The sequence below is a fragment of the Pseudorasbora parva genome, chromosome 2 (genome assembly GCF_024679245.1).
Source record: "Pseudorasbora parva isolate DD20220531a chromosome 2, ASM2467924v1, whole genome shotgun sequence".
Taxonomy (NCBI): domain Eukaryota; kingdom Metazoa; phylum Chordata; class Actinopteri; order Cypriniformes; family Gobionidae; genus Pseudorasbora; species Pseudorasbora parva.
Genome location: NC_090173.1, coordinates 16,533,227 through 16,605,315, shown reverse-complemented (window position 1 = coordinate 16,605,315; position 72,089 = coordinate 16,533,227). Strand labels below are relative to the sequence as shown.

At 38.8% G+C, this 72,089-nt stretch overlaps 1 protein-coding gene and 1 long non-coding RNA gene across 2 annotated transcripts; one reads left to right on the top strand and one right to left on the bottom strand.

Annotated features, from left to right (window-relative positions):
• Window positions 1–18,825: 18,825 nt before the first annotated feature.
• LOC137092932 (uncharacterized) lies at window positions 18,826–23,449 on the top strand. The gene is made up of 5 exons (XR_010908357.1): window positions 18,826–19,000; window positions 19,109–19,168; window positions 19,284–19,421; window positions 19,610–19,728; window positions 22,929–23,449. It is a non-coding gene; the product is annotated as an uncharacterized lncRNA (long non-coding RNA).
• Window positions 23,450–27,757: 4,308 nt separating this feature from the next.
• On the bottom strand, window positions 27,758–50,429 carry LOC137092874 (SEC14-like protein 1). Its single transcript, XM_067457398.1, has 16 exons — window positions 50,272–50,429; window positions 49,804–49,891; window positions 41,677–41,826; window positions 40,995–41,126; window positions 40,766–40,894; window positions 38,066–38,255; window positions 35,986–36,095; window positions 34,822–35,011; window positions 34,473–34,561; window positions 33,023–33,093; window positions 32,230–32,401; window positions 31,847–31,981; window positions 29,629–29,763; window positions 28,510–28,755; window positions 28,243–28,421; window positions 27,758–28,078 (listed from the first exon to the last, which is right to left on the bottom strand). Exons 2-16 carry the CDS (start codon window positions 49,864–49,866, stop codon window positions 27,973–27,975), a joined length of 2,097 nt encoding a protein of 698 aa, XP_067313499.1. The 5' UTR covers window positions 49,867–49,891; window positions 50,272–50,429; the 3' UTR covers window positions 27,758–27,972.
• Between the last annotated feature and the right edge of the window lie 21,660 nt (window positions 50,430–72,089).

Sequence of the window (72,089 nt, the reverse complement as noted above, 5' to 3'; positions counted from 1 at the left end):
TGAATGTGCTAATGTGGCTAAAGCTACCATTGTCTCTTACTGCTCACGAAGACCAGAGCTTGTTATTTTTAACCCGAAAACGCTCACCGCTTACACAATTCAGACGCGTACTTTTATTACTTCTTACAAATAGAACTAATTGCATAGCTCTGATCTCTCTGAACACAGAGACATTGATAACTTTAGCCACCGTAGCGTCCTAAACCAGCGCATTCACAAATATATAAAACTTGCAGTACTCACATGTTCTGAGAATGAAGTTCTCTACAGTCCAGTTGTTGTTGTCGTTTATCTAAACTAGCACGAGTTGTAAAGGCTCCAGCCTATTCTGAAAAGAAGACAGGGAGTAACAGCTCATTTGCATTTAAAGAGAAACACATGAAAACAGCTTGTTTTTGCTGCCACGCATATTGGGGCTTTCAAAATATCCTATAATAAATAATCTATGTATTTTGAGCTGAAATTTCATAGAGCATTCTGGGGAAACCCAAGACTTATATTACATTATGTAAAAAGGGCGTTATAGGACTTTTTTTATGATGTTGAGCCAAAACAGACCAAAGAGAAGTCTTCTGTCTGATTGTAAGCATTTTAATGTGCTTATAATTCAGGTCAGATTTGACTTTCTTACCTAACCTGAGGATAGTAATAAATAAGGGACAGGTATCAAGTTAAACACAACACTTTTTAATGCGGTTGGCAAACCCACTTGAAGGTGCATAGTACTGCCACCTACTGCATGACACCGGCATGGCAGCTGATTGGGCTGAATAGCCCATACTTGTCAGTACAATGTAGGGTCATGGAAAAGAAAATCCTGTTTACAATTTTATTTTCGTAAATGTATTAAAAACATTACTGTTGAGATTAATTCTGATCTGAGGAAGCATCCTACTTTCCTGCAAAGACTGAGAATGAGAGAGAAGCCCAAGTTGCTCAGGAGCACGTGGATGGGGAAAAAAGGGATCCGCACTGGGAGTGCTCCAGGCACAGACATCGCCTAAGGCTATGAGAGCGGGAGCTATGGGTCTCACTAGAGACTGCCTTCAGTGTCATCACACGCAGAGACTCTAAAGGGTTCGTGTTCCAGAGGGACAATGATCCCCAGAGGACCGATCACAGAAGCTGCTTCAAATCAATCTTTTACCTCTCCTCAACCTTAATCTGTCATCATCTCTGTAATCTCGAGATGTGGTTTGCAGCTGTAGATTGAGCTAAAGGGAAGAAAAAAAAGCCTACTGGTGGCAGATAAACTGGTTATATACACGGTAATTCTTTAATCAATTGAAAATCAAGCATCATCTGAGTTTGCAACTTTACACTTTATTCCGATAGTCCACTTCGGTTATTCTACTAACTAAGCAACTTTGCAATTACGTCAACTAACTTTCATTTTGTTTCATCTTTCATCTACATGTCTACTATCTCATTAGCGTATTAGTAGACTGTTAGTAGAATACATTGACATGCAGCTGCAAAGATCTTTATAGTCAGATGAATGTCTGTTGAGGAGCATCAAACTAAAGTGTTAGCATTTAATCTTTATATTGAGATATCAAGAGCTGCATGGAGAGAAAAAAATCACTTTTCAAACAAACGGTGACAGTAATTGAATTATAAAAATAATGTATAACCTAACTTAAAACACATAGCTTTTATAGTGACACTTTACAATAAGGTTGAATTGGTTACTGTTAATGCAATAACTAACAAAAATTAACTATGCACAATACACTTGATTTGTATAATATATTTATATATATATATATATATATATATATATATATATATATATATATATATATATATATATATATATATATATATATATATATATATATATATATATATATATACCACTGTTGTTGATTTGATTATGGCATTTTCAATAATTCATGAGAAGTTCATCACTCAAAAAAGTAATTAGTAAAATGAATTACTTCATCTCAAGACAAAGGTGGTTTTTTTTTTTTTTATATATCTATGGGGGGAAAATGACGGGGAAAAACAGCAGTTCTGCTTGCCACAACTTAACCATAAAAAATATTGTAGCATTCAATTTTAATAATTCAGTGCTTGCCAAAGACAGTTACTTCCTTTGTTTACTTTTAACAAAAAGGTATTTATAGTATTCTTTGTCAACTCTGTTGCAGACAAATTAAGCAATATTTAAAATATAACACTGGTAACAGAGTTTACCATTTTAAACTCTTTAGACCAAAACTCCACTTGCGAGCATAAACGCGAGAAGCACGGCATTAATGAAACCATGATTAAAAGACTTTTAAACTAGAGGTCGACCGATAGTGGATTTTACCGATACCAATAGCTAGGTTGGACCACGCTTGTCGATAACTGATTAATCAACCGATTGTTTTTAAAAAGCTACTAGATTAAAATAAAAATAATAATAGTAATAGTAATAATAATAATAATAATAACAAATGAATCATATTTAAATATGAATATATTAAAATGACAAGTTCTAACAGAAAAAAATCTACAGAAAATAACTAATACATCAAAATATTACAAATAAATGTTTCTTTAGCTATAACCTAGAAACATGTTAGTGAATGTCAGGTAACAGACTGCAAGTCCAATTTGTTAACAACGATATTAGCTTATTTAGCTAGCTTACATGAATGATATGCAATATACATTTTCCACCGTGTAATAATAGTTGAGCAATACAATTGTATCTTAATCATTCATGTTAGTTCATAGTGCATAAAAAAGGTTAACAAATAAAACTAACATGAATAATACTTCTACAGCATTTATTAACCTTACTTAATGTTACAAATGGAAGAACACTTGACGGTTTGCTTATGAAAATAACAAAATATGTGTTGAAATAAAATGCGTTTCTGATGTGGTTTCTTACATCACTAGTTGTTAAATCGCTTTAAAGGTGCACTATGCAGCTTTCCGTCCACTGGAGGGCGCCTATTCAAAACAAATGCGTAGTTTGATGACGCAAAGTGTGAGCGCAGCATCTTGGGAGATGTGGTCTTCTCATCACAGCCGGTGGAAAATAGGCAGAAATCACGTTCATGCATGCGGTTGCCAGAGCAGGACCGAGTGTTCTGGACCTGAGCACAGCTGATGGAGCGATTGTTATACAAATACCCGCCTTTTATTATGACGGGACGGGACACGGTCGCCGGGCGCCTGCACAGATCCGCTCTTCCGGTTATGATTTTAAGGTAATGTAGCTCTGTTTATCATATTAGATACATTTAAGTGTGTTTAAAACGATGTTATGACTTTACTACGTGCGTTCACTTGTTCACACTGCTAAGAGTAAAGCGCTCCTGCCAAATAAAAGCCGAAACCGAGGGTAACGCAGATATGACGCAATTAACAGGCGACTCCCTCAAACGCAATGCTGAAACGTCCCTGTCCTTAGTTAAAATAGCAATTTTCTCACAATTTACAAATAGTTGGAAACTTCTGGGATATTGTAGGTACTCAACTGAACAAAATATATAACACCGGCCTAGTGGTTTTTGGATATTTTACTGCAAAAGTACTACATAGTGCACCTTTAACTGCTTGAGGTAAATGTTACTGCTAATGTTAGCATCCTCTCAACCTCGATGACAAAGTAAAGTACATCCATACTGCTGTTCTTTTGCTGCCAAAGCATCTAGTCACCAAAAAAAAAAAAAAAACTTTATAATGATTTGGCAACATGTACTGAAGTGTTCTGTATTCATACCGTCCCTTTTCGCTCTGTGCAGCGTGAAGCGCGCAGCCTCACGTGTTAATGTAAACAAACAGTGATAGTTTTTTATTTGGCCTCTAGAGGCTGCTCTTGTGCTATATAATACCAGCAAACCTTTCTCAGAGCTCTCGTAGGCTACTGTGTGATGACAGCACCCTTCTCAGCCGCTCCCGCAATGGACGCAAACCGGAAAAATTGGATAACCGATTGTTCCACCAATCAGCTATCGGTGCCGATTAATTGGCAAATCCGATGAATCGGTCGGTGGTAAACATGCTTATGTTTTACTAAATAACTCTTGTTGTAAGAACCCTTTAGATTCAAATATTTTTTAATATTTTTTTTAAGGAAAATATTATATTGGTATGGCCTGTAACATCTTGTGGTCCATGGCAATAAGTAGCACATGATTAAAATAATACAAAATATAACCTTTTGAAAAAAAACTGAACAAAAATGTGGACACCAAATGTACCTGCGATTATAGAATCACCTGGATCAAAGTTCATCACAAGAAGCTTTTAAAATATAGAAGGCGCAAACGTATTTTACTGTAAAATTACATGAAGTGTCCTGTAAGATTTATTACACTTCTTTACCATATAGCCTCGAGTAAGGGACCCTGTCATTAGCCAATTAAAATTTTTACAACATTTTATAGCAATTTTACACCCCTTTACTATTAAAATTACGATATTTTTTTAAAAGTACGTCTCTATGATTTATAATGGGATCTGTTTCATGGAATCACCATTCTTCCCACTTCTATAATCTTGCCCAGGTCTATAATCTTCAACTGGCAGTAATGGAGGTCTGCAGGAAACTGCTGCAAGCTTTTTGAATGGCACAGACCGTGATTACAATTGAAACAGGGATAATTGAAATGTGTCTGGATAGCAGTTACGGCAAAACTTATGCCCTCTTTGTTATTCGAATGTCAAGGTAAGGGAAGAATTTTCAATTAAACTGTGCAGATTGTGGCCAACAAACAGGAGAAGAGTGCAAGGCTAACTACTGGCCTGACACTTGTCTGAGGTGGGAAGATTGATGGCAGCACTTTTAACATTTTAGAAGGGGCTCACCCTCCGTTAAAAGAGCGCACTGAGGGAAATGTCAGCGAATGAAAGCAGGCAGCTCGGAAATCCTCAGTGGAACAACAGCAACATCGATCCAACGAAATCAGGAAAACAAGACTGGGTTTAGAAAAGCCAAAGACAAACACAAGAGACCTTAAGTCTCTGGATTAAATTGAGGTTCAAATAATAATGTTTTACAGCCTTAAACACAGAGCCACGGAAAACACCACAGCTCTGTCCAAAGCCTGCTCTCGTGTAGCCAGATCTAAACAGCAAAAGGTCAACACTGCAGCTTGTTCTGGCCAGGACTGCCAACTTAAACAGAAAGAGACTGCCTGACTAACATATAAAGCAAACCACCACAATGAATTTGTTTTCTATGTAGATGTGTCCTTCTCAGAAAGCAGTACACTTCAGCACACTTTATACTTATTATGGTAATATACTTCAAAATAATATTCTTAAGTGCAACACTTACATATATGTTATTTAAAATGGAATGAAATGGTATTTTAGCTTAAAGGTGCACTATGCAACTTTCCGTCCACTGGAGGGCGCCTATTCAAAACAAATGCGTAGTTTGATGACGCAAAGGTTGAGCTCTTAGGACATGTGGTCTTCACATCACAGCCGGTGGAAAATAGGACTCAGGCAGAAATTACATTCATGGATGCGGTTATTAACGTTACTGTAGTGTAAAGCAGAGCAGGACCGAGTGTTGTGGAGCTGAGCACAGCTGCTGGAGCGATTGTTAAACAAATACCCGCCTCGCGGGACTTTTATTATAATAATAATAATAATAATAATAGATTTTATTTATAATGCACTTTTCATTCCGAAGAATCTCAAAGTGAAACAAAGGGGGGAAAAAATAACAAAACAAAAAAAAAGAATAACAAGTAAAAATATAGAATACTACAAACAATCAACCAGCACAGAAAACAGAACAGAAACAGAGCTGATGGTGAACAGAAACAGAGCTAATGGTGAACAGAAAACAGCTGATGGTGGAAGTCTCTGTTAGCTCCGCAGCACACTGTGGTCCACTCCATGTTTCAGATTTCTCCCAGCGGCAGTGTGTCCTGATGACATCGCCGAGGCACGACAGCTGAAGACCAGATGATGGGTCTTCATGACGATTCAAACGATGGGGATCGCCGCAGCACCATGCAGGAGGCAGAACATTTTTCCGGGCACTTCTGTGGACACACCGGGGTCGGCGCAGAAGTCCAAGCCGCTCCACGGCCGCAATGCAGGACGGAACAGCGGCGCAGCCGAGAAGCGGAACATCCCAACATCATGCCGGACGCCGATTACGATGGCCCAGATGACGCTAGCCCAGTGCAAACTTCAGCCACCATGCAGCTTAAGGCCAAGGGAGACCACCAGTGAGCAGTCGCGGCGAGAAACATCAAATGTCCTCCAAACCAGAACCAACCGCAGCAATTCAAACATAAACATTAGAGAAGCGGTGGAAAACGGCGAATCGACGAACAACGTCCTCTCAGTGGCTGCCAGCAATCAGCAACAGCCCCAATTGTAGCTCTGACTGTTAGACTAGTCACAAACATAAGGAAATAAAATTAAATCTAAATCTAATAGTACATTAACATGATTTGTGGGTGGTGAAGCGGCGAACAGACAACGCCAGCGTCCTCTCCCCCACGTTGCCTAGCAATTTATGACATTAATATTTAATATTAATATTTCATTATGACAGGACGGGGCACAGTCGCCGGGCGCCCGCACTGATCCGCTCTTCCGGTTATGATTATGAGGTAATGCAGCTCTGTTTATCATATTAGACACATTTACGTGTGTTTAAAATGATGTGATGACATTACTCCTTGGATTCACTTGTTCACACTGCTAAGAGTAAAGCGCTCCTGCCAAGTAAAACCCGCAACCGAGGGTAGTGCAGATATAACGCAATTGACAGGCGACTCCCTCAAACGCAATGCTGAAACGTCCCTGTCCTAGGTTAAAATAGCAATTTTCTCACAATTTACAAATAGTTGGAAACTTCTGGGATATTGTAGGTACTCAACTGAACAAAATATATACCGCCGGCCTAGTGGTTTTTGGATATTTTACTGCAAAAATACTACATAGTGCACCTTTAAACTGATCTTAAATAAAATACATTGAACTTAAGAATTATTTTTGGACCCACTAAACCCTTGAGTACTGTTTGCGTGACGGTCAAAAATGACAGATTTAGGGGTGACCCCGAATAGTCGAAGATTCAATGCATCGATATGTGGAGCCGGATTTGACCACTGATCACACGGTCGAATCGTTTAAAATCCTCCCGCACGACAGAGCGCCATTTCAAGGTTTCATATTACATTTATATTATATTTCCCTCTAATCGTCAAAGTACATACTGACTTCACCCAGTGCTACAAGATACACTTATCGTGCAGCTCTTCAGTCAGAAGTCAATTCAAAATTGAGCTTGCATTTAATGTGTGGGTCTGGTGGCGGTGTGCGAGCCATTTCTATCTCCATTCATCGCGGGTATCCTTACAGTGAAGTCGCCATTTTGTGCCGTCACGTATCTACAATAGCCCTTAAGGGACAAACTTATCTAAATTCAACATCTTTGTCCTGTGTCGGCCACCGCAGCTTCTCTATGTGCTTCAAAAGGGAAGGGTGAGCAATTGCAATTCACAACCTCACCACTAGATGCCACTGAAATGTACACACTGCACCTTTGACTTTGGTGTCTTTGTAAAGAAGACACATAACAGATTTTTTGCTGAAATGAAAAGGGCTTAAAAAACTTGACAAAAGTTATACAATTTCACATTAAATTTATGAAAGCATACCATTTTAAATATTTATATGAAATATATATTTTCCAAAACACGTTTACTCTATGTAATTCTAAGACGAAACCAAAGCCATAAATCTAAACAAGTTGTGCGACTAATTTGAGGTTGATATCTAAAAAAAATTCAGATTTAGATTGGGTTCCGTACCAAAAGTTTCCACAACATGAAATCCGTTTCCCATTTATTTTTAATGCTGTAATTTTTGACCACAAGCAATAAAAGTGGGACTGTTTTTTTTTTTTTTTCAGGACAATTTGTGTGCCAAAACCTTTATCAAGTTTCGAACTATTTCGATGAACTACACAATTATTTAAACTCCCCAAAACATATTGTGGCAGGGTGAAGGATCACGCAACAATGAAATTGGTGCAAAGCCCCCAGAGGGTGGATTTATTTGGATGAACAGTGACAAACGTGGCGATTTAGGTGCAGGTGTGCTGTATGTGTCCTTCTTCCTGGTGCCCTGGTGCTAGCGGTGACGTAGGTGAGGCGAGGTGGCCGGAGCGTCACAGGCTGCAGTCTGGGTGAGAGAGAGAGACAATGGTTAGCGTAGTGCTGCATGGAAATCGTGCTCAAACTGGTGTCCCAGAGTGAAGGCTTTTATGCCCGGGCCTGATGGCCTGCAGCTGTGACGATCCGGCCCGTGCTGATCGTGTGCAGGTGTTTTCAATCAATTGCCAGGGCGACGCTGATGAGAGCTCGGGAGACTTGTCACACTCCCCCCCCCTAAGCGTCGCGCTGGTCCTGTAAAGACAGTTAGTGGCATATACTGGGGAACATAGGGGTGGGCGGGGAGTGCGCCCTGACAGACCTGCGTAAGCTGACCACAGCCTGGAGAGTCCGTCGGCGTTGGAGTTGGCCGTCCCGGCCCGATGCTCCACTGTGAAGTGGAAGTCCTGGAGCGCTAGGAACCACCGCGTCACTCTGGCGTTGGTGTCCTTAGCGCGGGCCATCCACTGAAGCGGGGCGTGATCCGTCATCAGAGTGAAGCGGCGTCCCAGCAGGTAGTAGCGGAGCTCCAGGACTGCCCACTTAATGGCCAGGGCTTCCTTCTCCACCGCCGCATACCTGGTTTCGGCAGGGGTCAGCTTACGGCTGATGTAGGTGACGGGGTGCTCCTCACCCTCCTGGACTTGGGAGAGGACCGCTCCGAGGCCCGTGTCGGAGGCGTCCGTCTGCAGCAGGAAGGGGCAGTTGAAGTCGGGCGCCCTCAAGACCGGTTTCGTGGTCAGCGAGGTCTTGATGGCCCGGAAGGTCTTTTCCAGCGCGTCATCCCACTTAACCTTCTCCGGCTGCCCCTTCCTGGTCAGGTCTGTCAGGGGAGATGCTAAGGAGGAGAAGTTAGGGATAAAACAGCGATAGTAGCCCGCCAACCCCAAAAAGGCTCGTACCTGGGTCTTGGTCTCCGGGCGGGGCGCTGTCAGGATGGCGTCGACCTTTCTCTGTTGCGGTTGGATCAGTCCTCTACCCACCCGGAAACCCAGGTACTGAGCCTCGGCGAGGGCCAGATGACATTTCCGGGGGTTGGCGGTCAGCCCAGCCCGCCGGAGTTCCAGGAGCACCCTCCGGAGCCGCTCCAGGTGGTCCTGCCAGGTCTCGGAGTGGATGACCACGTCGTCGAGGTAGGCTGCGGCGTAGGCTTGGTGAGGACGCAGGAGGATGTCCATCATCCTCTGGAACGTCGCCGGTGCCCCGTGGAGGCCGAAGGGGAGGGTCCGGTATTGCCAGTGCCCACTTGGAGTAGAGAACGCCGTTTTCTCCTTAGCGGAGTTCGTGAGGGGGACTTGCCAGTATCCTTTGGTGAGGTCGAGTGTCGTGATGTACCGGGCCCTCCCCAGACGTTCCAGTAGCTCGTCGACACGGGGCATCGGGTAGCCATCGAACTCCGAGACCTCGTTGAGCCGGCGGAAGTCGTTACAGAACCGGAGGGTGCCATCCGGCTTCGGTACCATGACGATTGGGCTGGACCAGGCGCTGCGGGATGGTTCGATTACCCCTAACTTGAGCATCTCACAAATTTCATCCTCGATGGCCTGTCTCCGAGCCTCTGGGACCCGATAGGGCCGCTGCCTCACGATGACCCCTGGTGGCGTTCGGATGTCGTGCTGGATGACGTTGGTCTGCCCGGGACGGGTGGAGAACACATCAGAGAACTGACGGACCAGATGGTTCAACTCCGTCTTCTGGGCGGCCGCCAGGTGGTCCCCGACGTCTACAACCAGGGGATCGACGGAAGCCAACGCGGCGAGCTGTTCTCGGGTCCCCACCCACCTCTTCAGCAGGTTAACGTGATATAGCTGCTCTTCTCGCCGGCGACCCGGCTGGCGCAGCCGATAGTTGACGGGCCCCACTCGTTCCACGACGGTGAACGGACCTTGCCAGGTCGCGAGGAACTTGCACGTGGAGGTGGGGACCAGCACCAGGACTCGATCCCCTGGTTGAAACTCTCGTGGCTGGGCCGCCCGGTCGTACCGTTGTTGTTGGGACTGCTGCGCCTTGGTGAGGTGTTCCCGGACTAATGGCATGACCTTCTCGATCCGCTCACGCATCTCTCTCACGTGTTCAATGGCGGAGCGGAGAGGTGCCGGCTGCTGCTGTTCCCAGGCTTCACGGGCCACGTCCAGAAGACCCCTCGGCTGACGGCCAAAGAGCAACTCGAATGGGGTGAATCCCGTGGACGCTTGAGGCACTTCCCTGATGCCAAACAGGACGTATGGGAGCCCAGTCTCTCTTGTCTTCCGCTGCCACACGCCGGAGCATCTGCTTCAAGGTCTGATTGAACCGTTCGATGAGGCCGTCCGTCTGCGGGTGGTATACCGTGGTGCGGAGTTGTTTTACCTGCAGCAGCCGGCAGAGGTCCGCCATCAGCCGGGACATGAAGGGGGTCCCTTGGTCCGTCAGTATCTCCGCTGGGATGCCGACTCGGGTGCAGAGGAGGAAGAGCTCTTGGGCGATGTTTTTGGCCGTGGCCTTCCTCAGGGGAACTGCCTCTGAAAACCGGGTGGCGTATTCGACGATCACCAGGATGTGCTCATGTCCCCGGGCAGACTTAGGCAACGGCCCCACCAGGTCCATTCCGATTCGCTCGAAAGGTACCCCGATGATGGGAAGCGGAATGAGCGGGCTGGGGGGAGGCGCTCGTGGTGCGGTCCGTTGGCAGGTTGGACAGGCCTGACAGAAACGCTTCACTTCCCCATCCAAGCCTGGCCAGTGGAACCGGTCCCGGATCCGCTGGATGGTGTTGGCGACTCCCAGGTGACCGGCCATTGGATGACCGTGGGCGAGTTCCATGATCATTTCTGTCTTGGTCCTCGGCACCACGAGGAGCTCTTTGACCTCCCCCCTCCGCTGGGCGACACAGTACAACAGGCCGTTCCGAACGATGAAATGCGGGAGAGGATGGGGCGCTGGATGATGGTCCTGGCCGTCGACTGCCCGGACCTGAGTCCAGCAGTTCTTGAGGCGGTCATCTTCCAGCTGGGCCTTCGCGAAGGAGCCCCCTCCCTGGACCTGTTGGAACACATCAAGAAAGACATTAGGAGTTTGGGAGGGGGACTCACCATCTCTCCCGCTGTCCGATGCCAACAGAGCGGCCTGGGTCGTCCTCCTTCTCCGACCGCGCCGCTCTCGGGGGCGGCTCCCGGCCTGGCTGGCTGGCTGGGCGGAGGTCTGAAGCAGTTCTTCAAAGCCCGGCCAGTCCCGTCCCAGGAGTACGGCCACGGGAAGGTCCTTCACAATTCCCACTTCCAGCGGCCAGGTGCCCGGGCCAGCGGAGATCGTCACTCGGCGGGCCGGGACATGACGAGTGTCGCCGTGTACACAGGTGATAGGAAGCTGGGCTTTGGAGTTCTTCTGGGGCGGTAGGATGGCGGCCTGGACGAGACTGACCGAGCTCCCCGAGTCGAGAAGGGCCAGAACTGGCCGCCCATTGAGTTTCACCTCCGATCGCGGGGCTCCGCGGGGCGGCTCTTGATGGACGACACAGCCAGCCAACCATGCACGTACCGGTGGGACCGGACCCTCCGTGGGCATCGGCTCGTCGATTGGGCCGGGAGCCGCCGGCCTGTGTACTGCGCGCTGGGTACCTTCCGGCGCGCGTCGCTCCTGGACCACCCTCCGGGGGAAAGACGGCGCTCGCTCCCCAGGGTCGCGGTGCATCGCCTCCTCCGCCAACTCGATGGCTTCGACGAGCTCGCTGATGGAGGTTGGATTCGTCATTCCCACCGCCCTCCTCGTGGGCGGCGGGAGAGCTCGGAGCAGACGGTCGATCGTGACCCGCTCCGCTACCTGACCCGCGGTGGTTGTTCCTTCGAGCAGCCAGTGTCGGGACAGTCTGGAGAGTTCAGCGGCCTGGGCGCGGGCTGGGCGACGAGGCTTGTAGTCCCATTCGTGAAACAATTGGGCTGCTGAAATGGACGACAGCCCGAGGCGTCCGAGGATTTCTCTCTTTAATGCATCATAATTGTCCGCCGTTTCAGGGGGCAATGAAAAGTAGGCTTGTTGTGCCTCACCGGTCAGCAGGGGTCCCAGCAACCGCGCCCATTCGCTCCGGTCCCAGTTTTCCCGAACCGCCGTGGTCTCGAACAGCTGCAGGAACAGCTCGATGTCATCATGGCTGGTTAATTTTGGCAGTAGCTGGGTGGCGCGGACACGCGGATCAGGCAGCGGAACGTGCTGGGCAGGGGAAAGGCGGAGAGCGGCGATTTCCTCTTCAACTTTTTGCTGGCGTGCCGCCAGATGTTCGGTGATCTGTTGCTGTCGCAGACTCACTTCGGTAAGGCATTTTAGCAGGTCTTCCATGATGGGGGAGGAGCGCCGCCTTTTTCTCCGATCCGGTTGACTGCGTGGGTGAGAAAAAAAACAATGTCAGTGTTGAGGGGGTGGTTGGTGATCCTTCACCCTCTTGCCCGCATTCTCCACCAGTGTGGCAGGGTGAAGGATCACGCAACAATGAAATTGGTGCAAAGCCCCCAGAGGGTGGATTTATTTGGATGAACAGTGACAAACGTGGTGATTTAGGTGCAGGTGTGCTGTATGTGTCCTTCTTCCTGGTGCCCTGGTGCTAGCGGTGACGTAGGTGCGGCGAGGTGGCCGGAGCGTCACAGGCTGCAGTCTGGGTGAGAGAGAGAGACAATGGTTAGCGTAGTGCTGCATGGAGATCGTGCTCAAACTGGTGTCCCAGAGTGAAGGCTTTTATGCCCGGGCCTGATGGCCTGCAGCTGTGACGATCCGGCCCGTGCTGATCGTGTGCAGGTGTTTTCAATCAATTGCCAGGGCGACGCTGATGAGAGTTCGGGAGACTTGTCACAATATGTAAAAACATGACAGCACCAGAAGGTTAAGTAGGACTTTTATGGTAAACTAAAATATATTTTAATTCCATGTCCATTGAAACGTGTATGTCATGTATTTGAAGCATGACCAAATATTATTAAAACAATAATTTCAAATGTACTTTAAATGTATTTTGTTTTTGTTGTAATTTTACATTACAAAGGGCATTTTTGGGGTTTATCTGAACTAGTTTGTACTGCAATGTTAAGAAATGAATGTAAACAATAGCCTGGAACCTTTTCAGGCCGACGTATCACAGTTGATCCCAAAATGAAGTTAGCATGTTGCTAAGCTAACCACGCTACATATGTAAATGCACATAAATCAGTTTAAGTATTTAAGTTATTTTTAACGATACTCTGCAGTATAAAAAAATAATATGATTGTTTAATTTATATAGCATATTTCCCAAGCTCAAGGATGCTTCACAAAACAGTAATAAACAAACATTTTACATTGTCGTTTAAGTGGACAGTAGATATTCACCCAAATTTGCCAAACATCTAGAAGCACAAAACTAGATAACTTTAATATATTTAAACGTTTAGCCTATTGTCATCACCACCACCACAAGTAAAAAGGCATTTTTGATAAGTTGAGGTTAGGCTAATCGTATAGGCGCTCACAAACTAAATGAGCAACACAATCTAAACAAATTAAAAAAAAACATTATATGAACATGCAGGTTGTCTTACCTTAGGCTCTGATGATTAGCCTCTCCGCAAAATGAAATCCGATCTTCAGTTCCCGCGCTATATGCACATTTAACGGCGTTCACGTCAATGGAACGACCTAAGCACCTGTAAGATCATTTAGTCTCATTAGCTTTAATGAAGATTATTGTGTTTTTGAGCATCTAAGACTTACCTTTTAGTTTTCCTTGCGATCGTTTGCCTGTTTACTCGCTTGCTTTACTCTTTCGCTGCGAAGCGTGTTGCAGTAGGGCATCAAATTTAACAGCAACACATAGGTAGCACGCTCACACACATTTATTATATAACAATTTTCCAGGAGTAAAATTTTCATATGTGGATAAACAAGCAGACACTTCTGGTCTTTTCACAATCCGATAGATATCTGGTCAGAGAAAATGAATTAAGTGATCAGATATAAAAAGGCCATAACTCTCCCAGCTGCGCCACTGCTGCTGGTGGACACAAAACACCGTACTACTGCTTGATTTGAAGGCCTGTTGCCCTGTTAAAGACAATGAATAGGTCTAAAAATGATTCAAAATGATTTATTATGTTTGACTGTTCAGTACTGTTCATATTTACATTTGAAAAGCAGACATAAAAGTAACTTAAAAGTTACTTTCCCTAGTAACTAATTACTTTTGGTATACAGTAATTGTTAAAGTAATTCAATTACTTCTAAAAGAAATAACTATTAACTGTAACTAATTACTTATTTTCAGTAACTTGCCTAACACTGTTCAACACATCAAGCATCCAATGCAGTGCCTCACTACGCACCTTCATAGAGGTTCACAAATCCGAGATAGCAACAGTAACGGCACTATTTTGGCAATAAAAGTGTAATTGTGTTTCTGTAACAGTGCAGAGGTGCTGTTTACAAGCATTTGGTGACCTGAACTACATTCTCAAGACAGATCAGAGATATACAGACTACGACACCAGGGACAAGTGCATGATCCAGCATCAGTCTCCTCTCAGCACAACAGTCATTAAACATCCACAAATCAATAGAAAATGGCTTCTGGAGGTTTGGCTGGATACCAGGGTCACCCTGCGTGTCAGGGGCAGTCGTCCCCAATTACCTTCTCTTTACTTCATTCCTGTTATGTGTCAGCTCCTACATCCAATCGTGCTCTAATTTTCTGGTCACAAACTAGCCATTGATATCCTGTTAATACAATGGTAACTGATAACATAATATAGTCTAAGAAGTGTAATGTCCATTATAATCCAACGTTTCGCTTGTTTATGCATAGCATTTAGGCATAGCATTTTGACCACTGATAGGTGAAGTGAATAACACTTATCTCTTCATCACCGCACCTGATAGATGATAGGATATATTATGGGGAAAAGGGGCAAGCGTAAGATGTTCCCAGTCTGCAGTGGTCAGGATCTATCAAATGTGGACCATGGAAGGAACAGTGGTGAACCGCAGACAGGGCAAAGGCTCATTGATGCATGTGGGGAGTGAAGGCTGGCCCATGTGGTCCGATCAAACAGACGAGCTACTGTAGCTCAAATTTCTCAACAAGTTCATGCTGGTTCTGATAGAAAGGTGTCAGAATACACAGTGCATCACATTGTGTTGTGTGTGGGGCTGCATAACCGCAGACCAGTCAGAGTGCCCATGCTGACCCCTGTCCACCGCCAAAAGTGCCAAAAGTGGGCACCTGAGCATCACAGCTGGACCACGGAGCAATGGAAGAAGGTGGCCTGGTCTGATGAAACATTATTTTCTTTTACATCATGTGGACGGCTGGATGCATTGCTTATCTTGAGGAACACATGGCACCAGGATGCACTATGGGAAGAAGGCAAACTAGCAGAGGTAATGTGATGCTTTGGCCAATGTTCTGCTGGGAAACTTTGGGTCCTGTCATGTGGATGTTACGTTGACACGTACCACCTAACTAAGCATTGTTGCAGACCATGTACACCCTTTCATTAAAAAGTACTCCCTGGAGGCTGTGGCCTCTTTCAGCAGGATAATGCGCCCTGCCACAAAGCAAAAATGGTTTAGGAATGGTTTGAGGAGCAAAAAAAGTAGTATGTGTTGACTTGGCCTTCAAATTCCCCAGATCTCAATCCAATCGAGCATCTGTGGGATGTGCTAAACAAACAAGTCCGATCCATTAAAGCCCCACCTCACAACTTACAGGACTCAAAGGATATGCTACTAACATTGGTTGCAAATACCAGAGCACACCTTCAGGGGCCAGGGCTGTATCACAATGTTATGCCTGATTGATGTATATGTATTTGATATGCGTTTATGTATTTTAATTAGCTTCAAATTTGTGATGTAATAAATAATTACTGCAAGAAAATATACACAGTAAATTTTGTTCAAAATTTATTTCATAAATCAACATATATTTAATTTAAATGATTTGTAAAATACATTTTATCCAACTTTTATCCTGATATTGTCAGAATTGAGAATAATTAATGAAAGGATATTCAGTTTGGCATTATGCCTATAAGAAACTTTAAAGTATACCTTGGCGTTAACATGGTAAATGTTACAAAAATAATGATGTGATACTATTTCTGAAAACCATGCTAATAGCCTACCTTTTTTTTTTTTTTTTTTTACATGTTATAACTGCATAAAGGGACTGTCTGTCGTCCCTACATGTTCAGATTTTACTGCAGCTGCACAAGCATCCTTCAGCTGATGAGTTTATGGAAATTAAACTTTATGTAAATCAATCTGCAGCTTTCGGTGTATGAAGATGAGAGAGACACGCAGAACAACAAATTTGAGCAAAGAGAACTCGCAGATGCTAGACGAGATGACTTCATTATCTTGGCAGATCATTCACAAAGAATGTAAACCAGAGTTGAAAAGTGAAAATGTGTGCAGTCACCACAGGATGAAGATTAGTGCCTACCTGAGAGATGTTTCATCCCCACAGTAAATTGACATTCAGGTTTCAAGATTTGATTTAGGTCCTCGTATATTTTAATGAGTCGTGGAAAACCCGAGAAACAGAAGCACAGTGCAAATGTCACGTGTTGAAATCTGCTTCTCTTATCTATGGTTTTGGGTTGAATCGCTGCCTGGAAAATTGACTCCTAAGTAACGTGGCTCCATCTAGTGGAGGAAATAAAGAGTGTTACAAGCCCTTCAGTGTAACAAGGTCTAATTCACCCAAGCAAATAAGACAATAATACTAATTTATCATTAGAAATTGAATTACATTTGACATTCTTAAAGTCACTTTGAACTGCAACTGTCAGGTGCAGTTCAAAGTGAGGGGGGGGGGGTAAAACACTCAGTCAATCTCATGTCAATCTTGAGTACCTATAGAGTAGTATTGCATCCTTCATATCTCCAAAAAGTCTTTAGTTTTATTATATTTATAAAATAAATATAGGCTGTACAGAGTCTTTCCGGGAAAAACCAAGCGCCTGGAGGCGTATCACGTGGGCGGAGCTAAAGAATGACGATCACGCACAGAGCGGTGACGTCCTCAAGCGTGGAGAAGCCCATGGCTATCGATCTCAGCTAATAGATATATGATCCAGAATCATTCGGAGGCTGAAATAAATTGAACAGGAGAAACAGCAACAGCAGGACGTCCGTCTCTGTGGTATGTACTGTATTTAGGGGCCTGTCAACATTTGTGTGTCTTTACTCGCAGTTTATGAGGACATGATTCGGTTTATGGACTATTGTATGCGACTAAACCTTAGCAGTAGCAAGCAAAACGGTTTTGCACGTCAGACTAGCGTAACGTTATACAGAGAACAACAATGGAGTAACGTTTGCGCATTTGAATGATTTGAGGATCAGCAGTTTGCCAACAAATACGGGAGAAAATTATTGAAATGTTTAAAAACAATGTTCCTCAAAGAAAGATAGGAAGAGATTTGGATATTTCACATTCAACAGTACATAACATAATTACAAGATTCAAGGAATCTGGAGGAATTTCAGTGCGTAAAGGACAAGGCCGCAAGCCTAAGCTGAACAACAGTGATCTCCGATCCCTCAGGCGGCACTGCATCAAGAATCGTCATTCATCTATAAGCGATATCACCACATGGGCTCAGGACTACTTTGGCAAACCTTTGTCAAGTACCACAATACGTAGTTACATCCACAAATGCCAGTTAAAACTGTACTGTGCCAAAAGGAAGCCTTATGTTAACAGTGTCCAGAAGCGCCGTCGACTTCTCTGGGCTCGGAGGCATCTGGGATGGACCATCACACAGTGGAAATGTGTACTGTGGTCAGATGAATCAGTATTTCAGGTATTTTTTGGGAGGAATGGACGCCGTGTGCTCCGGACCAAAGAAGAAAAGGATCATCCAGGCTGTTACCAGCAACAAGTCCAAAAGCCAGAGTCTGTCATGGTATGGGGTTGTGTCAGTGCCCTTGGCAAAGGTAACTTGCACTTCTGTGAAGGCACCATTAATGCTGAAAAGTACACTGTAAAATTTTTTTTTGCGATTTTGTTATTTCAACAATTTTTTTTTCAGTAGAGATAACTAGATTGTCCAGACAACAAGGCATTTTAAGTTTTCTTGTCCTCAACTAGACTGAAAGTTAAGTGAACAAGTATAATTGTTGTTTTAACTCAAAAACATATGTTGAAATAACTACACTAGATTTTCTGTTGAATGAACAAGTATAATTGTTGTTTTAACTTAAAAACATAAGTTGAACTGTTCTGGATTTTACTCCAATTATACTTTAGTATATTTATTTAACTACAGTAAACTAAACTTAATCTACTATGTGCAGCTGATTTATATACAACACTCTAATTATATAGATATGAGCACATTTATTTTACTTACCGTATTTAATACGTACCATTCCACACCATATAAACCAAGTCTTAATTCAAGGAGTCAATGAGTAAAGAGTTTTTGTATTAACACGGCTAGTGAAAACAGCGCCATCTGGCGGAGAGGATAATTATGTACATCCAGGAAATGCACGTGCTGTATGCGCGCCCCCGTATCCCCTCCCCCACCGACTGACAGACCAGACGCCATTTCCATTCAATCGCAATGCTGAGCAATTGAGTAGTGTTTACACTGGCATAGTGTTTTATCTCATTAACAGTGTGAAGTTTATAACATTATATTGTGGTAGGATGGTATGTGTGTGTGTGTGTGTGTGTGTGTGTGTGTGTGTGTGTGTGTGTGTGTGTGTGTGTGTGTGTGTGTGTGTGTGTGTGTGTGTGTGTGTGTGTGTGTCCGTGCGCACCTAAACTTAGAGATATCTTCTTTGACTCGCGGTGCAGAGCGGAGGATAGAAACAGGCGACTGAGGCGAGAGAACTTTTTTACAGGGAAATATTATAAAGTAAGTGTTTTATCTCATTTACCATTTGTTTTTCATGATTTATTGATTTATACCAATATGTAACTTATATGCTGTGCGTGTTTAAACGAGCCAAAACTTTTCTCTCAGGGGACATGACTCACCGTGCAGTGCAGACATGGAGTTTACTTTTAACCAAGATAACACAAAGTAAGTTACGTGTTTAACCTCATCTACAAAGTGCATTTATGACATTATATTGTTTTATAATTATATTTGTGTGTGTGTGTGTGTGTGTGTGTGTGTGTGTGTGTTGTGCTCCCAGAGCCGTTGAAATACAGAGTTCCTAACGTTACACGCTTTTACCTCGCGGGGTTCATGGAGCTCTCAACAACTCGCGCCGTCTATTTGTTCGAATGGTTGGAGGTGGACAGCAGTTTCACTATATTTGCTGCAATTTCTGGTAAATATTAACTTTATGAATTTAAATAATATCAAATTGTGAAATTTGAAGTATTCAGCCCTAATTAAATCACATTGAGTCATTGTACAGTGTAAACATTGCAACATGTTGTCAATAAGCCTATAAAAGGTTTTTTTTTTTTTTTTTTTTTTATGTTTTTATGTTTTTATCTATTGCTCCTTGACAAGAAACTGAACTGGTTTACAGATCGGATGAAACTACATCTCGCTTCACTGCATGGTCTCTCTCTCTCAGATCGCCATCAGATACAGATAAGTTTCATGAAACTCCTTGAAAATTATTAAATGTGAGTTTGAATCGATACAGGTAAAATAAATAACTATTAAAGGGTAAGTTCACCCAAAAAGGAAAATTACCTCATGATTTACTCACCCTCAAGCCATACTAGCCATACCTCCAGACGAATACAATCGGAGTTATATTTTAAAAAAAATCTAAAGCATTATAAATGGCAGTGAATGGCAGTCCAAATTTTTAAGCCTAGAAAAAAGTGCATCCATCCATTGTAAAAGTAATCCACATGGCTCCAGGGGGGTAAATAAAGACATTTTGATGTGAATCGATGGGTTTGTGTAAAAAAAAAAAAAATCCATATTTAACAAGTTATAATGTAAAATATGTAGCTTCTGGCGGGACGGCCTTCCGTATTAAAGTTACGGAAAAAGTGTAACTGGCACGGCGATGTCGTCGGACGTAGAGGGGAAGAAAAACGCAACTGGCGCAGCGACGGCATCGGACATGGTGTAAAAAAAAACGTAATTGCCGCGACGATGACGTCGGACGTGGCGTAAACCTTTTGAACTTCGAGAGGCATTATACTTATTTCGTAAGTTGAAGGCGGTTTGCCAGAAGCCTTTATTAACCCCCCGGAGCCTTCTGGATTATTTTTATAATGGATACAGGGCTTGTGTGTGTGTGTGTGTGTGTGTGTGTGTGTGTGTGTGTGTGTGTGTGTGTGTGTGTGTGTGTGTGTGTGTGTGTGTGTGTGTGTGTGTGTGTGTGTGTGTGTGTGTGTGTGTGTGTGTGTGTGTGTGTTTTAAATATAATTTATTCTGAAGCAATATGCTGACCAGTATTCAATCAGCTTTGACATATTTAAATCTACATATTTGTGACTTTTTTAATTATTATTTTTTACCTTATATAAAGGGCATTTCCCCTCTAATTAAATATAGGCTATGCTTCAGGTTTCATTTTATATTGTAAAATTTGATCCAAACATTAATTTAAAATAAGACACTATAAGGGCTGTTACCAATCACATTAAATAATTTACACTGAAAAATTTAATTTGCATTAAATAATGTTTTGAAATTTGTATTTTTGGATAGACCAATAATGTTTAAACATCAAACCAAACCTCCAGTAGGTGGTAGCAGGTGGCCGTTTTAATGAGTGAGTCATTGAGTCGTTCATTCAAACGATTCATTCAAGCGCTGAATCGTTCAGTAACACACATGTTGCTGTGACGTGTTGCGGTTCTGCTGTGAATGATTTTCACTGCTGAAATAGAACAAAACATTAAATATTGCTTCTTAAATGTAAGTGACTTTAAGGGAATGTTAATTTAAGTGAATGTTAATTAATTGTTTTGCTATGAACTGTCATATGAAGTCAGTGTCATTTTCAGTCGTGGTGGTATTCAGGAAAACAGGTCAAGTGTTGTAATGTCTTCTCTAGAGGCTGCACAAGTGTCAACAGCGCGACCTTGTTATCGTCAGTTCATTATATATTATTATCCACTATCAATCGCCACTTACACTAAATTAATGCAATCATTCTTGCATTTTGGTGATTCGCTAGCTATTTTTTGTTTTAATCAGGTCCATCGGGCAAGTAAAATTCTCTTTCACTTGTCCCTTCGAAAAATCCACAAGCGTTAATGTCGAGCCCTGGGATAGATGCACTTTTTTTCTGGGCTTCAAAATTTGGGCAGCCATTCACTGCCATTTATAATTTTTGGATTAGCCAGAACTTTTTTTAATATAACTGATTCAGGGCTCGACATTAACGCTTGTCTGGGACAAGTGAAAGAGAATTTTACTTGCCCGATGGACAAGGGCCTGATTAAAACAAAAAATAAACTAACGTTAGCGAATCACCAAAATGCAAGAATGATTGTGCATTAATTTAGTGTAAGTGGCGATCGATAGTGGATAATAATATATGATGAAATGACGATAACAAGTTTGCGCTGTTGACACTCGTGCAGCCTCTCGAGGAGAAATTACAACACTAGAGCCATTTAAGCTGTTTCCTGAATACAATCACGACTGAAAGTGACTCTGAGTTCATATGACGGTTCCATAAACATTACATTAACATTCACTTAGTCACTTACATTTTAGATGCAATATTGAGTGTGTTTGTTCTATTTCAGCAGCGAAAATCGTTCACAGCAGAACCGTAACGCGTCTCACAGCAACTGAACGATTCAGTGTTTGAATAAATCGTTTGAATGAACGACTCAATGGCTCACTCATTAAGACGGCCACCTGCTGCCACCTACTGGAGGTTTAGTTTCATGTTTAAACATACTTTCTAACATTTGTATTTGTCTATTCAAAACTACAAATCTCAAAACATTATTTAATGTAGTTGTGATTTTTCAGTGTAAATTATTTTATTTGATTGGTAACAACATAATAACATTGGTTAATGTATTGATCAAATTTAACAATATAGAATGAAACCTGAAGCAGAGCCTTTATTTAATAAGATTAGGGGGAAAATCCCCTTTATAAAAGGTAAAAATATCATACATTTCAAATGATTCAATAATTTTTTTAAAATCACAAATATGCATATTTAAATATGTCAAAGCTGATTGAACACTGGGGAGAATATTGCTTCAGAATAAATTATATTTACAACGCACACACGCACGGAAAAACAAAAAAATATCGAACTTTTTTCCGGACAAGCACATTTTTTATTTGGCCAAGTGAATGAACGATTTACTTGTCCGAAGGACAAGCACATGAACATGCTTAATGTCAAGCCCTGTGATTGTATTCGTCTGAAACAAGAATATAATACACCTAGGATGGCTTGAGGGTGAGTAAATCATGGGCTAATTCTTACATTTGGGTGAACTAACCCTTTAATATGACAGTGGTTTTAAATGTTGTTTTTGTTGCTTTTTTGCATTTGAATATTGCACTTTACTAGTAGATACAGCATGAAATAAACATGTATGAACATCAGAGAATATGTTTAAAGATACAGTACAATGTATGAAATCTGTATTGTCTCATGTAATCGCAGTGTTTCAACTGCGCAAACGTTAATAAACATCAATAAATAGCTTTTAAGCAATGTCATGTCACATTTACCTCAGAAAAAATATTCTGTCAGCTAGAAAAAGTATATTTAGTATATTGCATAGTTATTGTATTGCTGTTCTTTAGTATTTAATGTATGTTTGAATAAATATTTTATGACAGCACCACTTGAAATTTGTATCTGTGTCTCATTTTTTTCCAGCCAGATGATGATGAGAGAGACATTGTTCATGGGGTTAATGTAGGGCATCTTGACCATGAGTGAGGACATCAGACATGATAGTGCCTTCCCAGATGATGTTGTGGATGTGGATGTCATACTAGACGGAGATTGTGGTCATGGATCTAGAAGATGCCCTAAATGCCTTTGCCACACTGTTTGGGCTCGAGCTATGAGGTTATCCAACTTTTTATTTTATTTTTATTTTTAATCTAGGTTTAATGGTTGGGGAGAGCTGCAAAGCTGAAAAATGCAGTGAGGTAACACTGGTGCATATGTGCTGTTTATGCTCATTGATAAATGTACTGAAGCTTGAGAGCTTAAACATTGTAAATTAAAATGAACTTAAATTAAATTTAAATTAAAATGGTATAAAGCCAAATCAGAGGTGTTTAACAGTCTGTGCCGTTTCTTTTTGCAATTTTCTGAAGAAAGGACATTTCAGACCTTTTGTGTGGTTGTTTTTGGTGTTTGTTTTTGCAATAAATATAAATGTGTACTGATATGTGTTGCTGTGATTTTAATTTGCTATAGGTTTTATTCTAAATCAAATGTAATTTACAAATCAATATAGTAATGCAATTAATACTTATTAAAGCAGCTTTGCAACCAACTAAAGTGAAGTTATGATGACTAGAACATTTAAGTTCAGAAAACTGAAGTGAAGTTATGATGACTAGAACATTTAAGTTCAGAAAACTGAAGTGAAGTTATGATGACTAGAACATTTAAGTTCAGAAAACTGAAGTGAAGTTATGATGACTAGAACATTTAAGTTCAGAAAACTGAAGTGAAGTTATGATGACTAGAACATTTAAGTTCAGAAAACTGAAGTGAAGTTATGATGACTAGAACATTTAAGTTCAGAAAACTGAAGTGAAGTTATGATGACTAGAACATTTAAGTTCAGAAAACTAAAGGGGAAGTTTTTATTACTAAATGGAATTAGTTCAGATAACTTATCCAAATAAGTAAGAGAAACTTAAAAAAAACAATGCAAAAAGATAACAAAATATATTAAGTTAAGTCAACAAATAATTTTTTACAGTGTACATAGAGATTTTGGAGCATAATATGCTGCCTTCAAGAAGATATCTTTTCCAGGGACGTCCATGCATATTTCAACAAGACAATGCAAAACCACATTCTGCACACATTACAAAGTCCTGGCTGCGGAGGAAGAGGGTACGGGTACTTGACTGGCCTGCCTGCAGTCCCGACCTGTCTCCAATAGAGAATGTGTGGCGCATTTTGAAGCGCAAAATGCGACAACGAAGACCCCGTACTGTTGCCCACCTTAAGACTTGTTTGCAGGAAGAATGGGACAAAATTACACCTGAAACACTTCATCACTTGGTGTCTTCAGTCCCTAAACGTCTTTTAAGTGTTGTGAAAAGGAATGGCAACATTACAAAGTGGTAAATGCTTTACTGTCCCAACTTTTTTTGAAATGTGTTGCAGGTGTGAATGACAGGAAAGGATGCATATTTACAAATGACATGAAGTTGACCAGACAAAACATGAAATATTTTGTGTTCATATTGTCTGCAATGAAATACAAGTCAAAGTAATTTTAGAAATCACTTCTTTTTTTTTTTATTTGCACATTCCATACTCATTTTTTCTCATTAATGTACACAGATGAGAATGTACCCCATATTGACAGAAAAACTTCAGAGTCTGGAATTTCAGAGTAGGTTTAGGATCAAGTTCAACCGTTTCTCAAAGCTTGATATAAACTTTCTCTGTCAGGTTTAATCCAGAGTTAGCGTTCAACTCTGAAGCGCGTGCACCTGAAAGTGTGACGTGCGGCAAACAACCAATCACAGTGTCTGTGTGATTCACTTCATGCAAGAGAGAAGGGCGCAATTCACTTCTCTTCTGAGATTGAGAGATCGTTTTGAAAATGATCATGAAATTACATGTGTTTACAAAGCAGGAATAAACACTGCTGCTGCGACAGTTTGAAAAAGCAGCTTAAAGAACATCTGACTATATCATTGCATGATGTATCAAAGAAATATGCCGAATTATAGGTTCACAAAGAGCTCAAATGAAAAAATGTTGTTTAAAAGAAAAAGAAAGATGTTTTATATTTATATTAATATTTGTCTACTTGTCAGTTCATATAATAATTATATGAATATATTATAATAAAAATTGAAAAAAATTGAAGTAATTATAATTATTTAAATATAATAAATAATTAGCGCCAAAGGATGAGGAATTTTGTCGCTAACATTTTTTTTCATTATAAACTGCTATAATTAGTGTACGTTACCATGGTGATGAACACCGTTAAAAACCAATCCACCTTCTTGAGCCCGAAAAACTTGAGTTTGCTCAAACTAATCTTAAACTTACCTGGGTAACTACTGAAATCAGCTTTGTGCAACATGTCACTGAAATATCACATGGTCCTAAGTATTCAGACCCTTTGCTCAGTATTTAGTAGAAGCACTCTTTTGATCTAATACAGCCATCATTTGGGAAAAATGCAACAAGTTTTTCACACCTGGATTTGGGGATCCTCTGCCATTCCTCCTTGCAGATCCTTTCTAGTTCTGTCAGGTTGGATGGTAAACGTTGGTGGATGGACAGCCCTTTTCAGGTCTCTCCAGAGATGCTCAATTGGGTTTAAGTCAGGTCTCTGGCTGGGCCTTTCAAGAACATTCACAGAGTTGTTGTGAAGCCACTCCTTCATTATTTTAGCTGTGTGCTTAGGGTCATTGTCTTGTTGGAAGGTGAAACTTCGGACCAGTCTGAGGTCTTTAGTACTCTGGAGAAAGTTTTTTTCATCCAGGATATCCCTGTACTTGGCCGCATTCATCTTTCCCACGATTGCAAACAGTCGTCCTGTCCCTGCAGCTGAATAACACCCCCACAGCATGATGCTGCCACCACCATGCTTTACTGTTGGGACTGTATTGGACAGGTGATATTTTCTCCACACATACCGCTTAGAATTAAAGGTCCCGTTCTTCGCGTGTTTTCAAAGCTTTGATTATGTTTACAGTGTGCAATATTACGAGTTCATGTTTCACGTGTAAAAAAACAGTATTTTTCACACAATTGACTTATCTGTACAGCGCTGTTTCCTCTGTCCTAAAAACGGCCTGATGATTTCCTTGTTCTATGAAGTCCCTCCTTCAGAAACACGTAACGAGTTCTGATTGGGCCAGCGCTTCCCGTGTTGTGATTGGACAGCTGCTTAGCGCACTTTGCCCGGAAAGGTCCCGCCTCTTACCATAACGGGGAGATGAAAGCGCTGAATGCGCGCTCTTCTCAACGTGGGAGAGCAACAAGACTGTAGGCTTTGAAAGGGAACTTCTGTTAAATAAAATATCTCGCTTGGCATTGAACTTTGAGCTTTATAATTTTACAGGTATTATTTATGCTCAAACAGCAACAATACACACTAACTAAAGTTTGAAAGATGGAATCACGAAGAACAGGACCTTTAAATGCAATGATTTGAGGGGTCCCAATACTTTTGGCAATATCGTGTACATAAGCAATCAAGCACTGCTCAGGGCACAATATGAAACAAGCGGCAGAGAGCAGTTTCAGATTCCCGTTTTTCTTTTAACCAAACCTTGTTCCATTCCTGTGCCGAATTGCCAATAATTGCTTTCAACTCTCTCAGGAGGGGGCCTTGAATGATAATGTAGTGTGCATATAGTGAGGGCCTCTAGCCTAGAAATCTAGACGCACCCTAGTGGCAGCAAATTTAATCTGCCCACGAGTGTCGTCTAGGAACTCTCAATACCCTTCTGAGCTGTATTCGCCTAACTCTTGCCGAGCCAATCACATCGTGTGTAGAGTCGGTGTGCGGGGCCATAATGACGACGGCCGAGTTGCGTTTGCGTGCTTCTAGTAAACACAGAAACTGGCGAACGGCGGTCTTTCGAATCAGCTCTGACCGTGACTCTGGAAGACTTGAGTTAAGCTTTTCTCTGAGAAAAGAACAAAGAACGGCACTGAAGTCATTCTTAAAAAGGGAAGATGTGTTCGGAGTTTTGCCGGCCGGATACGGCGAATGTTTAATCTATCAACGAGCTCTGCTTCACCTTCGTTGCTCTGGTTGGTGTAGCTCTATCCTATCGCATGCAGAGGGAATTTGAAAGACAACCGTTTATCCCGCCCCTCGGATTGAGCCCTGTCTATACCCCAAACATCTTGATGTGGGTCTGGCTTGTCAGGCTAGAGGGCCTCTGCATTCTATCAGTCCTACCCTGGACCAAATTTACTCAGTCCCTTGCTAAACATGCTGGGAAATACATATCTACTTTTCAGTTAGTTGTCAACAAAAATGATCCATGTAGTTTTAACACAAATTAATTTATTAAACTTAAGTTTTAAATATATTTGGTTGAATTAACACAATTAAATAAAGTTGTGACAATATGGGAAAATGTTTCTTTAGCTAATTTTTAATGAATTAAACTGAATAAGAGGCAAAAAATGATTGTTTGATTGTGTTGTGACTTCAAGCTTATGACGCCTTGTGTTGCAGATTGTTGTAGCCTGTCCTTCTTTCCTTTATTTGCGGATACGTTGTATACATGCATGTATGAATTAAGGAAGCATGTAGTTTCCTGCAAAATCTGTCCAGACAGCTCTAAAATATAATTATTATAAGATTCACTGTAATAAATAATTACCGTAGTGATTCAGGGTAAAGCAAAAACATGGCATGAAAGATGGATGTATGATGTACTCGCTTATTAGTTACATAAGGTTAATTTCAAACAACAAAAAAGGTTGCATATGCACCACATTCAAAAAGTTGCTCAATTAGACATCCAAGGTAAACAGCATATACAAATTTATTAGTAACAATGTACAGAAAACTTTACAGAAAGCCTACAGTTTATTATGATAGAAACTGTCTGAAGGTCAGCACTCATCCATATGTTGCGGTTGAATGTGAGCCTCTCACAGTGTGTTCATGATCACTCATCATTTCCAGAAGCTGGTAATCCTGCAGAGCTAGAGTCTCTCCAGCTGGATGAAGAAGCTGATGCTATCTTGAAATGTTTGAGTCGGTGTGTGACTGGTTGGAGGAGGTGGTGGCGGCGCTGAGCAGAGAGAAACCGCTGTGACTCGACTCCAAGCTGCTCATGGAGCCCCTGATGGAAACAAACACACACAACTTTAAAACACATTATTTGACTTTATAGGTGATATATTTAGTGTAGGAACACATCCAGCTCTGTTAGTTAGTAAGTTTAGTTTACCATGATTCATTCATATTTTTAATGCTAAGCTCTTTGCAGTATGTAAATACACAGACCTGAAGTCAGTGGACGGCAGCACCTCTGTGAAATACATGACTTTGCATTTGTGTGAGGAGACCTGCAGAGAGGCCAGAACATCATCGACACGCGGCCGACTGGATGAAGTGCATGTCGGAGTGCTGTAAAGACGCCACTGCAGGATGTAGGATCCGGGCCAGCGCGTCACATGAGAGCCCTGGTGGGAAACGTAGATCAGAGGAAGACAATGAATGTAGACGGAAGTATCCGACATGTTCTGGACAGGTTTCATGAGATTCGCCCACCTGTACGCTCTCTCCCTCTCGGCAGGTCAGGGCCGTCTCCACCATGCTGTAGTCTTGTCCCAGCATCCATGATCTATCAATGAGCTGGACGTTGTTGGCGCCGGGACAGGCGAGGTTGTGCGAGCTCAGACCGTCTCTTTTAACTGGGACCCTTTTGGAGTGATAGATGTTGAAGATCACGTCGCCTTTACACACGTCAAAGTCCCACGTAATGACGGACGATACGTCTGTAATCTCTATTAGCACCTAGAAATGAACAAAGGGATTTATCTTTATTTTATAATGCACAACAAACAGCGCTGCACACCATTCAGAACTGAAAATCTGGAATTTGAATTAAATGTAATATTAGTTAGCATTTAACACATTCATAATATAGTGTTAAATGCTAACTAATATTAATTATATAAATAATAATATGAATGATAAATATATATATATATATATGTAGTAAATAAATGAAATAATAGAGATACAATTTAAAATAAGAGAGGAATATATGAAAAAATTATTCATTTTATATTATAGTTTTTATTTTAGAGGTGTCCATATCTTTTCAAAAAGTATACATTCAAAATGTCATATTATCATCTCTACAGAATGTACTTTAGAAACTAGATCTAACCAATCTAGTTTTCTAGTAGATTCTTGCCTTCTCCAAAAGTTTGTTCAAATTCTCTCATTTGTTCTAAACAAATGTAACTATTTTTTTATTAAGTAGCATATATATATATATATATATATGTGTGTGTGTGTGTGTGTGTGTGTGTGTGTGTGTGTGTAAAAAATAAAGTTTATGGAGTTTCAGTGACATTAAATGACTATATATAATGTTGAATATAATGTATAATAATGCAGTGGGTGAGTATTTGTGGGTCCTGATAATAATAATAACAAAAATTTCTCCATTAAAAAAAAAGTTGCTCTTTTTTTTGGCTACAGATCAGCACTTTTAACAGAACTAGGCTAACCGTATTAGACTTTCACACTGCATGTCTTCTCATAGCCAACAGATGGCACCAATTATCAACACACTGTTGAAACTGAACTTTGCGCAGCTGAAGTAAACAGCACCAGCCGTGTATTGTCGAGTGTTGTGTGTGGGTGTATGAGCTGTACCTCATGCGGAGATCCCTTCAGCACACTCGCGCTCTTGTAGATGGATTCGTTCCACAGTTTAACCTCCTCGTTTTCCAGCTCCTCAGCTGTGCGGTACAGAGACTTGGGAACCAGACCCCCCTCAGGAACGTCACACTGAGTTAAACACAGAAACACAGATTAGATTAGAGTGATATTTTTATCATTTCTATCTGAATTTGTGTCCTGTAGTAGTTAATGACATATCTCGGCATTCAAGGCAAAAGCATTTATTATGATCGCGTGGTTAGACTTCATTTTAATGTATCATTGTTGCAGTGTAATTATATATCGATCAACAACATATAGTACTCACTAAAGGGTTAGGGTGGGATTAAGATTTGGTTGAGGGTTAGTTGTATGTAATTGTGCATAATTTACTTGTATTACTATAGTAAGTACATAAAACAAGTAACAAGGATACTGTAAAATAAAGTGTTACCTAATGTATTTGTGAGACAAAAGTAAAGGTTGCCTGTGTGCTTTCCATACAGCATAAATGAAAGTACTTCACAAATATTCTAGTAAACATTCTGATGGCAATTCACATGGAGTGAAACAAGTCCATGAGGAAAGACGGCAGACTTCAAATCACATATTACATACTAATATTATTAAGGTCCTTGGTTCAGAACACCATAAAACCACCAAAAAAACAAAAAGGTGGCATGTCAGGAAAATTAAAGTGTTTCACAAATACATTAAAATTTAAAACAGCATGATCCCATGTCATGATCCTCTTACATTATTTTACCTCCATGGTTTCATTGAAGGAGAGAAACAATACATCACATTGTTGGTATTGATGTGTTTTATATGTTCATGTAAAAAAAAAAAAAGTACACTTGTAGTGTACTTCAAATCTTAAGTATATTTAACTGTACACGCAGATGATATAGCATTAACTGAAAGCCACTTAAGTGCACTTTTCATGTTTCTTAACCCACTTAAAGCAGACTTTTAAAAAGTGCACTTTGTGATAATGTCAAATTAAAAGTCTAACTTTAAAGTACATTTTAAAACATCTTGTTTTAAAAATCTTGTCACACTTTAAAGAAGTGGATTTTAATTTTTAAATGTGTTAATGTTTGTTATAGCAACTTCACTATTACAAATATGTCATTTGAAATATTTAAATGCATTAAAAATTCAGTTCAAATTTCATTAGAAATGCCATTGTATTTTCAGTTTACCATAAAAGCCTGCCAGTTCATTCAGCAGGAACTAATACAATAGAAGTAATAAGGAAGTCACATATAAAAATGTATTTAAAATCATACTTAAGTTGGTCAAATACACCCTAAAAAGTTCAACTAGTTGCACGTAATATAAATGTTAAACAATAATTATTAATATGCAATGAAGTGTCCAAAAAACATCACTGCATCTGCAAATTGATTATTTTAGAGTATACTATTTTACTTATAAATACTCTTTTAGTAAAGTAAACTGAAATGTGCTGTTTTACAAGGGTTTAACTGACTGAAGTGCATTAGAGGAACGTCTGTTTGGCACAAACTACTGTGTTTTTGAATGATAAATATCTACGCAAAGATCAATATTTAAATATAATTATGCAAACTAATATTTGGGAAGGAGTTGTTGGCCTATAGGGAAGGTGCATGACATGTCCTACCAATGCTAAACATAGTTCCAGCTTGATGACCTCACATCTCCTCACACCTCACATGTATCAACATTTATCTCAACTTCCCTGAAGAGCTTCAGCTTAATCTAGTCAGGCCAGATGAGAACCACATGACCACAGCTCAACGGAAGCCCTATCGTACAGATTTGCTCTACAACATGAGTTACACCAGACTTCAACTTTCTGGATATGTTATGCAGCTCTCCGTAAAGGCTATTATTATCATCTTAAAGCTAGATTACTGCATTACTCTGGTGACCAGCTTTATGAGCGCCATCAGCCCTCTACGTGTAATAAACAATGCAGCAGCACTTCAGGCTTTTAACCAACTGAAGAGGGTTGACACAGTGGTACCTGGAGGGTCAAAATCCTGCAGAGTTTAGCTCCAACACTAATTAAACAAACCGGAGACAGCTCACCAAGATCTTCGGGATTAAGAGAAATTTCCAGGTGGGGGTTTTGGAGCTGGTTGGAGCTAAACTCTGCAGGACAGCGTTTGACATGTGGGTTAACATACGTCAGATCCTCCCACAGGCAGTTTTGAAGACTCACCAGAGAGTCTCCTCCCAAGAAGTCAGGGATGAAGTCTCTGTTGATGTAGTCCACCAGTCCTCCAGGCCCCTGGTAGTCATTCCCAGCATAGATGAGGAACTTCTTCCGTGTGTTTTCGTCGATGAATGGGCTCACCTGATAGAAGAACAGGGAGGAGAAAAGATCAGCAGGTCATTTTTCAGTAGCACTGCTAACACAGACACGACATTTGCAGAAGCCTGATGAGTGAAACAACACATTTAACTCTCTGATGGGTCAATGTCAAATGTGATTATGTGCTTATCTCAGTCTTTCCTAACATCTTAAACTATTTGGTAACAATCTATTCATGTTCTAAGTGTGCCATAATGTGAAATGCTATGAGATTGTGTGTGTGTGTTTACCAAAGTCCAAAGCACAGGAAACACTCTGGGTGCTCTTATTATGAGGAGACGGCCAAGTGTTTCAGGGTAGTTGGCTCCTACAACTTCTATCATCCTCAGCAAGGCTTTGATTCCCGGTCTCCACAGATGCCTCATATTTAACCCCTCAAGATCCACCAGACATGTCCAACAACTACAGCACAAGAGCAGTTATTTCTTTAGGGTGGAGGCACCATGTAAAGTAAAACAAACAGTGTGTATGACCACTAGGGTTGAGAACCAAAATGGATTCTCATTCATAACTAATTCCATTTAAAAAACGAATGGCTCGTTTCCACTAAGCAGTACCGTTTGGTACAGTTCAGTAAGGTACACCATTTTTTCCGTTTCCCTTGTCAGAGGTTGTGATGGGTTTTTCATTGCAGCCTTGGCTCAAACAAAGTCTTCTTTTTTTGTGACAAAAAGCCACGTGCCGAGAAGCAAGAACAAGATCTGCTGTATATTGTCTACTGCTCTTTACTGTGTCACTTTCTTCTTTGTGCGAAAATTACATTGATCGCTACACTCTGCATGACAGTGGCCCTCCAGGACGGACTTTGGACACCCCTGGTCTATACAGTGTTTAATGCAATTACATCTGAAGTAACTTTAATTAAATTACAGGAAAAAATAAGAGTAATCCCTTGCTTTACTTGTTCAAGGGAAAGTGAGTAAATTACAGTAATTACTTATTAATGCGTCACACCCAACATTATGACCACTATACATAGATTAATACATGATCTGCTTGGTAATGCATGAATAAGTCAAGTACCTGATTGGTTTTCCAAATATTTTCGTGTTCTCTTGACAGTGTCTGAGACCTTCCTCGTTGATAGACAGCACCTAAAGTTTGGGGCAAAGGTCGAGGATGGGGACAGTAAATATGGTAATTGTATCAAATTTATTCACCGAAGTGAATAAATTAAGTATCTCAAGTATTTTTATTCCTACTGCTAAAACTAAAACGGATTTTGGTGTTTCTTGCCATAGGCGCCTCTGTCTTGCTCACTGTGGGATTAAAGCATTATGTGGTGACTTTCTAGGAGCTCCCTTTTTAGAAAAGGGTGATATGACCAAAATATTTACCATGATACAAGTAATCTTTAACCACAGCAAGGTACGATATAGTTTTAAGACCAAATCATCCCTTTATTGATGATTTTTAAGAATTTTTAATTTATAGAAACAATACCACCCAATTTTTAAATCAACTAATTAGCTTTAAATGTTCAGTAGTTTGCCCGAGCATCAGACTTTTCAACAACCAAGGTTTTTACACTTGGGACAAATCTTCATTAACCCTTAAACGCATACCTCTGGTCTTTGTCAACCCGCGACATCATTCACTACACTCCCCATAATTCATTTTTCAATAGTTAGACATCAACATTCTTGGTAGTATTGAATTCACCACAAACAGTATAACAAGAAAAGATAACATTATAAAAGGTTAAAAATAACAGTCAAAATTGTGTAGGGTCACTAATGACCCGAGGTGTGTAATAGTCTAAGTTTATTTTTTCTGTGCAACAATTTAATCTCTGTTGACTTAATAAGTGCAATTCCCTTTATTCCTCAAGTTGGCGATGTCTGATACACAATGATTAAATATCGTTTCACTGTTACCGCAGACAGAAAAATCAGCAGCTAAACTTGAAATGGCTCAGAGTTTTATGCAGAACGCAATCAAATATTACTGTCACAGTCACTTGAAGCTCTGAGTGATGATGGTATAAAACAACTGAATCCTTCCAAGCTCCAAAACATAATTGAAATATGCTTTATTTCATTCTTCTGTAATTGTTATTAAAATACCAGGAGAGTTTTATAGTATTGCGGCAGATAGATATAGATCCGGGTCGCTAAAGACCCAAATATGTAATAATGATCGGTGAAACATTCATGCATTTAAGGGTTAATATTTTTGTGAATCGCTTACTCTCACTTAGAAAAACAAAATTGAACAATATTTTAATAGTCACTGCTGCACTGACATACAAGCTAGACAACACTATATATACAATATAGAGAGATCTAAATCCATATGATCTCTTGTATTGTCATGCATCTTCATAGCCATAAAACTTGCTCTATGGTAAAGCACATAGACACTGTCAAGCTGCTTTGAAATTATGAGTATTGTGAACAAAATTAAATGTGATGACTTTACTAGAATATGTCGATTTGTCATTTCAGAGTATTTGTATTTGTCTGACTCTTACATGTCTCAGAAGACTCTCTTCTCCCAGCGTCCGCACTAAACCTTTGGTGTCCATTTGTCCAAGTCGAAGGATATAGAGAGGGCGCCCATCTATATAATACACACACAGAAAAGGACATGAACTTCTGCTTGTTTCATATTAATACATCCCATGGAAAACACCTCACATCAATCAATTCTTTAGTTTGAACAGTATCACTTTAACACTTTATTTCAAAGGCTGCTTGTGTGTCTGACACAGGACTAACACTGTGGAACCCTCTCCTGGATTAAAGGGGAAATGTCTCTCCGTTAGTTCTATGGCATTTAAATGACAATGTCTAAAGAAGTAAAGTCAAACTTAGATGGACCTTTGTCATGGTGATGCCAGTCTCCGGTGTAGTAGTCCTGCAGTAGCTGCGGACACTCCCACGTGTCTAACAGGAAGTCGATCTGATGCTGCTTCCTCCATGTGAGTGTCTGACACAAAGCCTCTTTGGCCTTTTCCAGATTAAAGTCCCGTGAGCGCAGGAAACGCAGTACATGCTCGTCTTTAGGGATCTGAAAGGATTCATATACATATGTAATTATTGTAATCCTGTGAAAAAATACTATAATTGTAAAGTATTATTAAAATTTAACTGTTTTCTTTTGTAATATACAGTATTTTAAAATGTAATATATTCCTGTGATCACAGCTGAAATTTCAGCATCATTACTCCAGTCTTTAGCGTCATATGATCCTTCAGAAATCATTTTGATATTATGATTATGATTTCATTTTTTAAATTTAATTTAATTTTTAAAAAAATTGTGGAAAGTAACATGGTTCCTTTTTAATCGTGTAATATTAGGGAATCCAATGTCGGTGACATCAACATAACGTCTCCATTCCCTCTTTTAGGGAACGATGGTTACATACATAACTGAGATGTTTTCATAATATACAAGGTAATACTTGTTTAAAACAATAACTTCATAACTTTCATTAAAATTTAAAAACACAGAAAAAATACTTAGAAAAGTAAAGATTCTGAAAGTTTTGAAGGAGATCCCATAATAATTTAAATTGGCTTAGCAGTAATAACAGTACATATAATATTTTATTATACGATTTGATTAAAAGAATAATTGACATTAACTATATAAATCTAACCATGCCATGTCAACAAACATGTATATTATTAAAGGCAGCCCAACAACAGGGGCCTTTTTTTACCTCAAATACCATATTTTTACATTTTCTTCAATTCAAAACTGTTGATTTAACAAAACTGAAAATCATTAACAAGACCTTTGTCTCAAAATACATTTGGTAATTTAATCAATTCTCATTTGCTAAATAAACCTATAACATTTTAAAAACATTAAAATATTAGATCAAATTAGCGAAAAATCTACTTTTCATTGCTGCCCGTGATCGTGTTTAGGAACAGCCAAATTTCCACATGCAAAAATCAATGCACCTTTAACCCACGATGCACCATTGGCCCCTCTTTCCCCTACTGCTACTTTATTCTGAACATTGCACTCACTTTGCCTTTGTGTGTTTCCTGCAGCCATTGTCGTAGGCGAATGAGGCAGCTCTCCTGGAAAGGGGTCAGCTGTCCTAGGTAGCGCGAGATGTAGTCTGCATCTAACTTGTCTGCAAACAACACACAACCATCAGACAGCTGAGAAATGAGTAGGAGATCATTGGATTTTTTCCTAGTGTTGTGCGTTTTTATGCTACTTGGAGTATAACAGCTTTAGTTTAGCAATAAACATACACAAATATAACTTCACAAATAATCAGATAGTGTAAGGAGTATGCATATTTATCGTGCTGTCTGAGCTCAAAATTTGGCTAGAACCCAGAGTACTCCTAACTATAGAACGCTCTGGTGAGGTTCTCACAAAGTCCTCAACAAAACGTTCTTCCAATAACATTAATGAATGTTTGCTCAAAATGGTATCAGGACTTTAATAATGTTCTCAAAATATTATTTATGCATTGTTCATGTTTTTTTTTGTTTTTGTTTTTTCTGAAACGTTTTAGCTGGATGTTCGTCTATGTTTTTTAAATGTTACTACGGGTTTTAGAATGTTCAGAGAACATTCAAAGTAACATTCTGATAATTTTTGAAGAATAAAATGGAATATTTCCTTAAAGTGGTGGTGGTGGTGTGTGTGTGTGTGTGTGTGTGTGGGGGGGGGGGGGGGGTCTAATGCTATTTCATGCATTCTGACTGACTTACACTGTTAAAGAGTAGGATTCTCATGCTACCACATGGCCAAAATTTTAAAAAACATTTTTTTTTTTTGTGCCAAATACACTCCTTCAGGATCCGAACAAGATTCTGAAAGTTTGTTTTCTGAATATGGCCCTGTATGACATCATTAAGGGCAGAATACCATGTATGGGCACTTCCCCCTGGATGAGCACGTGCACACATCAGCTTGTTTGTAATCAGAGAACAAATGGCTCCTTAGTTTCGAAATGGTTTGGGTACAAGGGGATCGCGTTGAAAATAAAGGCATTTGTCTAGCGTTAGAAGCTCATCTGAAACATTGCCGTGGCTCATTAAAGAAAATGACAGCTCCGAAGAGACGCCGCTTTAGTTCGAGGTAGTGCTAACAATAATAAAGAAAGATGATGATCAACACCTTATGTGTTACCACTGAAATGTAGATGTAATATAATTCCAAATGTAAGGCCATCTTATGCGGAATGCACGCTTCATACTGTCGTCTGCCCTGGCTCTAACCTTGAGTGCTTTAGCCTGTTTACTTTCTGCAAACCTTGTGAGCGCGCAAACCCAAATGCTGTGACCTCGCGCCAAATGTTTTTATTGGTTTATTAAGTACAAACAGGCGAGTTATGAAAAATTGAGTGTGAGGGATTTGTTCACTTCACACAAAAAGATTTTGGAATGAGATGCTAACTGTAGTAGCGTTTAGTCCACTGTCTATAATGGCCTAATTTAGAGATCACTTTTTTTGTTGATTTTTGTTGACTTTTTATCACGTTGATACGGTCAGCCATCGGTCAAACGGTCATCGGTTAACATCCCTACTTTTAACATGTATAACCAATAAAAAAAAAAAAAAAGTTCTTAAAACATTTTTAAAACAACAACACAAAAAAAAAACAGTATTTTTTTAAAATTCAGGGAACATTCCGAATTGGCATTTCCATAGTTTATTGGGAACATTAGCAAAACATGTAACACTATTTCTATGGTCCACTTTAGACATTCTACTAACTATAAGTAACTTTGCAAATACACGTCAACCAGCAGTCATTAGAGTATTAGTAGTGTCTGCTTAATATCAGCTAACACTATATTTTGATCCTCCCTAACAGACATTCTACTGACTAGTAGAATTTCAAATACATCAACTACTAACCCAACAGTTTACTAATACTCTAATGAGTTAGTTGGCATGCAGTTGCAAAATTATATTTACTTAGACTATATTTTGTTAGCAGTATTTCTTTCAGGGTGCAGTTAGGATTGGTGCTTAGTTAGTGCTGCCTTTGAAAGTACAGAGTAGGCCGTAGACGACAATATAATATCAGTCCTCCCGCATTATAGTATTCATGAGCATGGGCAGCAGTATGATTCATCTCACCATCCGGAGAGCCTGGCAGGACGTCTGTGGGAACGGGATGAGCTCTGCTGCTACATGCTGGGATAGCTTTGGCTGAGCTGACAGGCGTTTGGTGAGGTGTGGTGGGGGCGGGAGGAGGTACCCAGCGGGGCATGTGGGTAATGCCCTCCTCCTCCAGTTGTTTGAGGTGAAATTCAATAATCTCTTTTCCCTGTGGGGGGGGGGGGGAGAGAGAGAGAGAGAGAGAGAGAGAGAGAGAGAGAGAGAGAGAGAGAGAGAGACAAATAAAGAGTGAAACAAGAGTTCACACAAATTAAACACGTAAACATTGGCTTTAGGTACATAGACGCATGAAAAAAAAAAGAAAAAAAAAACCCTTGCACGCAAGCCAGCCACAACTAGGACATCAGGAAGAAAACAGTTCCTGAATCCAAAAAGCAGGAAGGAGAATCATGAAAATAAAGCTGTAAGAGCTTGGCAGGTCATTTAAGATCACGGGCGGAATCTAGATAAATTAAACATTTGCAGTGAAATAAAAAAAGAGAATGTTTCAAATGTTTTAGAGAGAAAATTTACTAAAACTTTCTTTTGTGAAGAGCCTCAAAGAGGACTGGGTAAAAGGAAACAATTAGATTGGAGGCAAAAATGTGCAATGCTTTTTTTCCCTTCTTTTTTTCTTCAATGCTTTTAAATTTGCTTGCAGCAGTTTTACAGAGCTGGAAATACTAAGAGATGGGAAGAACCACATTCCAATGTTTTTTCTGAGGGAAGGCAAAGCTTCTCATGGGTACGCAAAGGTTTTCCAAGTAAACACAACATTTCTGGAACATTTGGAAATACTCTGAAAAAAAACTAAGTTAAAGGGTCAGTTCACTCAAACTTCTGTCAATAATTACTTACCCTCATGTTGTTCGACACCCGTAAGACCTCCGTTCATCTTCACACACAGATGAAGATATTAGTGTTGAAATCCGATGGCTCAGAACGGCCTTCATCGACACCAATGTCATTTCCTCTCTCAAGACCCATAAAGGCACTAAAGACGTCGTTACAAAGCCCATCTCACTACAGCGGCTCTACAATCATTTTATGAAACGTTGAGAATAGGTTTTGTGCGCCAAAAAAACCCAAAATAACGACTTATATCGTGATGAGCCGATTTTAAAACAAAGCTTCCTGAAGCTTCGGAGCGTTATAAATCAGTGTATCGAGTCATGATTCGGATCGAATGTGAAACCACCGAACTGCGGAAATCACGTGACTTTGGCGATCCGAACCGCTGATTCCATATACTGATTTATAACGCTCCTAAGCTTATGAAGCGGTGTTTTCAAATCGGCCCATCACTATATACAATAATTTTATGAAGCGGCGAGAATAGTTTTTGTGCACAAAAAAACAAAAAACAAAGCCGCTGTAGTGAGATGGGCTCTGTAAAAACGTCTTTAGTGCCTTTATGGGTCTTGAGAGAGGAAATGACATTGGTGTCGATGAAGGCCTTTCTGAGCCATCGGATTTCAACACTAATATCTTCATCTGTGTCTGAAAATGAACGGAGGTCTTACGGGTGTTGAACGACATGAGGGTAAGTAATTAATGAGATCATTTTCATTTTTGGGTGAACTGACCCTTTAAAACTAACATGGCAGAGAAAGTTGAGGTGTGGACTTTAAAATAAGAGTATTTGGGAACAGATGGGGCATGCAAAATTTGAACACAAATTTCTGGCGGCAATGCAAAAGCATTAAAAATACATTGTCCTCATGTTTTATTGAACATCTCGTGGCTTTTTGGGTGAAATAAGATTTTTTTAATAGAAAAAGCAGCATATTTTTGGAACCATTATTTTTTGTGTCTTTGTTGCGTGTCGTGTCATTACTAATGTACTAATTTGTGTCTTCATTTGGCATCACATATTTTTTATTTAGGCATAGCTTTAGATACAACCATCCATCCAACCAAGTTTCCAACCATCCATCCATCCATTTATCCATCCATCCATCCAAAGATCTATCTATTTATCCATTTATCCATCCATCCAAAGATCAATCCATCCATCCATCCACCCATCCACCCAAAGATCCATCCATCCATCCATCCATCCATCCAACCAAGTTTCCAACCATCCATCCATCCATCCAAAGATCTATCTATTTATCCATTTATCCATCCATCCAAAGATCAATCGATCCATCCATCCATCCATCCAACCAAGTTTCCAACCATCCATCCATCCATCCATCCAAAGATCTATCTATTTATTCATTTATCCATCCATCCAAAGATCAATCGATCCATCCATCCATCCATCCATCCACCCAAAGATCGATTGATCCATCCATCCATCCATCCATCCATCCATCCATCCATCCAAAGAGCTATCTATTTATCCATTTATCCATCCATCCATAGATCGATCCATCCATCCATTCAAAGATCAATCGATCCATCCATCCATCCATCTAAAGATCTATCTATTTATCCATCCATCCATCCATCCATCCATCCATCCATCCATCCATCCATCCATCCATCCATCCATCCGTCCATCCATAGATCCATCCATCCATCCACCCATCTAAAGATCTATCCATCCATCCATCCATCCATCCATCCATCCATAGATCAATCCATCCATCCATCCATCCAAAGATCAATCCATCCATCCCTCCATCCATCCATCCATCCACCCATCCACCCAGAAAGGGAATGCATACACACCTTTTTAATACTGGCAGCATATTGCTTCATTGCGATCTTCTCTGCGGTGCTCTCAAAGCCAAAGAAAGATTTGATGTCCATGCTGGCGGACTGCTCAAAACAGGTCCAGTCTTCATTCTCTGGGTGAACCTGAGGAGGGATTGTTCAAACATTAGGATCCCTCTCAACTAACACATAAACACGTGTCCATAAATGAGAAGGAAATGACAGGATGTGTAGCAGCACAGACCGTGTAGCAGCAGTGTTCAAAGACGTTGACTCTGCTGGAGAAAGACTCGTTATAGGCCTCAATGTGCAGCGTTCTCTCTCTTCGGTCCAAAGAGTTCTTCTGGATAAAATATAAGTATTCCACTCCTGCTATCTGTACACACAGTCATATCACAGTCACATAATCACTAAAATGTTAAGTTTTAAAGGCTAAATTAAATACACACACAATTCAAGAGAAGGAAGTAGTTCACCTTAAAACATAATATATATATATATATATATATATATATATATATATATATATATATATATATATATATATATATATATATATATATATATATATATATATATATATATATATATATATATATATATATATATATATATATAATTACGTATTTACATATATGTTGTGCCAAACCTGTGATATGGCAAATAATAATTTGTTGACATTTTTTTTTAATGTGAGTTTGACATTTTTAATTCAAAAGTTGATTTCTTCTTTTCAATAGCATCAATGGGGGTTTAAAACGGTTTTACTATTGTAATTTCTCATCCAGGATAACTGTTCCAAGAAACATTATATACAGTAATTGCACAGGAAAGCTTCTAATATTATTTTAAAGTACAACTATTAACCAAATGAAACGCTCAGTGTTAAAGATTGTGACATTTTGGACTTCTAAAACATCAAATACCCTCTTTAGAAGTCGAGGGGCCTCAACGTCCACGGTACACCGGCGCTCAATCACTTGTGTCGCCCCATCTTCACTATGACACTCACTGATGATGTCACTGTTCACAAACATGGGTATCAGCGGACAGTTTGGGAATCTTTTCTGATAGGCCTATGAGAGAGAAAATGATGAGACGTATGTAAGCATTGGTAAGAGGATAATATTTCTGGATAATGTTCTTGACAAGGTTCTCGAACAAACTTTCTTCCAGAAACATTGGTATGTGTGTTCAATGCTCTCTGACCTTTAATAATGCTTAATACTGAGGATTTTGCTGTGAAGAATGTTGAGTTGTTAATAAAAATTAAGTTGAAAGAATGTTTCAGGAAAATGTTTCTCTAAGATTATAGAAAACTGGACATTTTAACGTTTCCATAAACAAAGCAGAAGATGCAGGTAGACAGTTTTGCACACAATGCAATTTTATAAAACAAATATATTTTATAAAATTGCACTGTGTGCAAAACTGTCTAGCTGCATATTCTGCTTTGTTTATATATATATATATATATATATATATATATATATATATATATATATATATATATATGGTTCTCTTTAGCTTGGCTAACATGTACATATGACACCCATTTGGTCCTGAAAATGTGACAGTTGTCTTGTGATATGTTATTGTTTTATTTTCAAATGACTTATGTCACTCATATGACCAGGTTAACAAGTACAGTATGTCACATGAAGTCTTAAGTCAACGATACCAATTAACTACAGGTACGCCTGTCAATATTTACTCCCTAATCTCTCACTTTTTAAGGTTCCCACAGTAAGAAGTAAGGCCGTGCACTAGTGTTGTCACGATACCAAAATTATGGCGTCGATATGATACCAGACTAAAATACCTCGCTACTGCTACTAATACTTTTCTAGTACCGGTATATCGTGCAACACTACAGTGCACTTTAGCATACTTTTGAAAAGAGAAATTATACATTTTAAAAGAATATCGGTGATAAGTGAATGATAACTTAATTATTTTTTGTGGGGGTGGGGGGTGTTATTGCATGTTAGTTGCAAATAAATGTACATGTATTATAGTTTAAATCTAAAGTACATCTTTATATGTAATTTCATTATTACTTCTGTTGACTCAGAAATATGGTTAAAGTTACTGCTGAATAAACTGATAAGCTTTATATTTACACATATTTGTAATTTATGATGATGGAATTGCTATTTAGAAGATTTAAATAGATTAACTTTAAGTGTATTGTGTTATTCACTATTACATTACAATCAGGGCTTGACATTAACACCCGCCAACCCGCCAAATGCGGGTAGATTTCAGCTGTGGCGGGTACGGCAAGTTAATGTCAACCCCTGATTACAATTATAATCAAGTGTTTAGATGTGTTTTTTTCAATAAATACAAAACTCAATTTCTTTAAAGCTCAACAAAACATTATTAAAGCAATATTTTTTGATTTGTACTTAATAATAATTAAAATAATGTGAATTTGCTCATTTATGTGCTCATTTATAGTCTACTTTATTTAAGCACACATATGTGGCTATTTAATTAATTAATATTATATTGTCTGCAAGTAAAATACTTCCTATTTTTTGAAGCATTTGCATATTATTGTTAAAAATCCTTATTTTACCAGCATTCTTAGATCCACAACACTACCATTGTGCTCTATTTAGATTGATATCTCTAATGACGCAGACATTACACACTGCAGCTTTAAACCACGAGAGCAGACGTATTTCTGCTGAGCAGTGGATGTTTGTTTTTGTATGTGTACTGTGCTATTCCACTGAGAGTCATGAACGATCCTGCTGAAAAAAAACAAACAATTACATTATGTACACATGTGCAAAATCTAAATGATAAAGACTGCGAGACCAACTAAACAAAGGCAAGGTCCTCCCGTCTGTATTATACACACACTGGCTGTAGGTGGAATAGTAAAGGGAAACTCCAATGGTATCCTTTTTAAAACACTGGCAATATCTTGACCTTTGTGTTAAATCAATACAATGATAATGTCCATGGACGTCATCCATTTAAGTAATTGATCATACAGTGAAATGTTTTCTCTGGAGTCTGGACTGAACACAATTACAGCGCTTATGTAAGAGAAGAAGCATTGTGTATTACTTTCTACTTTCAGGAACAATAAAGCCTCACTACAGCAGTCCTATAGCTGTTTGAAAAAAGAAAAATGTTATTGGCGTTAACATGAGACTCTTATCGGGCTATAAAAAAAATGTTGCTGTTAATCTATTCTCAAAGTTGGGTTGGGAGCTGGGTCTATACTACGCAAGCTATGATTACTTTCACACGCTTTCAACTTGATATTTCAGCGTGGATGTATACCTCGCTGAATTGCACTTTACACTGTAAACATTTTGTGTTGGTTTTTGTTGGTTTAACTTAAAAAAGTAAGTAACCTGGTTGCCTTAAAATATTGAGTTTATTGAAATTAAAAATTTGAGTTGATACAATGAAGGAAATTTGTTTAATATATAGAAACTCAAAATATTATTGTATCTGAACTACTTAAAAAATGTGATAAATCATGACAAAAGCACTATTTGGCATGTTTCACTGCGTCATAAGAAATATAACACACACAATTAACCAATATGCTTACAAAATCTTTTAATAATATTTTAATAAAGGTTGTCGAATCTCAAAACATTTTCATTGTATTAACTCAAAATTTTAATTTCAATGAACTCAAAATTTGAAGGCAACCAGGTAACTTTTTTTCTAAATACTTATTTACAGTGTAGGGGGCGAGAACGAGTCTTCAAACCTGTGTGTATGCCCACTGTGAATGTGAAATTACCACATCAAACGTGATGTGCTAACATGGATGCAGCTATGAAGCCGCCGGGTTTGCTTCAGGGAAAATTTATTTTTAAGAAGCTTCCCAATGGAAACCTCGACAAGACAAGGTTGTTTGCACCTTGTACAATGCAGAATTAGTTTAATGTAGGCGTTATTCCAGTCTCGAGTACCACTAAACTCACACTTTTTTTGTCATTCCGACTGAAAGATTCATTGGACTGTTTACATGAGACATTATCTAAACCGTTCTGGGGATTTACATGTGTGAAAGTGCTGACTTTCAGTCGGAATCATTTTATGAAATGCCGCATTACCAGAAATGTCAACGCGGTCATCTCCAGCAGCTAGAACGAGTTACCGGTTGCCATAGAAACTCAATGGCCACCAGGACTTATACAGTTTTATAAAAGCTATTTATTAGTCGTAAAGTGTAATATTCATCTCAGAAAAATACATTCTTCTGTCAGGCGCAGTTGAAGTAAAAAGTGCCTTGGACAAACGCTGTCAAGGTTTACACACATTGTGCCGTTAATCTTCGTTGTGCATTAATTTAAGTGATGACAGATATTCAGGAGTGGCTTGATGCAGCGCAAGAGATGCAGATAATTTGATCGTGACTTAAGAAACTTTAATTAATACTGTGACGTAACAAATCTGCCTCAAATGAAATAAAAAATGAAATTACAACATTGAAACAAAAATGTAAAGTGTGTACAAATATTATAAAATTGTGAATGTAAATAATTGGGAATGTTCATAAAAACAGGTTTGGTCGTTTGTCTGTTTCATTATAAAGGTCCAGAAATGTGTGTTTTTTCTTATTATCTTTTTTTTGTCAAGTTTTTTGCCAGGTGGCTTTTTTAATTATATGATGTCATCACGTTGTCTTGACGCCAGCCAATCGCTGCATTACTGATCGTGGTTTTGAGTATCGATGCATCTGCCCTCTTCAGGGAACACAAGCACGAGCAGTGATCTCAGATAACTTAATCCAGATATTTTAATCCAATCTGCAAATTCGTTTGAAGAACCAAATTAGCCAGAGATCAGTTATCAGGATTTAAAGATCTGGGATCTGTCAAATCATCTCAGATGTATTAAGCGAGGTACGAAGAACGGACCCCAGGACTTTGTTATGTTTTGTTTACGTTTATTATGTGCGTGCGTGGCAGTCATCCGTGAGGAGGCTGGGGGTTTTATTTTTAGTGTGTTCTACTATCTACAACAATCCCTGAATTTTCACTTAAACTAAACACAATAACTTTTTGAAGTAGGTCTTGTAATGTAAGCAACAAGCATTTATCAAATCAAAAGCTCTTCCACAGCTGTCCATAAGCACAACACCACCATAAGCCTTTGTGACATTAACCCGAGTATCTGCCCCTGGGGAGGTTTGATTGACAGTAGAGAATGAATGAGAGCAGCAGCCCATGCTGACTAAACCATGACGTCAAACTGTGCACTCAGCAAATCTGACAAATCAATCCACAATAATAATGTTGATAAGAGCAAGTGATTAGCACTTTCGCCAGGGGAAATGATGACATTGAGGGAAATCAATGCATGTGAACTGTAACCTAATTAACCGGCTGATCAATCATGCCTTGAGTTGAGATTACACCACGCTTACGCCTGACACCGTGCCAGAAATAATACACGCGACACAATTACTCCAGAAATTCAGACCATGATTACTTTCACATGAAAAATAAATAGCATAGCTATAGCTATAAGAAAGCTAGATACTGAACATTAAAACTTATGCTGGACATAATTCACAAACACAAAATGTCAAAATCTTTTGAACAGTACATCTAATGCCTTATCTTTAACATTGCAATGTGATTATTATTTGTTACAAACAGTAATACATTTTTAATCATAGTGAAAAAGAGAGTACTTAATTATGTTTAATGTGCACTTGCAGAGTACTTCAAATCTTAAAAGTATATATGTTATAAAACTGGACTTACAGATAATGTAATATTAGTAAAATAAAAGCCAACGTAAGCGCACTTGAAGATAATAGACTTTCATGGCTGTTTCTTAACACACTTAAGTATGCGTTTAAAAAGTGCACTTTGTGATCATCTAAAATGTACAGTGCATTTTAAATATTTGTTTTTTTAATAATCTTTTGTTTTGCTTTAAAGTATACTTACTTTGATGTGTATACCAAAGCGCATGTAAAATACTTTATTATAATTTGAACTCTAGTGTATAATTCGATATTACATTAAAAGTTAATATATTAAAAATGTAGTTTATTGCAGCTTAAAATATATTTAAATGCATGACATACACATTTTAATAGAAATTACATTCAAGTTTATCATAAATGTTTCAGTACATTCCGGAGTAATTTTAATCATATTTCAAAGATAATATAATTACAAAATTACATATAAAGATGTACTTTAGAGGATCAAACAGTTACTACTAATTGCATTAAACTATAATAAAATAACACGTAATTGTCCCTTACGAAAGGAAAATATATTTACCAATATATTTTCTTGAAATATATTTTAATACATGGAATAATATATTGATGGTATTATAAAATATATTATATATTCATACAATATATAGCAAAATATACAAATGATTGCCGCTTTCAATATATTGCAATATATTGGAAAATATTAATATTAAATCCCATTTATGTGAATATATTGCATGATATTTCTTAAATATATTGCCATATATTTTTGTTTCCAAGAATTTAACATTAAGTTCCTATCGCAGATCATTCTTTAAAGCACTCTTTTTTTAAAGTATGCTAAAGTGCACTTCTTTTTCACAAGATTGCTCAGGTCATAGTAAGTGTTAATGATCGGTTAATGATTGTGTAAAGGGTGAGATAACATTAAAAGGTGACTAGACAGTGGTAAAGGGATGCAAACGTGCATCTGAGTGCTGATGTCATCTTATCCGCTTTATCACGGCAGCTGCTGATGTGGAGAGGGCAGCTATGCTTTTCGGTCGATCGATCACAATTGGACGAGTTGGACACTTTGCCATTTACATCTGGTGTTTTGATCTATCTTTTTTGTCCACTTTCAACCACTTCTGTCCTGATTTTTATTAAGGTCTGTGACTCTTTTTTCAGATCTTTGAATTGAATGGATGAATACTTATTTACGTATGAGCACGACCGGAGACGATGGAAAAACAGCTTTAGTTTCTGCTCTGACAGACACGAGACCAGCTGAATGCTGTGAGTGTGTGTTAGAAATGAGGATTGGTGTGAGAACATTTTGCTTGGTAAGCATTTCATCTACAAACTAAACTGGGGTCTTCAGCCAGGCAAAGTTTAAATCCAGTCTGGCTAGCGCACTTCCCATGATGTTTAAGCTATTCGAACACATTCGACTACATGAGCAATCCGGTCAACTGCATTTTCTACTACCTCTGGAAGTGGCAAAAGTGGACAAGCTCAAAACGATTTAGACTCGGTTTACATCTGTATTTAAGCGTTGCTCACTTGTGATCTGATCCACCAAAATACATCTCAAAACAAGGTGTAAATGGGGCCTAAGATAGGCCTACTCCAAAGATCCAGAGTTAGCTTTGCATTAGCCTAGAAATCTAGACGCACCCTAGTGGCAGCAAATCTAATCTGCTGCAAGTGTCGTCTAGCAACTCTCAATACACTTTTGAGCTGTTAAAGCCAAACTCTGGTTGGGCCAATCACATCGTGTATAGAGTCAGTGGGCAGGGCTAAACAGTGACGGCAGAGTTTTGCTTGCGTGCTACTAGTAAACACAGAACCTGGCGATTGGCGGTCTTACAAATCAGATTTGAGCGACTCTGGAAGACTTGGAGTTAAGCTTTTCTCTGAGAAAAGAACGGCACTGAAGTCATTCTTAAGAAGGGAAGATGTGTTCGGAGTTTTGCTGACCGGATACAGCGAATGTTTAATCATCAACTAGTTCCGCTTCACGTTACTCTGGTTTGTTGTAGCGCTATCCTATCACGTGCAGAGGGAGTTTGAAAGATCTTCAAAGATCAAACATCTTGATGTGGGTCTGGCTTGTCAGGCTAGCTTTGCATATGAGGCACCACGAAAGTAGGCTAGATCGAAATATTTTATTCTTGTTACTGCTGAAACAGCCAATCAGATATTAAACCTCATCTATGAAGTAAAACAAAAAAAAAATGTTTTGGCATTATCTTAACAAAATTTTGTTAAAGTTTGGATTTATATCTATAAATGGTGTGCATTTTTCAACAACTTCAAATGTTGCTTGTCTAATCAGAATTTAATCATCTAAATCTAATCAGTTTCATACCATAAAAAGATAATATACCAGTGAATGTCAATTGGTTTAATATTTTAAATTTAATGACGAAGAAAAAAATATATATTTTTTTTACACATACACACGTAACACCAGTTCAATTCAAATCCTAAATGGTATTAAAGCAACAAAGCAATACACACACACACACACACACACACACAAACACACACACACACACGAAACACCAGTTCAATTAAAATCATAAATGCTATTAAAACAATAAAGCAATAGAGAATTGTGCTTTGTGAGGTTAAAGATTTACCTCTATTTGAGCTGGCGACTGATCTAACAGTCTAGTGAACTCTAGAGCAAAGCAGCTTTGAGACAGAGTACAGCTGACTAGACAAACTATGAGAACATTACTAAATTAAAAGTAAATACACATCCAATCTTTGTTTACCTTATTTAAAAAAAAAAAAAAAATATATATATATATATATATATATATATATATATATATATATATATATATAATGCGCGCACACACACGCATTATATATATATATATATATATATATATATATATATATATATATATATATATATATATATATGACCAGGAAAATTAACAGATAAAACTGCAAACTCTTTTATGGCACATAGATGTAGGCTAATGATGATTTGTATACTGTACAAACTGCATATTCTCTTCCCTTACTAAACCTTCCCATCACACAACACTTTCTGCATTTCTTTCTTTTTCAAAGCACTTCATTAAGTATGATTTATAAGCAGTTTTCCTCATGGGGAACAAAAAATGTTCACATAAGGTCAGCATGTATTAGTCTCCTTGTTGTGAGAACATTTGGTCCACATAGGGATTATCAGGCTCACTCACACGCACGCGCACGCGCGCACACATAAACTACAAATTGTGAAAGAATTTAACTGAATATACTCATTTAAACAAAACGCTTTGCTTTGACAGGTTCTCTCTCGTGTCCATGTCACTTCTTAAAAACTCACCGCCATTACGAGCTCAAAGGGGAACTTGTAAACCCTCACAGGGGACTGATATTTCTGCACCATCGCTGCACTTCTAATGAAGCCCTTCCTAAGGAGAAAAACACTGGTTAAAACCAAATTTATGACCAGCAGTGATCAGAAACACAGAACTGTTGCCATTATAGCATTTACTAAAACATTGTTTTACAAAAAAAGTTCAATGGTAAACATCTAAGATACATGGCCTCTGTAACGTTATAGCAGCCCAAGTTCAAACTTGAACAACAAAAAAGATAACCATATGTCCAAACAGTGACCCAAAATAGGCTTGTGCACACAGTGTCATTACTCGTAGTTCATATTCATTATTGTTTTAGATTTAGCTCGGGCAATTTATGAAACGAAACGAACTCAAACTGTAAACAAAGGCTGACTCCACTGCGATTATAAACGTTCACTACAACTGTGAAATTAACTCTTACAGTTTACCTTTGTAGTTAAAGGCGCAGAGAATGCAGCTCAGAATGGAAATCTTGATAAAACCTGATGTGAAAGAGTAATAATCCAGTCTGTGTTGCTTTAGTTGTTCAGCTCCATTCTGCTGCGGAAGTGAAAGCTGCAGTTGTGTCAGATGAGGTTGCATAACCCGTGTCACTCATACAAACCCCGCCTCTCAAAACTCCAGTTCAAACCACTTGTCCAGGCAAAAATAAGAGTTCTCATTTCTAGTTTAACTGATACTCAGCATTATTTTGACATGGTATGCATTTACAGAAAATGTCAAAATAAAATAGTAGCCTAGCTTACATGAAAGATTGCCAGGATCGTTGATGTTAAAATTCTAACTATGATGATTGCTTGATGGGATGGGGCGCTAAAACTGGTTATCAGGGCAGACAAACAGATACTATAGTACACAGACATAAAGACCTGACTGTCTATCTGAATCAGATTTGACTCTGGATTAGATCAGTGACTCATGCAACTATACATGAGGGTTATCATCAGCAAGTATAGCCAACATCATCTGATCCAATTTTCTCGTTTTTTTTTCTTTCTCGTTTTTTTTTTTTTTTTTTTTTGCCATGAAAAATGTGCTTTAGAAACATGCAGTTGCATCAAACAACAACAACTAATGATTCAAGGGTCGAGAGCCCAACCAAAGCAAACACTGATCACCATAAGGGTGACTACAGCAACATTTGAAGCCTCTGTTAATTCTCTTAATAAGAATTAGTCATACTGGATTATAATAAGTGAAGATCCTGAGATCTTGAGAGACTTGTTAGTTTTTAATGTTCTGTAGATGCCAGTCATGTGACAGGATGTTTACCAGTGTGAGCAATGGTGCCAACTGTCACTTTGCACCATCTGGTGGTGATTTCGGGAATTATTCTGCCATAATTTTTGTAATTTTACATATTCTGTATGTCATTTGAGAAAAAAAATAATAATAAAAAAAAAATAATAATAATAAAAAAAAAAAAAATATATATATATATATATATATATATATATATATATATATATATAGCAAATAATACAGTACATTTTTGAACATTAAGAATCACTGACATAATACTTAAAATAACAGCTGAGTTGTTAATTTTACAGATATTGTTTGTAGTTTACAGGAATGACATTAGATAACAACAAAATCTACTCAGCACTTTTCTTAACAAGCACTTTTGATGACGAATTAATGTGAAATATGACTGATCAACAAAATGTTGATAATTTTGTAGTAATCTGATCTAATATGTAATGTTTTTAAAAATGTTGTAGATTTATAGCAAATGAAAATCAACAATATTATATTTTGCTATATTTTGAGGCAACTATCTTGTTAATGTTCATCAGTGTATCATTTTTCAATAATGGAAGAATATCCAAAAGTATGGTATTTGGGGTAAATTGTGTCCCTATGATGTTGATCATATCACATAATAAAAGGTTTATTTGTTACGATGATCTCAATCAATGCTTTCAGAATCATATTTTTTCTGTATTATTTTGTTTTTGTATTTTTAAAATAAACATATTGTAATGATATATTTATTGAACAAATATTAAATATTTTATGCATTAAAATAAACAGAAAATAATGGAAACTTTGCTTAAGTGATCATGAGCAAATATTTGACCTGACTAGACATTATTAAAAACAAGCATTTGTATAAAGGTTTTTATTGTTTTTGTTTTTTTGCCTGTGCTGGTTTTACATACATACATTATGCATTTTGTATGTTTTATATGTACATTTATTTATAAGATTTATAACAAACCTATATACTTTAATTTATCAAAATATTACAAAATCTCTTGCGCCATCAATGTTACAATAACTTAATTTTTTGCAATCATACACTATGGGAGCAGTGAAAAACACATTTGTCTTAGGGTGTGTCTTTAGCCCTTTTGTTCCCTATTATATACCTGTGTTTTTTCAGCTTAACTCTGAATGTTTTCAAACTAATTTTAAGAACAAGCACAATTCGCCAGAAGATGGTGCTGTTCACTTGGTGAACTGATCATTACTGCCTCTTCTGAGTAAATGAGGATATGTTATGGTTAGAGTATAAAAAGATGGAGTAAGTTATTTAGTTAGTTCGGTCCAGTATGTTAGATGCGCTCAGGGGTATGTGTGGCGGATGCTGCGTGGCATTGTGGGAGTTATATCATTGAAACCATGCCTGAACACAAGTGTGGGTGCAGAGGAGGTGACTGATAGATGTGAATGTCTGAATAAAAGGATGTGGTGCTCAGATTCATGAGTCAGAGACATGAATTTGAGGTGTGGGACATTTTTGTACTGACATGTGCAAGTTGCAAGGGAGCTGAAGGTTTTGGAGAAACTGAGATATTGTCCTTCCTGCAGGTAGGCTTCACTATAGATGTAAGACAGAGCGCTAAACCGCTCTCTATTTAATCAAAATTCAGTAAAACATCTGTGCTTTGGTAATTAACCAAGCAGAAGAGTCATGTGGGATCTGTTCAACTTATGAACATCTGCAAGTCTGTTTATTATCTGCATGCTGAGGATTACATACGCCATTAAACACACTACAGGTGTTAGGTCATGCTGATCTGGATGGATAGATTGCTGGACTTTACACCATATTTCAGATATTATTTATGGCCACTTTTTGAGACCAACAGTACCAATCATGGTTTAGCATGGATTTTCCTGAAGCATTGAGAACAGCAAACAACAAATTAAATGATAGATAAATATAAAACTACTTATTAAAAAAAAAATGGATTTACATATACAGAATATGTACAGTGAGGAAAATATGTATTTGAACACCCTGCTATTTTGCAAGTTCTCCCACTTGGAAATCATGGAGGGGTCTAAATTGTCATCGTGGTGCATGTCCACTGTGAGAGACATAATCTAAAAAAGCAAAGAAAATTCCAGAAATCACATTATATGACTTAATTGTATTTGTTCAGGTCTTGATTTTTTTTTTAAGGCCTTAAATTGCTACAGATCCCCTACCAACGCTACATATTAAAGTACCACCCAGGGGTAAAAAGACATTAAAGGGTTAAATCACCCAAAAAACGAAAATGACCCCATGTTTTACCCTCAAGCCATATATATGACTTTCTTCTTTCAGACGAATACAACAGAGTTAAATGAAAAAAAAAAAAATGTCTTGGCTTTTCCAAGCTTTACAATGGCAGTGAATGTTGCTCTGTTTTTGAAGTCCATAAAAGTGCATCTATATCCATCATAACTGCTCCACATGGCTCCAGGGGGTTAATAAAGGCATTCTGGAAGTGTAGCGCCCGCGCCTCTCGCAGTTCAAAATGCTTACGCTTTGTCTGACATCAATCAATCAATCAATCAATCAACTTTATTTATATAGCGCTTTTACAATCACGATTGTGTCAAAGCAGCAGTGTCAAACAGGATAATATTGCGACAAAATTAGATTTGGCTGTAGAGTCGTACTTGAGAAAACAGTGATGTTATCAGCTTATTTTAATTTATCATATAGCATCAATGTTGGCAGATCAGTATTATAGTTTATAGAATTAAATAAGACCTAATTCATACATTTTATTTGTATAATAAGTTGAATAACTTTAATCATATTGTTAGTGTCCCCAACTGAGCAAGCCAAGCCAAAGGCGACAGTGGCAAGGAACCAAAACTCCATCAGGGCATTATAGAGAAAAATAAACCTTGGGAAACACCAGACTCAGTCGGGGTGCCAGTTCTCCTCTGGCCTATTAACACACCGTGTAAGATTATTATTCTGGCAACCTTACAGGTCAGAAATCATATTAGATTGGAATATTCAAAATTTCAGGGTATCACGGAAGAGACAGATTTATTTGGAAATAAATGATGGGATGGGGTGTCGATTACACAAGAGTATGAATACATGAAAGATTTATCTTCGTCTTCGGCGGAATTATTGCGCCGAAGACGGGTTTTGAGCATGTCGTGCCAGTGAGGCAAATTCAGAGGAGACACCAATTGACACGGCTCAGCAGACACTCCAGGATGAGCTGGTCATGTCCAGGCAGGCACCATCCGATCCGGACAGGGCCCAGATCCGGGATAAACCTCGGGATAAACAGAGAGACTAACATTAGCGTAGATTCCACTCTTTTTATGATGTTACGAGTACATCAGGTGTTATGGGAAGTGTTCCCGGTTCCGGCTGACCTAGTTAATGCAGCCAACAATCAGTCAATTGATTTGAAAAATGAGAGTTAATAATGTTCTATGTGTATGTCATAGTAAAGAGATGTGTTTTTAGTCTAGATTTAAACTGACAGAGTGTGTCTGCTTCCCGAACAATGCTAGGAAGACTATTCCAGAGTTTAGGAGCTAAATAGGAAAATGATCGACCGCCGTCAGACATCATTCGTCTGACGTAGCGTAAGCATTTTGAACTGCAAGAGGCGCGGTCCGCTACACTTTTTTTGTTAGGTGATTACAGAAGACGGTCTGCTGGAAGTTAGAAATATTAATTGATTTAATTTTTAATGGGCTAACATCATATCATAGGCTAATTTTCATTTTTGGGTGAACTTACCCTCACTGTAAGCCCAAATTAGTAAGCAGAACTTAAAAAATTTGATGTAACTCGTTGCCTCAAATTTTTTAAGTTAATGAACTTAAAAATTTAATTTAAAAAAATTAAATATATTACATACTACATAAACCTTTTTATTTCAGTTAAATTAAAACGTGTTATGAAATCAACTGAAATAGTTTTAGTTACAGTGACTTAAAATTTTGCTTTCCCATACTCAAGATATTTAGTTAAAAATACTTTTAAAAAAATCACAAAGAGCCACTTTTAAGTTGAATGAACTCAATATTTATTAGTATCTTGGTCTTTGTGTTTTAAGTACAAGTTACTAAAACCTTTTAAAACACAAGACTCAAAATCATATGAAATCAAAACTAATTTTTTTTTATGTAACTCGTTGCCTCAAATATTTTAAGTTCAACAAACCTGGTACACCAGTTCAGTACACATGCTGTGTACAACCAATAAAAACTTCCCCATGGGTCTCAACATGCATTGCGGCAATTATGCATCTAAATTGTAACTAATTTTCTTTGATTCTTACTGTTTGCTTATACTTTTGCTGTTTTGTTCTGATGTTTTTGTAGCTTAATTAATTAATTGTAGATTAATTACCGCAAACGTGAAGGATCTCATGGCTATTAATATTAATATTTTAAATCTATTATAAACCACTTTGACAATTAGAGCATTAGACATGCGTGATATCAAGTATTTTGTGATATCAAGGATTTTGTTAAAACGTGGTGTTATAATCGTCAATGATTAGACGACATCAGTTGATGACATCTTCTCTTGACTCTTTGTTCCTTAACAAATGTGTCTCACAAACACAAAGCAGCCAGAGAAACATTAATATTACACAGTCAAGGGTCAAGAGCCCAACTAAAGCAAACACTTATCTCCATCATGGTGACTTTAAACAAAACTATTATTTTCATTAAAACAGAAATACAGTCAATCTGGTTAGTTATAATTTAGTTCACATATTATGGTTAGGTTTAGTAACTTACACATTTTTACATATCAAATTTAAAATTGCATCACAATGAAAAAGTCTCCATCTTAATTTGAATCAGCAACAGAAAAGGACCGCCTTTTGTAAATGTCCTCCAATCAGTGAATTAGTTACAACTTGAAATACAACTTGAAATCTTAAGTGTATGCATTTTGTAGGTTAATAAGTTATACTAACTTATATTTTTTTAGTTTTTGGACTAAACTAATAATATTTATTCAAGATTACTTGATTTGTTTAAGTAAAGACAACATTAGGGTTTCCAGTGATTTACAGTGTTGTATTAAAAATGCATTATAGTTTTTTTGTATTGTGTTAAAAGCATATTCTGGTAGCATAACTGCACTATGGTTTAACCACAGTACCTTTTGTGAGAAAGCACAAACATAATATACACTCAGAGAATATCACTTTAGATTCTTCTTGTAGTCGTACCGTGTCTGTCTCCTTTGAATGACTCTGCATTCTGATTTTAGCTCCTTTCTATTTCCCTAAGTTTGCTTTGTCACAGCTGAGAAAGCAAATGAATATGCAGAAAGGCGATAAGTCAAAGGAACAGCTGGCGTCGGAAATCGAAGCGATTTCTAGGCTCATGCTGATGATGATGAAACAAGAAAAAGACATTGTGAGCACAGAGGAATGCAGCTGAAATCCCTGTTCCGTGACACAGATGTTTTCATAAATATCCGATCTACAACAGTAAACATACGGCAACTGACTTTAAATACTGTTTGTTCAGGCTCTACAATCTGTATGGTTAAGTCCAATTTTAAGCTGTCAAGTACTGTCTTTCAAAGTTGTGACCACGGTGAATGCAACATGCTGAGGGATTATTCTCTGCTCTCTCTCTCGTATTGAAAAGTCCAAGAGAATCGGGTTGTTTTAAACAGACCATATGTACCTATCTCTGGAAAGCCTGATTCATTCGGGCAAATTTTAATAAAAGAACAGATTCCAAAAAGACTTTAGAGATTTTTGGGAGTTTTGAGTTTTTGGGGCTGATTCAAAATTAGCATCTCCCTGGTTCCAAACTAGCCTGGCTCCACCCTCCTCTGCTCAATTTACATTTCCCTTCAGTACTCCGTCTGGGATTGTGGTATATTCTCTGATTTTCTCCGATCAAATTTAAACCGGTTTAATCAGTGAACAGAGGGAGTGGCTGAGAGATGACCTCGTCCCGACCCAACGTTAGCGATTGGTCATGGCAGATCCATAGCGGCTCTGAGCAGATCCAATAGTTTTAAACTTCAACAGTACCCGCCTTCAAGGAAGTTAATCCACGTCAATGAAGAGTACAAATGAAATAGGGAGAGTGGGCTAAAGTGAGACATTTTTTTACATTCGCTCCCCTCCAAGCGAGCTAAAATGATATATCAGTAAAATTGACACATTTCCCATTAATTCAGGATGATTCCTAGCAATGGAAAATATCTGAATGTATGTAGGACGAAGGTTTGTGAAAATATGATTGTTTTTAAAAAAGTCATCTTGTGTCTCACTTTACCTCAGCTTAGGGCTAATGAGACAGACCAGAGAAATCAAGGGGTAAAGTGAACCACTTACTTTCCCCTCTCTGTAACTACCATTACAGCACATGATGTAACAGTTAGAATCCTGACAGCTAGCTTGACAACCAGACATTCTAGAACTAATGTTGGACTGGTAACAGAATCATGGGGATTGGTCACAAGTATTCACAATTACGAGAGTCTGGTAGAACCAGGCTAGTTCCAAACTAGGAAGTAAAGACTTCCTAAAAAAAATCACAAGAGGGTATTACTGATGTACACATAATAGTAACATGTCTAAATATGTCTAGAGCTTGTGTTCACCACCAAAAAAACCCTTCAAAAAACGTCAGGACGATGGAACTAGAAGTGCTGAATGTAACTCATCTAGGCGTTTTGGCCTACAAAAATACATCATCCCTTCAGCACTCTATAGAGAAGACGCTATTCCATGCTATTTCCCAAAGATCCACTCACTCAGCAGTCGTCAAAACAGCATGATTGCAAGTGTGAAATTACGGAAGCCCCAAGAGGCCATGGGTTATTCTTTTCTTTCTTTCTTGTTTTCTTGTGACATTGATTTCTCGAACATAACAAAAGTTGTTCTTTTAATAACACAACTGTGCCAGCAGTATAGAACTGAATATAATTGATAAGGTGTGGTATATATCTACCTTGCTGTGTTCATTCATAGTGTATGTTTTCAGAAACTGACAGCTTTAAATTAGCCAACTGCCATTGAATTGATGAACTAATATTTATAACGTGCTAATAATATGAGCATAACTGTGAACTTGTTCACTAAATTTGAGTTCACTAAATCATTTGAAATGAAGAGATTTTCACTGGATCATCAGTTACCACCTGTTAAAAAAGCAACATGCAGCATGTTATCAATGTTTCTTGGTTTTCTCTTGGACTGAAACACAGGCTCTATTCTTCAGCACAACGATGACCCACAAAACTAAATTGTACAGTAAATTAAACTAACATAAAATAATAGTTTTTTTAACTTACAGTTTATTACTGTTAAAATACATTTTGTGGGTATGTATTTTTTATTTTGACCCTTTAACCCTTTCAAGCCCACAGGACCATCCTGTAGTGTCCACACATTGATGCAGTACTGGAGTGAGATTTTTAAGTGAATATGTAAGTGACTATTGGGCATTAGTGATAAACACCTGCTGTTAACAAGCAGAAGCACTGCAGGAAAGAGAAAAAAAGAGAAACAAGAACTACAACTGAATTCCAGCCATTACACATCATTACTAACCAGTTTGACTTTTTTGACACAGCCTTGCAAAGTATACCTCTTTTGACTTGCATGCATACACAGACGTTTGACGTTTTGTTATATGCTGGTACCCAGCATGCATTGAGACATGACATTTTTTTGTCCCCATTGTTGAGATTCATTTACTGATTGTTGATGTCTGTGTGTGTCCAAACAATGATGTAGTTCAAAATGTTTTATGCCCTATGTTTTTAATATCCATTAAAATAACATTGCTGGATCTCACTATAATCAATAAATATAAAATGAAAACCCCCATACAATCGAAGATTAGACACAGGATGTGATCAGAGAATCAGACAGGACCATGAGGATTATGACTGTATTACAACAGGCAAAAACACCTGATCAACTTCCTCTTGGCTTTTTCTTGCCATAATGTTAAAGAGTCAATAGTTCAACTAAAACAAACACTGATGACCATAATGGTGACTACAAATTTTACTATTTTCTATAAAACATCAACATCTACATCTCTGTTAATTCTCAACAAGAACATGTGTGAAAGAAATAATGTTAAACTGGTTTGTAAACTGGTTTCACACTGACTGAAAGTCAGTTGTAGTTCTTGTGTTTCTGCTTGTCTTTTCTCTATTTCTAATCGTGTTTCTCTGTCCTTCAGTGATTCTGCTTACCAGGTGTTCATCAGTGGCTGAATTCACTCACTTCTTTTCATTCACTCTGTCAGGTGGACTATATTAGTAAACTACTGTAGGGAATAGTGAATGAGAATAATAGCTACACAACACAATCACAACTAACACACTCATCAGTAGGAATATTAAATTGGGACTTGAAGGCAATTCAATATATATATATATATATATATATATATATATATATATATATATATATATATATATATATATATATATATATATATATTTCATTCTTTTCTGTCTTGTTAAAATCTACACCAAATATATAAATTAATGAAATATATTCTTAATTCAAAATATATTGAGTCTGACCTTCTCAACTGTTCTAACCACCATGATTCCCTATGAATAGCAGTAATACTTTGAGTGTAACTGAAAGTTTTTGTCTCCTTTTTTAATGATCTCCATTGTTCTGCTGAGACCCATGAGTATTATTAAGGGGATCAGTTATCTGCTACAGCCTTCAATATGAACATATTTTTGCTATCATGGTCCTTCTTTGCCACAGTCATGCACAGCTGACTATTATCTGGATAAGTTGAATTTCAGTGAAAAACTATATTGCATCTAACAGGAAATTACATTGTTATCTTCAGTATATATATATATATATATATATATATATATGTGTGTGTGTGTGTGTGTGTGTGTGTGTGTGTGTGTGTGTGTGTGTGTGTGTGTGTGTATGTGTGTGTGCCATGCATTCTGACTTACTTACATGGTTAAAGAGTTGGATTCTCATGCTAAAACATGGCAAAAAAAAAAAAAAAAAAAAAATTGACATTTCAGTGCCAAATATGCTCCTTCAGGATTTGAATTTCTGAACGTTTTTTTTTTCGTGTATGGCCCTGTATGATGTCATAAAGGGAGGGATTCCTTAAATGGGCACTTCTCCCGGAAAAACTTACGTAAATAAACCAGAGCGAGAGCAAGAGTACACCCATCAACAAGCTTCCTTTGCATTACAGAAGCCTTCGGCAGCGCTGTCATTTTCTTTTAGACCACAAAATTAACAATGCCACTAAATAATTGTGTTCCTGTTTGTGAGAGAACACTAACCTTGTTCAGCTTCCCAAATAACCCAGCATTAAGGGAACAGTGGATACAGATTGTTTTTTCCGGGGCAGCAACAGTTTTGCTATATATATTTGTTTGCACGTGTATTTGTTTGTTCTCAGTCATGAGTGGAAACTGCAGGTGGTTAGTGAAACTCCATCAAATGTGTGTGTTTTGTTGGCAATCAGCGCACAAGTGCATATAATGTAAACAACATGAACGTATAGTGAATCAAAAGTTATCCAGGAATAATGCCATGATGTATTGTGTGTGTGTGCTCATGACTCTTTAGCTCTGGCCAATTTTTGTAAAAGTTTGCACAGGTGTGTTACATTTTTGTGCAGTATTTATATGGATTGTAATGTGCATGTGTTAAATGCCTGCATATGCATATGAGTCAAAAGAAGTATACTTTAAACAGTTGTGTGTTTGACAGTGTGCACACGCAAAAATGATGTATTTTCTGGAAAAACACTAACATAAAATAAGTTTCAAAGTCATCATCTGTTCATCATGTGCTCCGTTTACATGAATCCCTGCGGCTGCCCGAGCCGAGTGCTGTGAGTGCGATCTCCCACCCCCCATGGACGGGTTGAAAATATGCGGAAAAAGCTCCCTCTACTTATATTTGCGTCATCTGAGGATTTTTTTGAGAAATAAAATACATAAATCTCTCGTCTCATCGGGATATGAGGGCAGGGGGAGTTGATTCATCCAAATATATTCCAGGGTTTCTACTCATACAAAGCCCTATGATAAATTGCTGAAGTAACCCTTAGTCAAAGGGTTGTGTACTCCATTTATCTGTCGAGACGCCATTGTTGCAGTACATTTTCACATTGTTCTTAAATGTGAATGAATCAATGAAAGCTGCGAAAAATTCCAGACCTTCTGCCTTCAGTCTGGAGATCTGGCTACACGAGACTACCAGATTACAGTACGCCACTTCTCAGACATTCACAACCTGACAGACACCGATTCAGCATGTTCAATCTGCGAAAAGCCGACCAGTGCCGGCAGACGACATTCGGGTTAACACACTCCTACAAAAAACCTGACAAGGTTTCTGTTGCTGTTTGCTTGCGCAGTGTGACTCAAGCAACTACCCAGAACACCTTTGCAACCATGGACACAGGCAACCACCCCAGCACTCTTCCGCATCTATCTTTTATTTGTGTCTGCTGGATCAGACTGGATTTTTCCCTGGCGAGTTGGTCTGAAGGGAAATATCTTGAGCTCCTTATATATTTTGAATAAAATTATATTTGGTCTTCTTTTTGATGTTTTGGAGGTCTCTCGAGGATAGGAAGATCGGATAAGTTGCCAGAGGTCTATAAGCAATGAAAAGTAAGAAATTAAAGCCAGGGCACTAAAGCCAACTTGACAGAAAGCCCACATCTAAACTCTAAGGAGAAACCAGTTCAAAATCCAATTATTATGCACCAGCTCTGAAACTCCCTCTCCACCACGGAGTGCTGCTGCATACAGAGTTACACACAGAGGAAATGAAAATATTGCTGTGTGTGTGTGTGTGTGAGTGTGGAATCTATTGACAGAAGGAGCTTGTGGCTTCAATGACTTATGGTGGGCATCACGGTGCAGTATCAATAACTCATTAAAACTACCCACACATCTATTGACTAATCTGCACTGAATATTTCAGAAAATACAGTCAGCATGCACCGATTAAAAAACAATCCCGCAAAGCTGATTTGTGTAATACTTAGGTGTTAATTATGTAGAAATGTATCAAAAAAGGTCAATTTCCAGAAGAAAATATAATTGGTGATTACCACAAAAGTATCACCAGAATAATATGATAGGGTTTTGTTGTTCGTCAGTTGCTAAGGTGTTGTGATTGTTTTTAACATTTGTGGTTGTAAGGCTGTTCTAGAGGGACTAGTTGTGGGTATCAACTAGTTTCAGGATTGTCAAACCAGCCCAATTGCTATTTAAACCTTGAACCCCACAAAAAAAAAAAACAAAAAAAAAAAAAAACAAAGGCTACAGTGTAAAACTAACCAATTTCCATGTGAAAAAACACTAACTTGGCAACCCTTACTTGTACGTGTGTAAGTGGATTAAAATACCCACAACTCTAGTTTAGGGTCCTTTCATACGCCCGGCACAATGCAGTGGCAGAAGCAACGCAGCGCCACGTTGTTTAAATTGCAAATGCACTCGCGCCCATCTACTCGCCCATGGGCATGCTGGTCTGAAAACCAGGCATGTTCAGGTGCATTGTTGGTGCCTTGCTATTTTGAGGAACTTAAATCGCCTTGCGCAATATCTTTTGAGTTATTTAAAGATTGCGTTAGTAATAAGCGCATATTGGCGGTTACATGTGTACACTCTGCGTATTACACACACAGGGACGCGCAGCAGCACACAAGCGTTTTTAAATATTACAAATAAAAGGATTCCTCTCTGGGGAAGCGTTCAGTCTTCAGTCCACGTGCCTGGTGTGCCGAATGTTTCTTTCCTTTATTCTAGCAAAAGTGCACCTGCGCCATGCGTTTCAGACTACAGTATGCATTCGGATCATTTAAATAGGGCCCTTAAACTAGTCCAAAGACAATGGTTATTGGTCATTTACTTCCGGAGAAAAATAGTGCCGTCACTGGACACGAATGAAACTTTCTAGGACATGTGTGTCAACCCCCTGAGTTGTTGCACACTAAAGGCAGTCAGCTGTTATAATAGTTACCACTCTTGGTGGGAATGGGCGTTAACTAATAAAGTACTGTATACTTCGAAAGGTTACGTGTTCATCTGAACGTATATGCTAAAAATGTGCTTCAAAGCTAATTGTAGTATATTTGGGCTTAAGTATAAAAACTGTATAACACATTTAATGCCCATGCACACCATGAATGATAAAAAGATAACTATAAGTATATTAGTGTCCACACTAACACACAATATCATTCTGTTTATTATAAGCTCACTCTGCAGTTTTCTACCACTTAAAATGCTCTCTTAGTTGGCGGCTGTCAACTTTTTCATCATTCAATAGCTGGAAAAAAAATTGTTGTGAAAATGTGATGATAACTAAAAACAAGCTCTGTGATCAACAAAAGTTTATGCCACTTAAAGGGTTACTTCAGCGATTAGCATATGGCTTTCTATAAGTAGAAACCCTGTAGTATATTCCAATGATCGTGCTCCCCCCTCTTATATCCCCCTGAGACGAGAGATTTATGCAATTTATTTCTGGAAAAATGAAGAAAATATCGTCAATTTGCGTCATCGGTAAAATGTTAGGCCAAACGCTAAAGACTACAGCCAGCAAAGGGAGCTATTTCCTCATGTTTTCAACTCGCACATGGGAGTGGGATCGCACTCACAGCTCAGCTCGCAGCTGCAGGCATTCATGTAAACGGCGCGGCCGGTGGAGCAAAGTGAGTATTTTATCTTCTCAAGTTAATTCCTATGAAAGTTAATCTTCCAAAGGCATGAACTGAAAACGCTAACATATTGAACAGACACATTCAGTTTTTAATTGTAGTGTCTGTTCTCTAACTGAACTGATTTTATGAAGACTAATGCGGTGGTAGGAAAGTGATCAGTGATTCAGTAATCTAGTAGCGGTGGCTTTGGGAGTGGCCTCACAGGGCAGCGAAGCATTCTGGGAATTGTAGTCTTAAATCCCTATGAGATAAAAATAAATTGTCTGTCTTTTCTCAGTCTAGAAAGCACCAAAATCAAAAATAATTTCACATTTCTACTACATTAATGACCTAGTTTAAATACAGATTTTTTTTTTTTACTTACCCACATTCAAATGTTGATAAAAAATAAAATAAAAAAAAGAATGCATATCTGCTACACTGAAAAAAAAATGTTCCCAATTGACAATTTTCTAGTGACTGATAACATCTAAATTTTTCAGTTGGCTGAATTGAAATTCTGTGAATTGTTGCAATTTAATTCACAGAAATTAAATTCGGCCAACTAAAATTTGAAAATTATCAAAAATGCTGGCAAGGGCTGGCAATTTTTTTTTCCAAAAAAGGGGACGGGGAAAAGTTAAAACAATATCTTTATCGTTTCTATCCTTCGTGTGAAAGGACCTTTTAGAAATAGTCTAACACATTACTTAGAAACTTAACTGGTTAGTTTTAGCCTAGGAGGGCATCGGCGAGTGTCATGTGAGGTTTTCTTTCAACTATGGAGTGAAACTGATATATGCTGTATTCAGAAAATGTGAATGTAAGTACAGAAGAAGAGGAATATATTATAAGAAACCTCTATGAAATATGTAACATCTGTTATGGTTGAGGTTGAGTCCTGTTCTCACATGGAGAGAGACCTCATCATTATCCGATACACCCCAAAACTCATGCTGATCCATATGTATGACTGAACGAGGGATTGTCAGCAACAATATCCATCCGATGTATAGCACACCTCCCCCAGAAATGCCAGCATGTGAAAAGAAACGCTTGCACTTTCAAAGTTTGTTTAGACAGTTTTTTTTTTTTTTTTTCTGACTGTACCACAGTGGAGATTGCAATTGTGTGTTTTTGCTTTACTCGAGCTGCAGTAAAGAAGCCCCAGGGGCTGCCTTTTTCTTTTAGAAGAACTGAAAAAACCCCACATCTTATTGCTGGAGATATTATACAGTGCTCATCCCTCAATGCACATTCTGCCTTCAACCCTGACACCTACGTAAAGCTCTTCAGCCTAGGGTGCTGTGTCATTCAGAGGTGAGTTGAGAATACCTGTGAAATCCCAATTCAATATCTGAATTTCAGTTGCATTAGAAAGAAGCAGAGTTGAGATGGTAAAATTCATATAACTGCACTGTATTTAGGGTCCTTGTTACATGTACTTACCATAGTAATAACAGTAAATTATGCATATTTACATGGCCTCAACCAAACCTTACCCCAGGTTTCCCAAACAAGATCTTGGAGGCACACCAACACTGCAAATTTTGCATGTGTCCCTAATCAAACATACTCTCATAGACTCTCATACTCTCCTCAGTAGGTATTATTCAAAATAAGTTAATTTGCAAGCACTGAAAAGCATGTTCTAGGCCTATATTAGGAATGTGTGTAGTATGAATGTAATCTGAATGCCATATTGCCATTATAATGTCAGAAAAGGCATAATTAGTCCATATTAATTAATTAATATTCATCCATGTGTTTGGAATTCTTCTGTTGTTACTCAGCTGAATTTCTTTTAATTATATTTCAGTACATTTCTCTTCTTGCTTTACCAATGCCAATTCAACATCATGTGTGGCATGAAGCCAAATCAATTCAGATGCACACTCATGACTTTAAAAGGGAGCCATTTCTTGCATTTTGCCTATAACCTTGGTTCAAGTACTAGATTTAAAAACGGTACATAAATCCAACAGCAGCACAATCTGCTCCTGCAAAACAGAGACAATCAGCACATTGGTCATTTTAAATAGCACATGCCAGACAGATGCATCTGTTTATTGACACGGCTGTGCAGGCATACCTGCATTTAATGTGTACCGCTTGCAAATGTTCAGTTTTCTAAATGTGAAAGATTTTCTGCTCGCTGGGATAATGTGATATCAGAGGAGGCCATTAGCAATGAAACAGTATGCCACAAAACAACACAATTAAGATAATTAATGCATTTAACATCCTGATGCTTTTCTTCTGAAGTGAATGTTCTCTAATCAATCACCTTGATTTTGCTCAGCCAAGCATTATGAGCGGAGCAATTTTTTTCACATTAATCTACACTCCATACCCCATAATGACAAAGCAACAACTAGATTTGTAATCTTCATAAATGTATATAAAAAACAAAACAAAACAAAAAAACACTGAAATGTCACACTGACATAAGTATTCACACCCTTAAACAGAAGGGTGCTTGTTTCTTCAGTAGAACACAAATGAAGATGTTTAACTCCAACCGTTTCTCGTCTAATGCATGTCAATGGGGTGTTTTTCTATGAGAGCCACTATGAGATTAAAAAACACATAGACATACGAATCCATGTTAAACCCAGCGGCTCGTGACGACACATTGATGTCTTAGGACAATCGGTTTCTGTGAGAAACCTTAAAGGGATAGTTCACTTTTAAATTAAATGTTGATATGTTTTAGCTTACCTCAAGGGCATCCGAGATGCAGGAGTATTTGTTTCCCCAGTAGTTTCAATTTTGATCATTTTAGGTCAAACCGTTCTTGTCTGTGCCTCACATAATATAATTTATTTATTTTATTTATTTATTTTTTACCTCATAACAGTCAAATCTCATCCAGTATTCCTATATGACATTACTTCTGCCGAAGAAGGTAAAAATAACGGCGTGATCATAGAAATGTGTACATAGATGCCTTATTACTTCACCGCTTTTTCATATTAAACTGTTATTCCCTTGAAGGGTTACTTCAGCGATTAGCACATGGCTTTGTATCAGTAGAACCCTGGAGTATATTCAAATGATTGATCGTCAATTTGCGCCATCGGAGGAATTGTTGGCCAGAGGCTAAAGACTACAGCCAGCAGAGGATGATAGGAGATCACACTCACAGGACTCAGCTCGCAGCTGCAGCCTCAGGCATTCATGTTTAAACGGTGCGGCCAGCAGAGCAAAGTAAGTCTTTCAACTTCTCAAACTAATTTCTATGAAAGTTAAGCTTTCAACTGCATGAACTGAAAACGTGCCAGACTGAACATGCGCTGTGAGTCTACGCTGCGGACGCGTTTACCTCAGCTCTCATCACGAGCTCATCCATGACTGTCAATATATCTGACTCCTGCAGCGTTCGTGCAGTGGCACTCCCTCAGCGGCTAAATCACATATTGAACAGACACGTTCAGTTTTTAATTGTAGTGTCTGTTCTCTAACTGAACTGAATTTATGAAAATGAACGTGGTCACGGTGGGAAAGTGATCAGTGATTCAGTAATCTAGTAGCGGTGGCTTTGGGAGTGGCCTCGTAGGGCAGCAAAGCATTCTGGGAATTGTTGTCTTTCATCCCCATGAGACAAAATTAGTTTTCTGTCTAATTTGTTTTCTTTCTACAAACACCTTTGTTTGTACCGGATCGCATGTAATCTTTGAATCAATGTTAAGTCAATGTTGACGAGTCAACGCGTCATTGAATTAACGTTACAAAGTGATGTTGGTTCAGTATCACTCTTGCACCCTCTTTTGATGTTCAAGTTCAAGTTCAAGAGTTTTATTTGTCACATACACAGTTATATACAGAATACAACCGGCAGTGAAATGTAAACAGGTCCGCTCCATGGGCCGCAAATAACAATTAACAAAAAAGCACAATAAATTATAAAATAGGAATAGGATAAAGGTGCTATATATATATATATATATATATATATATATATATATATATATATATATATATATATATATATATATATATATATATATAATTATGAATAATCAAGTAAAAGAAATAAGAGATTAAAATAAGTGAGATAAAGTAAACTGGAGACTATAAAAATAAATTCGTGGATAACAGAAGTGCAGGAGTGTAATGTGCAAACAGCATTATAATGAGTAGTTACATATTAACAACAAGAATAAAGTGCAGTGCAATATCAGTATGTGAGTTTGTTAATACTGAGTGAGGTGAAGTCACATGTTGTTAAGTGACAGCGTTCAGGAGTCTGATGGCCTGTGGGAAGAGTCTCTCAGTTTTGGCCATCAGGCTACGGAAGCGCTTACCAGAAGGCAGCCGGGTGAAATGTTGGTTTGCCGGGTGATTAATGTCCTTGATGATTTTTGTAGCTCTACCTTTGCATCGTTTGATGTAGATGTCCTGCAGAGACGGGAGAGCTGACCCTGAGATGCGCTCGGACAAGCGCACCACTCTTTGCAGGGCTTTGCAGTCGTGACTGGTGCTGTTACCATACCACGTTGTTATGCATTGAGTCAGTAAACTTTCTATCGCCCCCCGAATAGAAAGTTTTCAGGATAGCGGGTGAGACCCGGAATTTCCTCAGCTGGCGCAGGTGGTACAGTCTTTGCCTGGCCTTTTTCACCTGAGACTGGATATGTGCAGTCCAGGTCAGGTCCTCGGAGATGTTGACACCCGGGTATTTGAAGCTGCTCACTCTCTCTACTGGTGTCCCGCTGATCATGAGAGGGGAATATAACCATTGCTGTCTCTTCCTGAAGTCCACAATCAGTTCTTTGGTCTTGTTCACATTCAGAAGGAGACAGTTGTCTTGGCACCATGATGTCAGTTGCTCCACCTCGTCCAAGTATGCGGTCTCATTGTTGTTGGAAATGTGGCCCAGGACAACAGTATCATCCACAAAGTTGATGACAGAAGTGGAGCTGTGTGTGGACAAACAGTCATACGTGTAGAGAGAGTAGAGCAGGGGACTGAGGACACTGTCCTGTGGAGCTCCCACACTCACAGTGATGGAGGTGGAGGTGTCCTACTCTCACCACCTGAGGTCTGCCAGTGAGGAAATCTTCAATCCAGTGACAGAGAGAAGAGTTCAGTCCGAGATCCAGGAGTTTGTTAGTTAGCTTAATGGGAACTATGGTGTTAAAGGCTGAACTATAGTCAATAAATAGCAGTCTTACGTAGTTCCCATTCTTGCTGTCGATGTGTGTGAGGGAGGAGTGGAGGACGTGGGAGATGGCATCTTCAGTCGATCTATTGGGACGATAGGCAAACTGAAGAGGGTCCAAGGTGTCAGGGATGGAGGAGCAGATGTTGTTTTTGATGAGTCTCTCAAAGACCTTCATGACTAAAGACGTGAGAGCCACTGGACGATAGTCATTTAGGCTAGAGGGTTTACTGTTCTTAGGGACAGGGATGATGGTGGATTTTTTGAAAGAGGGTGGGACCACAGATGTAGCAAGGGACTCATTGAAGATGGATGTGAGGAGTCCGGCGAGCTGATCAGCACAGGACCGCAGGACACGACCTGAAACGCCATCCGGCCCAGCAGCTTTCCTAACATCCACACGCTTGAGTGTCCTACGAACCTCATCCTCCGAGACAGAGATCACGTGATTGTTGCAGCTCTGAGTGATTCTCTCTGACGCGTCACTCGGCGGCGTCGCGCTTGCCGGCGTCGCGATTGCCATCAAAGCGAGCGTAGAAAGAGTTTAACTCGTTCATTAGCAACGGATCAGCTCTCACTTCTGCAGAGGATTTCGTTCCAAAAGCACAGATGGTCCTCAGTCCCTGCCACATCCGCCGGGAGTCGTTGAGCTGGAAATAAGACTCCACACGATCCCTATAACGGAGCTTTGCGGCTTTAACGGCGCGTCGGAGAGCATAACAGGATGATTTATAATCAGTTTCTGATGTTGAGGCAATGTTGAAATTTCAACCACAAATCAATGGTTATATCATTGATTCAATATTACAGTTCTATTTTTCAACATCACTTTTGATCCCTCGGTTTCTGGTGAAAAAATGTTGAGATTTCAACAAAAAATCTATAATAATATAATTCAATTGTTTGATCAATGTTTCAATGTGACGTTGATTCTAAATCACTTCTGTTGAAACTGAAAATACAACTGAAATGTGATGACAACATAAAACAATATTATTATATGATGTACAAGTTAAGGTAAAAAGATTACTTCAGTCATTCATCAACAAATTTCTGACCATTTCCTTTGGGTTCTCTGAATTCTGAAGAAGAAAGCATGATGCTATTTAATAATGAGTCAATTCAGTTTTACCCCCGGTCACATTCAAGAATGTTAATGTACTAAACGCAATATGATTAACTTAAATAAAAAAAGTAGCTTGACACAAAATATTCAGACTATTATAGTATTGTTAAAGCTGTCATGAACTGGCTTTAAAAAAAAAAGAAGTTATACTGTTGTCTGAGGTCAACTAATGACGTTTGTGTGGTTTTTACATTCAAAAACATAACTAATAAGTAATAGGCTATTTTCTACACTGGTTTTGAGGCTCTCTAAACACTGGATTTTGATGGGCGTGCCACACTGGAGACTGGAGAATCTCATTGAGCCCCATGTTAAAATTCTCAACTTTACAGCAGAAAAAAAACATGTTTACACCCTGGTACAAATTGTGGTTCAAAATTCACAACAGTGAGGGGGGTGAATTTTTTTCTAACTCATTCGTTTACGTTATATAAAGCCTTAAAGTTCTGCATAATTAAGGGCGTGGTTACAGGTGGATAGCCATTTATCTGCCGTCTATAGTCATTGCGTCACCTAAACTCCGCCCACACCCCGCCTTTTTTGCCCATTTTCTGTTATCCGGGTCCGGGAGTGACACACGATGACTCGCTCGCAAGATGGCAACGCCCAGCTCATCCCTACTTTACGTTTCAGAATGGCTTATCGGAATCCTATGGGTGACGTCTCGGACACTACGTCCATGTTTTTTTACAGTCTATGGAGAAACCGAAAGGTTTTTATTGGGGGGGCACAGAAATACTACATTAAAGATCTAACTTAATTTTTTAAACTTTGTTTTAAAGTGCAAGTTTTTAAAAACAATACTGTTGTCGTCACTGTGTAAACTACACAAATTTGAATTTGACATCGCCATCTACTAGCTTTTTCATGGATCAGCATGAACATGGATTTTTTTGTCATCTGTACAAATAAAAAAACTGTTCTGTACATTATTGTCATTTAAATGTAACCTAAGGGTGCTTTCACACTAAGCAACATTCGATTGACATCAGATTGACATAATTGTCAGGGAACTCAGAAATAGGAGGACTCAAATGCTGAGATGATCGTGAGGAAAAAAGTTTATTAGGGAACTGAAGGACAGAACGTAAGCAGTCTCAGTGTTACAGAACAAAAGCTGGGTTCTCTCTGACGGTGGTTCCCGTGTGCACAGCACAAACATAAGCAAGCGTGCAGGAAGAGGAGGCAGGTCATAGCACCAAAAGACAAGTCCTGGCTCAGCAAGTGACTCAATCTTGCTACTAACTCCTCGTCTTAAGGTTCCTGAACACAAAAGTCAGCAGGTAATAACAGAACACATACACAGGAACACAGAACATGAGACGTTCACACGACATAGCATATGATCAACTGACAACAAGAGGTAGACACAGCTGGGCATATAAAGGGTAGAGGGAACGAGTGACAGGTGTGGGAGATCAGCTCGTGATCAGCTCATTATCCATTCACGAGCTGCAGAGAAATGACAGGACAGGACAAACAACAGGAAGAGCCAGTGTCACACCCTGAACCTGTGACAGATAATGTGAATGTAACCCCTCCTGTTCGAACAGCCCGCTCCAAGCAGGACTCGAACCTTGGTCCGGCGGCATGAGGGTCGGAGGCAGAAGGCTGCAACCACTAGTGTCAGCTGTTAGAGTGTCTCTTGAAGACAGAAGAGTGAGGTTTACTTAAGCAGTGACTATCGTTAAACCTCCCTTAAACCTCACTCCCATCCGGGTCACGGCACCAATGTGACCCCTCCTGTTCGAACCACCCGCTCCAAGCAGGACTCGAACCCGGGTCCGCCGGGATGAGAATTGGACTCTCTATAAAGTCGCCAGAGCGTCAGTCGCCAGAGTTGCCAGAGCATTTCTTGAGGACAGAAGAGTGAGGAATACTTGCACAGTGACTACCGTTACATGATCGCTGTCTTCCAAACACAGGTGCACACCCGTGAACCGTACTCGAATCCGCTTAAAAAGGTGTTCTGGGGTTTGGTTAATGTGAACTCTCGTAAGGTTCTTACGTATTAAATCACGGAAGTTAACCGC

Bases quoted from the DNA above. Each gene is read 5' to 3' on its own strand.
- LOC137092874 (XM_067457398.1), bottom strand. From the start codon at position 49,866: ATGGTGCAGAAATATCAGTCCCCTGTGAGGGTTTACAAGTTCCCCTTT. The intron at 41,827-49,803 runs GTGAGTTTTTAA...TCTCTCTCATAG, and splicing joins CCTTTGAGCTCGTAATGGCG to GCCTATCAGAAAAGATTCCC. The intron at 31,982-32,229 runs GTAAACACACAC...TTCTTCTATCAG, and splicing joins TTCCTGTGCTTTGGACTTTG to GTGAGCCCATTCATCGACGA.